Source organism: Pristiophorus japonicus, chromosome 20, assembly GCF_044704955.1.
Source record: "Pristiophorus japonicus isolate sPriJap1 chromosome 20, sPriJap1.hap1, whole genome shotgun sequence".
NCBI classification, from domain to species: Eukaryota; Metazoa; Chordata; class Chondrichthyes; family Pristiophoridae; genus Pristiophorus; species Pristiophorus japonicus.
The window spans coordinates 59,779,067-59,851,155 of NC_091996.1; the positions used below are offsets into that span (position 1 = coordinate 59,779,067).

At 46.9% G+C, this 72,089-nt stretch overlaps 1 protein-coding gene across 2 annotated transcripts; it reads left to right on the top strand.

Moving 5' to 3' along the window:
* The first annotated feature begins 15,068 nt into the window (after positions 1 to 15,068).
* On the top strand, positions 15,069 to 53,084 carry LOC139232938 (alpha-(1,3)-fucosyltransferase 7). Of its 2 annotated transcripts, none has more exons than XM_070863431.1 (2): positions 15,069 to 15,145; positions 50,257 to 53,084. In XM_070863431.1, the coding sequence occupies exon 2, from the start codon at positions 50,355 to 50,357 to the stop codon at positions 51,408 to 51,410; it is 1,056 nt and encodes a 351-aa protein (XP_070719532.1). In that variant the 5' UTR covers positions 15,069 to 15,145; positions 50,257 to 50,354; the 3' UTR covers positions 51,411 to 53,084. The 2 variants fall into 2 exon arrangements, 1 of the variants encoding a protein (XP_070719532.1); XR_011588116.1 differs by lacking the exon at positions 15,069 to 15,145 and adding an exon at positions 38,303 to 38,390 and having other exon boundaries at positions 50,257 to 50,275.
* Positions 53,085 to 72,089: the final 19,005 nt, after the last annotated feature.

Here is a 72,089-nt window from a genome sequence, read left to right on the forward strand (position 1 = left end):
CTCGTTCTAGGCCTCCACCTGCTGGTTTAGTGCAGCTACAGTTGCCTTTGTTTCAACGGTATGACTCATGTTGTGTAAAATAATTTAGAAGAAACACCTCTGCTGTGAATCCTGTGAAAATATTTTCAATCTTCCTGGTCACAAGCTACTGTTCTGTTTTGTTGTTTGTGTGGCTTTTTCACCCACACTTTTCCTCATTCCTACCCTCGCTGTGTTGAAAACAAGCCTCATCCTACTCTAAATCATTCATTCTCAGAAGCTCAAAACTGTGGAACTCCTTAATGTCCATCAATCTTTCCTTGTTAAAGTCCAAGCTTTGTGTCATCGAACCAAGACTTACCTGTATACAGAAAGGACAGAGCAGATCTAAAAGAGCAAATACCAGGGGCAAAAGAAAGAATGAGAATAGGTTAGTGGCTGACATAAAAGAGAATCTAAAAGTCCTTTATCAACATATAAATAGTAAAAGGGTAGTCAAAGGAAGATTGGGACCAATTACGAACAAGAAAGGAGATCTTCTCGTGGAGGTAGAGGGCTTGACTGATGTACTAAATGAATACTTCGCATTGGTCTTCACTCGAAGTGGGTGCTGCCAATATACAAGCAAAGGAGGAGGTAGTAGTGATGTTGGATGGGATAAAAATATATAAAGAGAAGGTACTTCAAAGGTTAGCAAACCTCAAAGTAGAAAAGTCACCTGGTCCAGATGGGATGCATCCCAGGTTGCTGAGGGAAGTAAGGGTGGAAATTGCAGAGACTCTGGCCACAACCTTCCAATCCTCCTTGGATATGTAGGTGGTGCCAGAGGATTGGAAGATTGCGAATGTTATACCCCTGTTCAAAAAAGGGCAGAGAGACGAACTCGGCAATTAGAGGCCAGTCAGCCTAATGTTGGTGGTGGGGGAACTTTTAGAGACAATAATCTGGGGCAAAATTAATTGGCATTTGGAAAAGATTTGTTAATGGAAAATCGTGTTTGACTATCTTGATTGAGTTCTTTGGTGAAGTAATGGAAAGGGTTGGTAAGGGTAGTGCAGTTGATGTTATTATGGACTTTCAAAAGCTATTTGACAAAATACCACACAATAGACTTGTTAGCAAAATTCAAGCCCATGGGATTAAAGAAATAATGACATTGTTGGCCAAGAGGCATAAAACAGAGTAGTGGTAAATAGTCGTTAGAGCAGAATAGGTTAAGTGGAGATTTGATAGACAAAGAAGAAAGCAAAGCTTGGATTTATATGGCGCCTTTCACGTCCACCGGATGTCTCAAAGCCCTTTACAGCTAATTAAGTACTTGTGGAGTGTAGTCACTGTTGCAATGTGTTCAAATGGTGTCCAAATCTTGAACGGTTTTGATAGGATAAATAAGGATAAACTGTTTCCATTGGTAGAAGGGTCTGTAACCAGAGGACACAGATCTAAGGTGATTGGAAAAGAACCAGAGGTGACATGCAAAAACAATTTTTCATGCAACAAATTATTATGATCTGCCATGTACTGTCTGAAAGGGTGGTGGATGCAGATTCAATACTTTTTGGTCACCTTACTTAAGGAAGGATATACTGGCTTTGGAGGGGTACAGAGACGATTCACTAGGCTGATTCCGGAGATGAGGGGATTACCTTATGATGATAGATTGAGTAGACTGGGACTTTACTCGTTGGAGTTCAGAAGGATGAGGGGTGATCTTATAGAAACATTTAAAATAATGAAAGGGATAGACAAGATAGAGGCAGAGAGGTTGTTTCCACTGATCGGGGAGACTATAACTAGGGGGCACAGCCTCAAAATACGGGGGAGCCAATTTAAAACCGAGTTGAGAAGGAATTTCTTCTCCCAGAGGGTTGTGAATCTGTGGAATTCTCTGCCCAAGGAAGCAGTTGAGGCTAGCTCATTGAATGTATTCAAGTCACAGATAGATAGATTTTTAACCAATAAGGGAATTAAGGGTTATGGGGAGCGGGCGGGTAAGTGGAGCTGAGTCCACGGCCAGATCAGCCATGATCTTGTTGAATGGCAGAGCAGGTTCGAGGGGCTAGATGGCCTACTCCTGTTCCTAATTCTTATGTTCTTATGTTATTTTCAAAAGGGATTGGACAAATACTTGAAGGGGAAAAAAATGCAAGGCTACAGGGAACGAGCCGGAAAGTTAGATTAATTGGACAGCTCTACCAAGGAGCCAGCACAGGCACAATGGGCCGAACGGCCTCCTTCTGTGCTGTAATATAATATGATGCTATAATACTTCACTTTCCCTTTTACTCTCAACTGTGGTAGTGTCTGCACTCTGGCTTCTGCCATTCCCCATATATATCAAATCAAGAAATCAGAGAGCTTGACTATCTAACAGATGCTTTATTATATATAACACAATACCTCATTTTAAATAAATCTGATTACGGTTACAGGAATAGATATAGATTCAGACAATCAAATACCCCTCAGGGCAGGAGAGGTTCTTTGCTGCGAGGGTGTGAGATGGGGAGAGGGCACAATATCGTCATGTGTTTAAGGGGAAACTAGATAAACACATGAGAGAGAAAGAAATAGAAGTTTACACTAATAGGGTTAGATGAAATCGAGTGGGAGGAGATAAAACTTACTGTGTAGATTATAAACACTGGTATGGACCAGTTGGGCCGATGGGTGTTTCTGTGCTGTAGATTCGATGTAATTCTATGTAAAGTGGAATTGGTCAGGGTTAACGAGTTGAGCCTTGAGGATGGATATCTATTGTGTAGTTTTGCTCTATTAACTTTTTGGGAATCAGGGAGAAAGAAAGACTTGCATTTATAACTACTGGACGTCCCAAACTGCTATACAGTCAATGAAATACTTTTTGAAGTATAGGCACTGTTGTAATGTAGGAAACACGGCAGTCATTTTGCGCACAGCTCCCACAAACAGTAATGTGATAATGACCAGATAATCTGTTTTAGTGATGTTGATTGAGGAATAAATGTTGGCTAAGACCCCGGGGAGAACTCACTTGCACTTCTTAAAAATGGTGCCTTAGGAACTTTTACATCCACCTGACAGAGCAGACAGGGCCTCATTTTAACGTCTCATCCGAAAGAGGAATACTGTTATTGAACTTTCCTTCAGGCAGTCCAATAGGTGGTTAGATCCATGATTGTGTAGAATCATAGGGCTAGACTTTCTACTTCACATCAACTATATAAGGCCCATATATCGCCCAAAACGGACCTCTATCGCCCATTTTCCCTTTTGAAAGATAACATTGAGTCTGCCTCCAGACAGCGCATTCCAGATCCTAACCACTCGCTGCGTAAAAAAGTTTGTCTTCATGTCGTCTTTGGTTCTTCTGCCAAACACCTTAAATCTGTGTCCTCTGGTTCTTGACCCTTCCGCCAATTGGAACAGTTTCTCTCTATCTACTCTGTCTAGACCCATCATGATCAAATCTTCTCTCAGTATTTTCTGCTCCAAGGAGAACCACCCCAGCTTCTCTAATCTATCCACGTAACTGAAGTGTGTACTGCACACTGCCTGCAGGAGGAAATGCTTCAGCGGCTGTTTTCTTGGTTGATCTAGACAAGTGTAGTACCTTGCTTCAAATAAGATTAAGAAGGACACACTGATGGGACAGTGTCCGTAAGCACTGGGGTGTGGTGGAATGCGAATTGACAGTCTGTATGGCACTGATTCATCATCATCATCACAGGCAGTCCCTCGGAATCGAGGAAGACTTGATTCCACTCTAAAAGTGAGTTCTCAGGTGACTGTACAGTCCAATACAGGAATTACAGTCTCTGTCACAGGTGGGACAGACAGTGGTTGAAGTAAAGGGTGGGTGGGGAGTCTGGTCTGTCGTACGGTCCTTCCGCTGCCTGCGCTTGTTTTCTGTAAGCTTCCGGCAACAAGACTCGAGGTGCTCAACGCCCTCCCGGATGCTCTAAGGGCGGTCGTTGGCCAGGAATTCCCAGGTGTTGGTGGGGATGTTGCATTTTATCAAGGGGACTTTGAGGGTGTCCTTGAAATGTTTCCTCTGCCCACCTGGGGCTCGCTTGCCGTGTAGGAGTTCTGAGTAGAGTGCTTGCTTTGGGAGTCTTGTGTCAGGCATGCGGACAATGTGGCCTGCCCAACAGAGCTGGCCGAGTGTGGTCAGTGCGTCGATGCTGGGGATGTTGGCCTGATCGAGAACACTGACGTTGGTGTGTCTATCCCCCCAGGAGATGAAAGCATGGGCCTTACACTAAACATCCGTAAGACAAAGGTTCTCCACCAACCTGACCCCGCCATACAGCACTGTCCCCCAGCACAGATTCAGACACAATGTTGACTGGCTGGTTGAAATCACCACTGCCTGGTACTTGGGTACAGATCACCTACTTACCTTCTTAAACGAGGGATGGTGGGAACTAAAGGTTAGGGAGGGCATGGGGGAAGGAGAAGGAAATGCATTAGGGAGTGGAGTATTTTGGGTACATCCGAACAGTGGCATTAAAGGGACAGGCCAGGTTAACAGGAAACGAGCAGGCAAAATAGTAACTATTTTAGTAGTCAGGTCAGTAACTCAGGGACTTTTGCGAGCTCCATTTGAATGAAAGCAAGCTATGCGATAAGTTCGCATGTTGGTCTTCATGTGTCAGCTGTGGCTCAGTGGTAGCACTCTCAGCTCTGCTGGACGGGACTGCACTCGCCTGGTTCCATTCTTATCTATCCAGTCGTAGCCACAGAATCACCTGCAATGGTTTCTCTTCCCGCTCCCGCACCGTTATCTCCGGTGTTCCCCGAGGATCTATCTTTGGCCCCTTCCTATTTCTCATCTGCATGCTGCCCCTTGACGACATCATCCGAAAACGCAGCGTCAGTTTCCACATGCATGCTGACGATACCCAGCTCTACCTCACCACCACTTCTCTCGACCCCTCCTCGGTCTCTAAATTGGCACATTGTTTGTCGGACATCCAACACTGGATGATTGGATATGACCTCCAAATAAATGTTGGGAAGACGAAGCCATTGTTTTTAGTCCCCGCCACAAATTCTGTTCTATAGCCACTGACTCCATCCCTCTCCCTAACATCTGTGTGAAGCTGAGCCAGACTGTTCTCAACCTTGGCGTCGTATTTGACCCCGAGATGAGCTTCCGCCCCCATATCCTCTCCATCACCAAGATCGCTTATTTCCACCTATGTAACATCACCCGTCTTTGCCCCTGCCTCAGCTCATCTGCTGCTGAAACCCTTATCCGTGCCTGTGTTACCTCTAGATTTGACTATTCTAACGTACCCCTGCCGGCCTCCAATCTTCTACTCTCCATAAACTTAGGCTCATCCAAAACTCTGTTGCCTGTGTCCTAATTCGCACAAAGTGCCATTCACTCACCACCAACGTTCCCTCTAAGCTGCCTGACCATGAGGTCACGCAGTTTCCTGCCAGTCCTGCGCAGCCCAGGACCGGCTTTGCCAATGTTAAGTTTTGTGCATGTGTGAAACTGTGAATGGGTCACGCAGCCCCTTAACGGGGGAACATTGCTCACCACCCCTGTGCTCGCTGAACTACATTGGCCCCGTTGAGCAACGCCTCAATTTTAAAATTCTCGTCCTTGTTTTCAAATCCCTCTATGGCTTCGCCGTTCCCTATCTCTGTAACCTCCTCCAGCCCTGAACCCTCCGAGGTATCTGCGCCCCTTCAATTCTCTTGCGCATCCCCGATTTTAATTGCTCCACCATTGGTGGCCGTGCCTTCAGCTGCCAAGGCCTCAAGCTCTGGAAGTCCTTCCCCAAATCTCTCCACCTCTCTTTCCTCCTTCAAAACGTTCCTTAAAATCTACCTCTTTGACCAAGCTTTTGGTCATCTGCCCTGATATCTCCTTATATGGCTCGTGTCAAATTTTGTTTTATAACACTCCTGTGAAGTGTCTTGTGATGCTTTATTACATTAAAGGCGCTATATAAATCCTGAGTCAGAAGGTTGTGGGTTCAAGTCCCATTCCAGAGACTTGAGCACAAAATCTAGGCTAACACTTCACTGCAGTACTGAGGGCGTGCTGCACTGTCAGAAGCGCCTTCTTTTGGATTGGATGTTAAACTGAGGCCCCATCTGCCCTCTCGGGTGCACATAAAAGATCCCACGGCACTATTCAAAGAAAAGCTCGGGGAGTTCTCCCCAGTGTCCTGGTCAGCATTTATCCCACGCATGACACCTAATAAAAAAAGATGGTCTGGTCATTTATTTTGTATCTGTTTGTGGGATTTTGCTGTGTGCAACTTGACTGCTGTGTCTCCCTACGTTACAACAGTGACTGCATTTCAAAGGTAATCTATTGGCTGTAAAGCGCTTTGGGAAGTCCTGAGATTGGTAAGGCGCTGTATCAATGCAAGTCTTGCTGTACCGTCCTGCCAGCTGAAATATTGCCAACGGTTTAATTTGTAAGAATGAGCGACCTCTTTTACATTAATCGGCTGAATGGAAATAGCTTCTCTTTGGCTTGGAGGGACATAATGTGTTTTTTTTTTGCATAAAAAGTCCCTGGAAATTTCCCTCCACCTGCCTCCCTTTATTGGCTGAGCATCTGTGTGTGTGCTCATTGGTTAGACAATCAGGGACGAAGGGTGAGGGAGGGTTGCTGGGAGCTAATAAAACTGCAGCTGTTCCACTGGGACCACTAGTCTGTGTTTGACAAGCTCAAGGATTTTGATGTGTTGCATTTGCTGCTTTTTTGGTGTAACTCCACCACCCCCTCCTGCCAATTTATTTTGGAAAAGGTATTCACTTGGAACCAACTTATTATAAGATCAGTTGAGAATCTAGCTTGGCTTTTAATTCAGCTCAGTGAATTTTTAAGTGCTTGCAATCTGTCTGACTGTTAAATGAGTCTAGACATTTCCTCGGGGTTATTTATATCTGTCTCACAGTGAACACCCAGTGTTGGCTTCGCTCGTGCTGTTTCTATTTGCTAAGCAGGATTACTCTCTGGTTCGCTTTGACTGAACGTGACCAACTTTGCTGCTAAGCTGATCTTTGATGAATATCCAGCTCGATCATTCTGATAACCACTGAACACGCCGTAAGAAGTAAGTCTCCTCAGACGGAATGCAGTTTCTTGCTTGTTTCCCCTTCATTGGGACCAAGTTTCAGGCCGTGCCTGGAACGGTGCAGCCCCGACCTGGACACCTGATTTTTGTGCCACAAAGTGCGCCTAAAAAAATACTTACCTATTCTCCGGCTCCCTACAGGTCCTCTGGAGCTGGGCTGGGCGTGGCGCAGCACGAGCTGTGGGGGGCGGAGCCAGGTCCCTGCGCTGAAAACAGTGCCGGGACCTCTGCACATGCGTGCTACAGTCCCGACTCCCAACCCTCTTTCCCCCCCTCCTCCTGGCTGGACTAGATCCCCCAGCCCTGGACTGGCCCCCTGCCCCCACCCGGACTGCCCCTCGCCCCCCCCCCCCCCCCCCCCCACCTATGCCTGATTTTCTAAGTGTAGACAAGGTTTTTCTGAGCGTACAAAAATCTACACTTCATTCCAAGTTAGTTTGGAGTATGTTTTCACTGCCTAAACTTTCAAAATGGGCGTAAGTGGCCGGATGCGCCCCCTGTTCCAAAGTGAAATTGTTCTAACTGACTAGAACTGGAGCAAACTAAATGCTTAGAATTGCAATTTTGAAGATACTCCATTCTAAACCAGTTGCTCCCAAAAAAACAGGAGCAACTCAGGCCGAAACTTGGCCCCATTGTCTGCGTAGTGTCAGCTGCGGCTCAGTTGGTAGCGCTCTCGTCTCTGAGTGAGAAGATTTTTGGTTCATAGTCCCATTCCGGCGACTTGAGCACAAAATCTAGGCTGACACGCCCAGTGCAATACTGAGGGAGTGCAGTGCTGTCGGAGGTACTGTCTTTTGGATGAGATGTTAAACCGAGGCTCCATCTGCCCTCTCGGGTGGATGTTAAAGATTTCATAGCATTACTTTCAAGAAGAGCAGGGGAGTTTTCCGATGTCCTGGCTGGAATTTAACACTTAACTCTCATTATTAAAACAGATGATGTGATCAATGCTGTTTGTAGGCTTTTGCTGTGTGCACATTATGTTTCCCTACATTACAACTACGAAAGTGGGAAGGTCTGAAGTTGTATAAATGTAAGTCTTTCTTTGAGTGTTTGTGGATGTTGTTTATTTTGACTTGGAGAAAGCATTTGATAAGGTTCCGCACAAGAGATTATCGCCAAAAATAAAAGCGCACAGTAACCTTATGACATGAGTTGGTAACTGGTTAGGGAAATAAAGGGAATGTTCTCTGATTTAGTGGGATGTGACAAGTAGTGTTCCTGAGGGATCTGTACTGGGACCTTAGCTTTTCATTAAATATATATCAATGACTTGGCTGAAGAAATAGTTATATCTCCAAATTTGCAGATGATACTAATTTAGGAGGCTGAGTAAGTTATGTAGATAGGAACAGGAAGTTTGTGGCCACCCTTGGCTTAGTTGCACTTAAATCTGTTTTGGGGGCTCAATTTTGTAAGGGGAGCTTGGGATGTGAGTTCGAATCCACACTCACCTGCGGTTCTGTTAGTGCAATTTGAGGATAGGTGAGTAATGAGGCACCAGAGACAGTAAGAGTACAAAATGGCTAATGTTTGTTTAGAATAGTAAACACCAAGATAGAGGGCATAGGAAGAGGTCATAAATAGCAGTAATGGCACAATTTCACTCAACAACATGAAAAATCTTGTAACAGGGAAGGGGAAAATAAGAGGTTAAAACATTCCACTCCCACAACCACACCTCCCTCTTCCACCCTTCTTACCAATTCCTATCCTAAATTGAGTGTGAGGGGGTTTGGGCTATATACTCAATCCTATCAATTCTGGGGGCACTTATTTCAGGTCGGGGTCCCTCTGGGGTGGGTTTTACGTTGTCTGTTTCGGTTTTCCTCCTCGATGTTGCGTCGGTTTCTTCTCTTTGCCTTTCGGTTGGCTCTTAAGCAAAAAGCTGCTGGAGTTAAGCACACCTTCCCCAGAGCGAGGGCCCTGTGGAAAAACTGACAACTCCCAAAAGCTGACTCCAACCTCCAACCTCTGGTTGGTTTCCTTGCTCAGCTCAGCTGTGGGAAGTCACTGCCAATGCCTGCTGGTTTTCAGTCTCGGTGGCTTTGTCTGCAGAACTACTGCTTCTTCCTCTGGAGGAGCATGAGCGGGAGCGAGAGCTCTCTCTAGATACAAGCTCCAAGCTCTCCAACCTCCAAAACCTCCCCCACCTTCCAAAACCTCCAACCTCCAACTTCCTTGTGTTTTTGCAGCCTTTCTTATAGTCTGTTCATGGGGTGTGAATGGCAGTTTGATGTGTACCCATCTGTCTGGAATGAAGATGATTGTTCACTATCTTGACAGAGGTGACATTCTGTCTGGGCTGACCAAACCGATTGCATCAGACCTGTGGGCCTTTGTTTAATTATTCAAACTTTGTGTTGCCTTGTATATTACTGGGGAGATTTTGCCTGCAAGGGTGGCCAGAGTCCCATCATCCTCTGCGGTTTGCAGGCTGTTGGCTGCAGTTGGTCATTTTAAACATGGCATCTTCCCATTCTCCTTGCCACATGTCTCTGGTTGGTTTTGCAGAACCTTACAATTTTGCACAAGCCTGTTTTCTAGTATATTGCCAGAGTTACACCTGTTTTTCTAGGTCAGAAATGCGGCAGTAATAATTTGCCAAACTTTCCCCGATGTATAATTCAAATTTGGAGCTGCGCAGTGTGTCCAGTCGCCTTGGGGGCGGCGCCTGCTGTCTGCGCCGAAAAAAACAATGCCACACCTTCTGTGCATGCAGGACAAAAAAAAGTGAGGTTTTTGATATTTCAATGGGCGTGCATGTGCAGTACAGCTCCAGGTTGGCAATCAGTCATTTTTAAAGAGCCAGTTGTGTGAGAAGGAGTGCTGTGAGAGCATTGAAAAAATCGGATCTGCAGCAATACAAGATGCAATGCGGTGCAAGGACCAAGAATTTCTTACAGGAAGAAGTGGAGGCATTAGTTACTGTGATTAAGAACAGGTGGCAGGAGCTGGACACCAGCAGAGGTCACATAAAAATTCCACCCAAAGAAATGAATAAGCGCTGGAACCAAGTTGCAGAAGATTACTGTGCAATGGTGACCACCACGAGATCTGGAGGCCATTGTAAGAAGTGGCAGGACCTTGGTCAAGTAGTTAGTGTGTGTAATATTTTCATTTATTCAATGGAATTACAATTGTAAATGTGACCAGCTGGATATGTCTCACCCAGCAGAAAGACACCATCTTTTTAAAAAAGTTGCATTTTCATCTTTGCAGAGGAAGGTGACACATAATAAAAGGGAAAGAACTCGAACAGGAGGAGGCCCGGCAAATCTGCAACCACTGACTCCCTTGGAAGAGAGGGTCGCTGCTTTGATGGATCCTGCCTAGTGAAAAGCCACCACCACTGCACAAGCTGGGCCCACACTCGAGGGAGAGAGTAAGTCCTGCAAATTCCACCGTCTGGCTTTGCTAATTGTTAAGCCATGCTTCGGTTCCGAGGGATGTCTCCATCAGCTACGCTTTGGTTGATGCCATGTGCTATCATTTATCGTGGTCCTTAAAATTAGCCTGCTGCCTGCGCTGTGTGAGCCTACTCATGCCACCTACACTGCCCCCTCCTCTGCTGCTAACCATTTGTCTGTGTTCTGTTATATTTTGCAGAACCTGAGGGCAACCCTGATGGGCCGGTGATTGGCCGGATTGGATTTGTCCTACTTTTTGCGACAGGACATACTTGGGCAGTTTTCCACATTGTCGGGTAGATGTCAGTGTAGTAGCTGTACTGAAACAGCTTGGCTAGAGGCGCGGCTAGTTCTGGAGCACAAGTCATCAGCACGACAGCCAGGATGTTGTCAGGGCCCATAGCCTTTGCTGTATCCAGTGCGCTCAACTGTTTCTTGATACCACGTGGAGTGAATCGAATTGGCTGAAGACTGGCTTCTGTGATGGCGGGGACCTCAGGAGGAGGCTGATATGGTTCATCCACTCGGCACTTCTGGCTGAAGATGGTTGCAAATGCTTCAGCCTTGCCTTTTGCACTCACGTGCTGGGCTCTGCCATCATTGAGGATGGAGATATTCATGGAGTCCCCTCCTCCTGTCCACCACCATTCATGACTGGATGTGGCAGGACTGCAGAGCTTTGATCTGATTGGTTGATTGTGGGATCGCTTAGCTCTGTCTACAGCGTGCTGCTTCCGCTGTTTCGAATGCATGTAGTCCTGTGTTGCAGTTTCCTCAGGTTGGCACCTCATTTTTAGGTATGCTAGGTGGTGCTCCTGGCATTAAACCAGGATTGGTCTCCTGGCTTGATGGTAATGGTAGAGTGAGGGATATGCCAGGCCATGAAGTTACAGATTGGTATGGAATACAATTCTGCTGCTGATGGCCCACAGTGCCTCATGGATGCCCAGTTTTGAGCTGCTAGATCTGTTCTGAATCTGTCACTTTTAGCATGGTGGTAGTGTCACACAACACAACAGGTGACCTCAGTGTGAAGACTGGACTTTGTCTCCACGGATTGTGCGGTGGTCACTGCTACCAATGCTGTCATGGACAGATGCATCTGCGACGGGTAAATTGGGGAGGATGAGGTCAAGTAGGTTTTTTTCCTCGTGTTGGTTCTCTTGCCACCTGCCACAGGCCCTGTCTGGCAGCTATGTCCTTCAGGACTCAGCCAGCTCGGTCAGTAGTGTTGCTACCAAGCCACTTTAGGTGATGGGCATTGAAGTCCCCCATCCAGAGTGCATTCTGTGCCCTTGCTACCCTCAGTGCTTCTCCAAGTGATGTTCAACATGAAGTACTGATTCGTCAACTGAGGGAGGGCGTTCGGTGGTAATCAGCAGGGGGTTTCCTTGCCCATGCTTGACCTGAAGCCATGAGACTTCATGGGGTCCGGAGTCAATGTTGAGGACTCCCGGGGCAACTCCCTCCTGACTGTATACCACTGTGCTGCCACCCCTGGTGGGTCAGTCCTGCTGGTGGGACAGGACATACACAGCTATAGTGATGGAGGGGTCTGGGACATTGTCTGAAAGGTATGACTTTGAGTATGATTATGTCAGGCTGTTGCTTGGCTAGTCTGCAGGACAGCTCTCCCAATTTTGGCATAAGACCCCAGATGTTAGTGAGGAGGACTTTGCAGGGTTGACTGGGCTGGGTGTGCTGTTGTTGTTTCTGGAGCTGGTGCCAAGCTTGATGCCGGGTGGTCCATCTGGTTTTATTTATATTATCGTTTTTCATCGTGGTCTGTTACAACTGAGTAGCTTGTTGTGTATTTGGACTTATAGAAGGTCTTTGATAAAGTACTACTCAATAGACTCGTTAGCAAAATTGAAGCCCATGGCATTAAAGGGACAGTGGCAGTGTGGATACAAAATTGGTTACGAGTCAGAAAGCAGAGAGTAGTGGTGAACGGTTGTTTTTCAGAATGGAGGGAAACAATCAGTGCTGTCGTCCAGGGTCAGTGCTGGGACCACTGCTCCTTTTGATCCATATAATGACCTGGACTTGGGTATACAGGGTATCATTTAAAAGTTTACAGATGACACGAAACTCTGAAATGCAGTAAACAATGAGGATAGTAGCAGATTTCAGAAGAACATGACTCGTGAAATGGGCAGACACGTGGCAGATGAAATTTAACGCAGAGACGTGATGCATTTTGGGTGGAATAATGAGTAGAACTAAATGGCAGCATTTTAAAGTAAATTGGGGGAAAAAACTATTTCCATTTGCAGGAGTCAATAACTAGAGGTCACAGATTTAAGATAATTGCCAATAGAAACAGGAGCAGAGGAGGAGGCTCCTTTTTGTACAGCAAGTTGTTCTGATCTGGAATGTACTGCCTGAAAGGGAAGCAGAATCAGTAGTAACTTTCAAAAGGGAATTGGATATATACTTAAAGGAAAATTTACAGGACTATGGGGAAAGAGCCGGGGTGAGTGGGACTAATTAGATAGCTTTCAAAGAGCCGGCACAGGCATGATGGGCCGAATGGCCTGTTTCTGTAAGAGCCTGTGATTTCAACGGTTTGCAGTTATTGGGTATATATCACTGTCTAGGTTCAACTTCTTTACTTTATCCACAGATGCTTAAAATTTATTATCGGAGGCAATGAAACAGTGCAACTTTGTGCTGGCATATTGTTCCACTGAGCAGGGGTGATTTTGTTTGGCTAAATGATTGCGCACAAAGTGTCAGGGTAATGGTCACCTCATGTACACTTCCCAATGGCTAATTTTCAAACAATATTCGCAGAGGCCTGGGAGCTGGTTCTTTTTCTCTGCAAAGGTGGAGAAATTAAACTATAAATTACCACTCACGTCAATGGTGCCCTGCCTTGCTGAGTTTCTGATTCAAAGAGACAAAGGTTCAGATGTTTCCTTCACAACCATACACTGACATGTTTATGCCCCACCGACGCCTGATGAGAGTGGGACTTGAGCTCATAACCTTCTGACTCAGAGGCAAGAGTGCTACCCACTGAACCACAGTTGAGCTCAGCTCAGGAGATGCCATGAGCGGCCAATTGCCAAAAGTGACGAACCAGTTTCTGTCTCTTATTAGGCTTGGACTGCTCCATATTTCATTTATATAGATGGCTTATGACAGCTTAAAGCAAGCATATATAATCCACCAACATGATGTAAAACATGTGGAAACCAACACACACAGTGGTAGAGATTTGTCTTGGGTCATAGTGCAAAGCAGGCATGGGCTGCCTGTTATGCACCACGCCCGATATAAAGTTTGGTTGACTGCGATGGAATTGAGTACTGGACGTGTCATATACCGGGTGGCCAATGTGGTTCCATCTGTTTTGCCTCCCCCCTCCCCCACAAATGCCCAATTTGACCCTCCGTGTCCATTCCAACTACAAAACTAAGAGAAATTAAGCAAGGCCATGCGTCCATAACTGTGATGGCAACAGCTTGTCCAGGTGCCTTTTGGGCAGGAATCACACACTATGTACTATAAAACTGTCACAGGACGGGAGTGGAGAGCACCAGTTCCAACTGTCACAGGAGAGAGAGTGGAGAGCACCAGTTCCAACTGTCACAGGAGCATCCAGTCGTGCCCCGGTAACTGCCCCCAAAGGAAGTGGAGTGTGGGAAATTGCACTCCGCTGCCATTGAGGGGCGGTAAGGCCAATTCTGCGGCGGGAGCAGGACTTCCACGCTGGGGGCTAAAATTCTCGGCCCCAGAAGGTTACCACCCCCAAGATGGGAGCCTGTGCGGGGAGGCAGAGGGAAGATGAGGGGAGACGGGGGCGGGGGATGGAGGGGAGAGTGGTGGGGGGGTGGAGAAACCCAGGGCGGGGGACAGGAGGGGCCACATTGCAGCAGAGGTCGGGGGGGGGGGGGGGCGAAGTGTGTTGGAGAGGTGGGCCTGGAGGCTCGGTGCGGGGAGTGTTCTGAGTGGGGTGGACGGGTTGACTGTGCAGATGGCGGTTGGTGGATGAGGTGTGGTTGTCATCGCGGGGGCGTGGCTCCAGGGTGGCCGGGGCTGGGGGCTCGACGTCCGGGGATGTTCGGCATTTGTGAAGGATTCGGACGGGGCAGGTTGGGTGCGGGGTGAGTGTTCCCGTGTTGGGTGGGGCCGGGGGGGGGGGGGGTGCTGTTTGGGGCTGGGATTGGGAGCGACTTCTTCACTCGGAGTTGTTGGCCTGTGGGGTTCCCTGCCACGGAGAGTTGTTGATGCCAGTTCATTGGATGTGTTCAGGAGGGAGTTGGATGTGGTCCTTGAGGCTGGGGTGGGTGATCAGCCATGATCTTGTTGAATGGCGGTGCAGGCACGAAGGGCCGAATGGCCTACTCCTGCACCTATTTTCTATGTTTGTTTCTAAATACTGCCCTGTTCGTTCGCTGAGCTTGCTGTTGTCCAAATCCCTTTTTTCTGTAATTCGCAATTCAGCATGATTTCGACACGTTGCCTTCCTCCTCGCTGAAAAATGTTGCAAGATATTGCTGCACGTCACAGCCAGCCAGAGACACACAATCAGCATTTCAGTCTCAGTTGGCAAGAAGCTGCAACATGTTGGCAATAGGATAAGGTAACGAGCGGTCTGGCTGCTGTCTGGCCTGCTTGCCAAGCCTGCGTGTCTCCCGCCGGTTAGCAGCAAATGTGGTAGGTCAACCCATTTTCTCGCTTTGTTCTGGTTTTTTTAAATTTTGCATTCTAATGTTGTTTTTCTCCACCAAATAAGGAATCAAGGGGGGGGGGGGGGGGGGGGGTAGGTAGAGAGGACAAAATATAACTGGAGATGTCCCCGGACAGCTGGGTTTGGTGAACTAACCATCCCCCAACAAGGGAGGTACACACTGTTGACTGAATTCTGGTAGAAATTGCCGCTATCGGCTTCACTGCCCCCGGGCTGAGAGGTACATGGGGCAGAAGGTGAAATGGGCAAATGTTTGTGCTTCTGATCCCTCTCACTGGAAGGGAAACATGGGCTGATATTGGCATCAAGCTCAGCTGTGGCACGCTTCCTATTGACTAGCAATCATTGGCTAAGTTGAAGGCTGAATAATAGTCACTTGGGCAAGGTACCAGGGGACTTCAGAGTGCTTGACCAGCCCTCTTTTTTTACTAATTGTGGAATCACGGAGCTGATCATAAACACACTGGGCTACCTTTTCCAGTATTGCTATCGCTCACAGTATCTGTCTTATGTCACTGTACTGCAAAATTAAATGTTTTCAAAACTTGTTTGAGATAAATAATTGAAAGAAAGGAAGACTTGCATTTCTATAGTGCCTTTCACAACCACCGGGCGTCTCAAAGCGCTTTACAGCCAATGAAGCACTTTTGGAGTGTATTCACTGTTGAAATGTGAGAAACGTGGCAGCCAATGTGCGCACAGCAAGCTCCCACAAACTCTAATGTGATTATGACCAAATAATTTGTTTTTGTTGTGTTGATTGAGGGATAAATATTGGCCAGGACCATGACATGAGAATGTATCTGAAGTGAAAACACTTTTTGTTGACACGTGCCATGAATGGCAGGAAGTGCTTTTCACGGTCGCCATTACACACACAGCAGCCGAGTCGGTTTGCTGGAGGCCGCGCGCAGGTGAGCACAGGAACATGCGGCACCAAGTCTCCACCAGAAGTGAAGTCGGGCGCCGGAATCGCGGGCGAACCCAAGTACTCGAATGAGGTCTTTGCGGCACTGTCACATCATCCTCCACCTGACGTTGGGGCGCCCTGCATAAGCAACAACAAAACTTCCATTTATACAGCACCTTTAACATAGTAAAATGTCCCAAGGTGCTTCATGGGAGCGTTATCAAACAATGTTTGACACTGAACCACATAGGCAGATATTAGGACAGCTGACCAATAGCTTGGTCAAAGCGGTCGGTTTTAAGGAGCATCTTAAAGGAGCAGAGAGAGGTGGAGGTTTAAGGAGGGAATCAAGTGCTTTCCATTGTCCGGGCGGTGGCAGCACATCCTGAGGCCTTCACTCAAATAGTTCTGTGGTTCGTATCCAAGTTTACGAACAAGAGTGAGTGGCAGACAGATTGCCCGGAGTTTGTAGTGGGCATGGAGCCTAAGTAGACCTCTCTTTGGAATTTTCTCTCACCCCTCCTCTCCGGACAACGCTGGGAGATCTGCTGCCAGAGGGCATTCCCCCTGGAAACCCCCCTTTACCTGGCAGCAATGGAGAACAAGCTGATGGAGCAACAAAGGGAGAGAAGGAGTTGCTAGCTGCAAAGGAGGCAAAGTTACTCACCTGTTGTACCCCGTGGCTCTTCGGCCTGACCCCAAAGAAGCATCGCACTAGTGCAGTGCATCAAAAGGCTTTGCTTCCTGCATGGGCCTTGCTTCCTGTCCACTGGTTTCATCTTCCTCCTACTACTCTTCTATAGGCTCCTGGGATTCTGGAGAATGTAAGGAAAGGGGGATTAAAATGGTGCGATCGAAAATGCTTTTGTAGTGACTTGCAGGAGATGTCTGCTGGTACGACTGCTTTAGGTTCTGACCAGAAAAGGGCTACTAACCTTGAGCTAGCGGAGGACCTTCCACGTCTTCTCCGATGCCCTCTGCTACTGGCATCTGCTGAATTTCCAGAACCTTGTGGGGGAAGTGAAGGAGGTCACAGACCTCTCTGCTTCCCTCCTCGCCTTCCTCTGTCATCTCCTGGGAAGGCAAGACGTGCGAAAGGCACGCGGCTTTCAGAGACAGCACATGTCCATGCTGAGCAGTAGATGGAGCAAAGAATGTTGACCGCAATCTGACATTGAAATCTGTCCTTTGAACCGAAAGCACGCTGACAGGGGAGTGAGCTAACGATATGAGTTGTAGGATGGTGTTCCAAAATGCCAGTGTTCTTTGGAAGGCATTGAAGGGACTCTAAGATGGTAGATGATAAGGATTACACACAAACGGGCACAAGATGCCTTGAGGCAGAGGTAAGTGGTTAATCTCATCTTGGCCAGCCTCGTCAGGTCATTGAACTTTTTGCAAAAGTTTGGGGGATGGTGGAGGTGGCATTAACAGCCAGTGCCATCACCTTCCACCATACTACCAGCACGCCTTGATGAGACTCCTTTCCCCCAAACAGATTTTCCCCTTCTTCCAACCTCCTGGAGCAGTACCTCCAGCTCTCCACTGCCAAAGTTGGCAGAACGCTGTGCTCCTTTCACTTTGTCAGCCATTCTATTTGGTTCACTCCTCCTCCAATGAAAACAGCCCATTCCAGGAATTTAAATGCTGCAACTGCCCCAGGATTCCTACTCCACAAACCAATGCTTGATGGATCTCTGCCCTTCCCCATGGAAGTTGGCTGACTAGGCCAGCAATGACCAACTCTTGGGCCATAGTGTCACAACTTGCAGCAGGTCATTTGTCCACAATGCATTGTCTGCACACAAATTAACTTCCCTTTATTTATGTGAAACATCTACAAGTGCGTGTTTGCCTCAGCCAGTTGCTTCTGAGTTGGAAGGTTGGTGTTTCAAACCCTCACTCCCAGTCCAAAATATCAGCCTAAGTTATGTGCTTAATTCCCAGAGTGATGAAGGCAGTATTGAGAAAATACTGCATTGTCTGTGTTAAACAGAAATATATTTATCAAATACTTAGAAAGCTATCTTGTGTTGCATATCAATTGCTCAGCGCAATCATCGCTTGGAAAAAGTTTCCGATAGTAACTATGTGCTAGCAACTTCAGAAACATAAGACTGTTAGCTTTCCTAAGCAAACTCATCCATGAAAGCGCACTTAAAATTTCACTAGACAGCAATCACAGGAAATCCTCACAACTGGGGCTGAATTTGGTCAAGGCCTCCACCCGCCCGATGGCCGCCGAGGTACTGGACGGTACTTTCGTCAGGGTTTTCATCGGCGAGGTCCTTCGAAGGGCGGCAAACCCACGACGTACGCCGCCAATCTGGGTGGCAGCGGGTGGGAGGTCTCATTCTCGGTGGCAGAGGCGCTCGCCACCCAAGTGCCGCTGAGGATGGAGTCGGGGCCCACGGAGGGTCGAAGACCTAAAAATAAAAATCATCAACAAAAAAAACGAATCATCTGACGACCTTCAGGGGACCCCATCCAGGTAAGTACCTATAAAGAAATTTAACGTTCCACTTAACCTTTTTACATGATCTTGGCACTCACCATTCAGGACAGAGCAGCCTCCTTGCAACAGTCCACCGCTGTCCTGCCATCAACTCCCGCCCGCACCAATCTGGCCTCTCGGTGGATGGGAGTCTACTTGCGCGCATCGGCCATCCGCTGACGTCAGTGGGCGCTTCCTGGCAGCTTTCCCTTCCTGCCCGCTTCAGGCCACATCGCAAGTGGCGCTGGGCGGTTCAAGCAGAGGAATGTGGGCGGTAAGTTCACCAAAATCGACCCCATGGTTTACAATGCCACTGAGAGCTAATGACTAAAGGAAATCTCCACCGTGAATAAATTCTGCCTTTTATTAAAAGGTTTGGGATTTTGTTAGTGAAGAATGTATTTATAGTTTTGCTGCTTTTCTCTTTACCACACATGTCTAAGTCAAACCCAAGATTCACGATTGCATTACGTGAAACCACAATTGTGACATTTTCTATTTCCCCACAATTACATCTCTGTATTGTGCAGAAGGACTTTGTATTTATTTTTCCTTTTTAAGGAGGGAGTACAATGTGTTTCGCGATTATCTGAGGATAAATTCATTGCCGGGTCTCTGCCTTGCCCCTTATCACTCCTTTCCTGAAGGCACAGACCTGTGATTGGATACAGTTCCATGGGTACAGATCAGTTTCTGTACCTAGACATAGCCATTCTTTGTGTGATCCTTGCCAGTGAGGCTGGCCAGATAATCTACCTGCAGAGGTCACCTTTTTAAAATTCATTCCTGGGCTGTGAGCATTACAGGCCAGCATTTATTGCCCATCCCTCATTGCCCTGGAGAAGGTGGTGGTGAGCTGCCTTCTTGAACCGCTGCAGTCCTTGTGGGAAAGGTGCTTCTACAGTGCTAAGGGAGTTCCAGGGTTTTGACCGATAATAAAGGAACAGCGATATATTTATAAATCAGGATGGTGCATGACTTAGACGGAAATATGGCGGTGGTGGTGGTCCCATGAACCTCCTGCCCTTGTCCTTCTAGTTGGCTGAGGTTTAGGAATTTCTGTTGAAGAGGTCTTGAGTTGCTGCAGTACATCCTGTACATCATCATCATCATAGGCAGTTCTTCGAAACGAGGATGACTTGCTTCCACGCCAAAAAGGGATGAGTTCACAGGTGTTTCAATGAAGGATCTAATATTCCGGATCCTGAAGGGTGGAAGCTACCTGCGCGTGGATTTTTTTTAACGTGTGGTGGCCGTTGCACACCAGCCATTATATAGGCTTGACAAGCTAGGCCTTGTTCCAGTGGCAAGGATTATCCAAGACGACTGGAGACCAGCTCTGCTGCACGGATCTACTGCGCACACATCGCAGTGTGGGCTGGCCCGTGCTGCCCCTGGGCCCTCTCCTCTTCTGGGCCCCGAACTCACTCCTCTCCTGGGCCCCGATTACATTGCTCCACGATCTCTCGCCGCTCCTGCAGTACCTGCCCACACTCCAATCACCAACCTGGGTTATGGTGATGTTCAATCCACTCTCCCTCTTTACAGCCGTCGCTCTCCTGCACCAGCACGCGCTGTACCTTGAAGTGGTATGCCTCTGCAGACCGCTCCTTTGAAGGCCCTGACCTGCTGATGGTCCTTGCAGATTGGCCACCAAGCCGAATGCTGGGTCGGGCCTCCGCACACTGCTTTTGTAGATAGTGCACATTGCATCCACGGTACAACGGTAGTATCGCGGGTGGATGTTTAAGGTAAATGTTGCAGTCTCATCCCAGCCCGATGACATCCTCAGCCAATGATCACACCTGACTTCTGAAACTCAGGGCCCTGAGGCCAGTTGTAGCATATTCACCAACAACTTTTTATGTAGCACCTTTAGTGCAGTAAACATCCCAAGGCGCTTCACAGAAGTGTTATAAGACAAAACAAATAAATTTGACAGAGCCAAACAAGAAATTACAGCAGGTGACCAAAAGCTTGGTCAAAGGGGTAGGTTTTAAGGAACATCTTCAAGGAGGAAAGAAAGATAGAGGCGAAGCAGTTTAGGGATGGAATTCCAGAGCATATGACCCAGGCAGCTGAAGGCACAGTAACCGATGGCTCAGCAGTTATAATCCGAGATGCTCAAGAGGCACCTCGGAGGGGGCTGGAGGAGATTACAGAGATAGGGAGGGGGGGGCGAGGCCATGGAGGGATTTGTAAACAAGGATGAGAATTTTGAAATCTGTTACTTAACTAGGAGCCAATGTAAGTCAGCGAGCACCGGGGTGATGGGTGAGCGGGACTTGGTTCGAGTTAGGACATGAGCTGCCGAGTTGTGGATGACAAGTTTACGTAGGGTTGAATGTGGGAATCTATCTTTGGGAGAATCTATGAAGTCAGCATTGCTACATTTGCTAGCAAGTTTCTTCACGAGCCTTACATTGAATTACATAAAATGTGCAGCATAGACAGGCCATTCGGTCCAACCAGTCTGTGCTGGTGGTTATATCCTCCTCCATCTACCTCATCTCAGCTTTTCAATTATATCTTTCTAATATATTTTCTCAAGTACTCATCTTGGTTCCATATGAAAGCATCTAAGATATTTGCCTCAACCATTTTCCGTGGTAGTGAGTAGCGCGTTCCACATTCTAACTTCTCCTCATTTCCCGGATGGATTTATTAGTGACTATCCTGCATTTATTCGTTTTGGATTCTCCCTCAAGTGCCTTGTAGCTCATGGATTCCTGATTTTGAAAGAACATCCTCTTTCATATTTAAATTGCATTAATTTGCCATCAGAGTTCCCCTGATTGCTTAGCAATATTTTTCGCTTAGTTCAGCCAATTAGACTGCTCAGGCTTCCAGTCACGTCTCTTTTGGTTAGATAGCCTGCCTGCACTTGCAATCAGCACTTGGTTTTTTAATATTCATTCTCAGAATGTGGATGTCTTTGGCAAGATCGGCATTTATTGCCCACCGTAGTTGCCTCGAGACGGTGGTGGTGAGCTTTCCTCTTGAACCGGTTTGATACAATTGGTCAACCACGCTCGTGTGGGATTGGAGTCACATATTCATCCCTCAACCAACGTCCCTAAAAACACATTACCTGATCATTTATCACCTTACTGTTTGTGGGAGCTTGCTGTGCAGCTAATTGGTTGCTGCATTTCCTACATTACCACAGTGACTACACTTCAAAAGTACTTAATTGGCGGTAAAACGCTTTTGAGGCATCCTGAGGTGGTAAAAGGCACTATATAACAGCAAGTCTCGTTCTTTTCCGATATCCCGACTGACCGTCCTCATCACTTCATGACCAGAAAGGGAATTTTCTCCCTAAGTGACTCCGGGCACCAGTTCCTTCCTGTGAATGCTGTCAGCTGCCATGATGCATTTAAACTCGGGCAATCCGACATTCCTGCGATCCTTCAAAAGAGGTGAAGTCTCCGGATTGCTTTGTTGAGCTCTCCTCCAATAGCACACAATTGTGCACTATAGAGAGATGAATGTCACAAAAGAAGAATTTGCAGTGAGCAAGCAACAGATGCTTGAAGTTGGGGTTTGGTGGTAGGGAGAGGGAAGACTAGCCTTCGGAATACTCACTGCATGCAATCATGAATTGTGGTGGCCCGTTGTGTCTTTGCTCAACTTTGCAACCTCAAGGCATTCAGCTTGACCTAGCAGGGAGGGGGGAGAGCAGGCGACCCAGATGGTGGCTCAACCGTGGCTATCAAGGGAAATCAGGGATAGCATTAAAGCCAAGGAAGTGGCATACAAATTGGCCAGAAATAGCAGCGAACCCGGGGACTGGGAGAAATTTAGAACTCAGCAGAGGAGGATAAAGGGTTTGATTAGGGCAGGGAAAATGGAGTACGAGAAGAAACTTGCAGGGAACATTAAGACGGATTGCAAAAGTTTCTATAGATATGTAAAGAGAAAAAGGTTAGTAAAGACAAACGTAGGTCCCCTGCAGTCAGAATCAGGGGAAGTCATAACGGGGAACAAAGAAATGGCGGACCAATTGAACAAGTACTTTGGTTCGGTATTCACTGAGGAGGACACAAACAACCTTCCGGATATAAAAGGGGTCGGAGGGTCTAGTAAGGAGGAGGAACTGAGGGAAATCCTTATTAGTCGGGAAATTGTGTTGGGGAAATTGATGGGATTGAAGGCCGATAAATCCCCAGGGCCTGATGGACTGCATCCCAGAGTACTTAAGGAGGTGGCCTTGGAAATAGTGGATGCATTGACAGTCATTTTCCAACATTCCATTGACTCTGGATCAGTTCCTATGGAGTGGAGGGTAGCCAATGTAACCCCACTTTTTAAAAAAGGAGGGAGAGAGAAAACAGGGAATTATAGACCGGTCAGCCTGACATCGGTAGTGGGTAAAATGATGGAATCAATTATTAAGGATGTCATAGCAGTGCATTTGGAAAGGGGTAATATGATGGGTCCAAGTCAGCATGGATTTATGAAAGGGAAATCATGCTTGACAAATCTTCTGGAATTTTTTGAGGATGTTTCCAGTAGAGTGGACAAGGGAGAACCAGTTGATGTGGTATATTTGGACTTTCAGAAGGCTTTCGACAAGGTCCCACACAAGAGATTAATGTGCAAAGTTAAAGCACATGGGATTGGGGGTAGTGTGCTGACATGGATTGAGAACTGGTTGTCAGACAGGAAGCAAAGAGTAGGAGTAAATGGGGACTTTTCAGAATGGCAGGCAGTGACTAGTGGGGTACCGCAAGGTTCTGTGCTGGGGCCCCAGCTGTTTACACTGTACATTAATGATTTAGATGAGGGGATTAAATGTAGTATCTCCAAATTTGCGGATGACACTAAGTTGGGTGGCAGTGTGAGCTGCAAGGAGGATTCTATGAGGCTGCAGAGCGACTTGGATAGGTTAGGTGAGTGGGCAAATGCATGGCAGATGAAGTATAATGTGGATAAATGTGAGGTTATCCACTTTGGTGGTAAAAACAGAGAGACAGACTATTATCTGAATGGTGACAGATTAGGAAAAGGGCAGGTGCAAAGAGACCTGGGTGTCATGGTACATCAGTCATTGAAGGTTGGCATGCAGGTACAGCAGGCGGTTAAGAAAGCAAATGGCATGTTGGCCTTCATAGCGAGGAGATTTGAGTACAAGGGCAGGGAGGTGTTGCTACAATTGTACAGGGCCTTGGTGAGGCCACACCTGGAGTATTGTGTACAGTTTTGGTCTCCTAACCTGAGGAAGGACATTCTTGCTATTGAGGGAGTGCAGCGAAGGTTCACCAGACTGATTCCCGGGATGGCGGGACTGACCTATCAAGAAAGACTGGATCAACTGGGCTTGTATTCACTGGAGTTCAGAAGAATGAGAGGGGACCTCATAGAAACGTTTAAAATTCTGACGGGGTTAGACAGGTTAGATGCAGGGAGAATGTTCCCAATGTTGGGGAAGTCCAGAACCAGGGGATACAGTCTAAGGATAAGGGGGAAGCCATTTAGGACCGAGATGAGGAGGAATTTCTTCACCCAGAGAGTGGTGAACCTGTGGAATTCTCTACCACAGAAAGTTGTTGAGGCCAATTCACTAAATATATTCAAAAAGGAGTTAGATGAAGTCCTTACTACTAGGGGAATCAAGGGGTATGGTGAGAAAGCAGGAATGGGGTACTGAAGTTGCATGTTCAGCCATGAACTCATTGAATGGCGGTGCAGGCTAGAACGGCCTAATGGCCTACTCCTGCACCTATTTTCTATGTTTCTATGTTTCTATATGCAATAAAGGTACAAACTGAGTATTGTTTAACTGAACAAGGTACAAACTTGGCTCTGCTTTGTTACGGCCCAAAGTGCCTGACTCTCGAAATGGCTGGCTTTTTATACCAGAGCAGCACCAGGTGTGTGCTGCTCAGTGGCCTCCAACAATGACATTATCAGGTGGCTACAAGCAGCATGTACATACATGACAATACCCTCCTCTGAGATCTTATCACAGTCTTTCACAGGTTGAGATGGTCCAGTGCTTTACACTCCCGGGTTGACCGTCTCTGTTCGATTCCAGCCTTGGGTGAATGTGCGGAATCTGTTTGTGGCTGAATGGCTGACTTGTTGGGGGTGGCAGTGGCCATGTCAGGAATTGCAAGTCCATTTTTATTGAACAAGTCCATGATGGAAATTCCGGGTTCACTGATGACCCTTGAGTCTACTGAAGGCTGCTGGTGGGTTGGCTGGTTGTCGACGGTTTCTTGGTCCAACTGCTCTGGCTCGTCTCTGTGCCTCAGCTTTGTTTGATCCATGTGTTTGCTGCAAATTTGGCCATTCTTGAGCTTAATAACAAATACTCTGTTGCCCTCCTTGGCCATGACCATACCAGTGATCCATTTGGGACCCTGACCATAATTCAACACATACAGGATCATTAACAGAAATCTCACGTGACACAGTTGCACGATCGTAGTACCCTTGTTGACTCTCTTCTGTATTCAACATGATTACTTAAATCTGGGTGTACAAGAGATAACATGGTCTTCAGACCTCCTTTTCTTCATAAGTTCAGCAGGCGAGACCCCTGAGTGTGTGGGGCCTTGTCCTGTAACTCAGCAGTATGCAAGACAAACGGGTCTGCGGTGACCCTTGGGTTATTCTCCTCATGCTTTGCTTCATAATTTATACTGCACGTTCTGCTTGCCCATTGGACGCAGGCTTGAATGGTGCTGACCTTACATGTTTTATGCCGTTAAGTTTTACAAAACTCCTGACTGGTGGAGCACGACCCATTATCGCTCACCACGTGTCGCGAACATGACATTGAAATTCTCTATGGTTGCCGTGAACGTACCGGATGACATGATTATGCATTCTATCCACTTTGAATAAGCATCCACCACCACTAAACATCTTGCCCAGGAAGGGACCTGCAAAATCTACATGGATCCTGGACCAAGGTTTGGATGGCCATGACCACAGACTCAGCGGCGATTCCGCTGGTGCTTTGCTGAGCTGCATGCAGGTGTTGCACTGATGCACGCATGCTTCCAGCTCAGAATAAATTCCTGGCCACCATACGTGGGACCGGACAATGGCCTTCATTATCACTATACCAGCATGTGTGCTGTGTAACTCACGCACAAACTTCTCTCTCCCTTTCTTGGGCATTACAACTCGATTGCCCTATGTGATATGTTCACAGAGCACCGCACACAGCTTTCTAACATGGCAGGCAGCTCACTTGGAAGCCTCTGGAACATACCTGGTTCTGTTTATTATTAACTCTATAGTTGCAGTACACAATACGTCCACATCTACAGTGTGGAGCTACAAACACTACAAGCTTACAGACATTACACTTCTCCCTCCTTAATGAAGTTATTATAACAAACATCATACATAACTTGCATGTTTATACATAACACGGGATAAAGACTTATTTTTTCCTATATTTACAAATTTAACTTGACCACTTGTTTTCTGTTTCGAAGAGGATACCTTCGCTCTCGAACAGAACCTTCCAAACATGGTGTCGAATTTAAACTCATTCGAGGCTCATCCTGAGGAACGATTTCTTCCACGGAATTTCCTTGATTTTCATTTGAACTCGCACTAACTTCAGGCTGTTTGATTTCCTGACTCGGACTCAGACTTGCATTCTGATTTTCTCTTGGATTTGTTTCCAGTACACTAGGATGTGCTACTGGTATATCAAAACTATCTGAGTCAAATAATTGAATCATTCCCACCTTCAACTCCTTCCATGTCTGGAGGTCAAATATGATCAATGTGAACAAACCTAACCTGTCCATTATCAAACATCTTGACCAAATATGTGCGAGAACCACATATCTTCACTACTCTTCCTAGTAACCACTTTAACTATTTATGGTGATGGTTCTTCACTCTCGCCTTCTGGTTTAATTTTCACACTTCTCTCTTTTACTCTTACTCTATCTCTATCTCTATCATGATTCTCTTTCTGTCTTAATTGTGTCTCTTCTACGGACTGTGCCAATTTTGGTTTTAACAACGAGAATCTGGTTCATGGCTGTCGTTTGAGAAACAACTCTGCTGGTGTTCTACCAGTAGTTGTATGAGGAGTATTACGATATGTAATCAAAAAATTAGCCAATTTGTGATCCAATGACAGCTGTCGTCTCTTTGGATTTGGATCGAACATTTGTTTTGAGGGCACGTTTTACAATTTGTACAGTGCACTCTGCTACAGTGGAACCTTGGTATGTTTCACACCATTTTTGCTCGTGAATTGTGCAAATTCTTCTGAACGAAATTGTGGTCTATTATCCGAAATAATTTCTTCAGGGAGGCCAAATGAAGAAAATAATCTTCGTAAAATGTCCAATGCTTTACTTGTTGTTGTTTTCCACATTGGGAACACCTCAACCCACTTCGAATGGCTATCAATCACAATGAACAATTGTCCTTCTAACTCAGCAAAATCAATATGTAGCCTTTGCCACACCCTGGGAGGACATTTCCATGGCTGTAATGGTAATGATGGTTGCTTGCTTACCGATTGACATGTCGTACACTGACTCACGGTGTACTCTCTAGCTTTATCAAGAACTGGCCACCATAAATAACTGCGTGCAAAACTCTTGGTCAAGCACATTCCCAGGTTCTGGTCATGAAGGTCTCCTAATAATTTGGACCTGAATTTATTTGGTATAACCACTCTTGCACCCGACATGATACAATCTTTATCGACTGATAATTCATTCCTTTGAATGAAGAATGGATGAATATCTTTGACTGATACCTGGTTTGGCCATCCATTTGCAGTATAATCATACACCTTTGACATCACTGGGTCATGTTTGGTTGCTCTTCCAATCGCTTCAGCTGTGACTGGCAGTTACCAATGTTTGAAAAATAGAACACTTCTTCCCTATCGGGTGTAACTTGTGATGGGGAAGGCAGTCTAGACATAGCACCAGCATTACAGCTGATCGGCTGATCGTCTGTATTCATTATCATTGTATATGCTGACAAAATCAAAGCCCATCTCTGCATTCGGGCTGCAGCTAATGTTGGAACTGGGGACTTTGGATGGAGGATTGCTGTTTGGGGCTGATGGTCTGTAACGATGGTAAACTTATGACCATACAAGTATTTGTGGAACTTCTTGACCCCAAAAATTAATGCCAAAGCTTCCCTTTCAATTTGGGCATTATTACACTCACTGGCACTGATTGCATGAAGCAAAAGCAATTGATCTTTTCCCCCCACTACGTAATACATGAGATTACTGCCCCAACTCCATACGCAGAGGCATCACATGCTAGCTTAATCTCCTTAGATATGTCATAGTGAACTAACTTGGTGCTCTCTACCAATTTGCTTTTACACTCCTTGAATGCTGTATCGCATTCTTTTGACAACTTCCAATGGACCTGTTTTTTCAATAGTTCATTCAGTGGATGTAATACTGTAGCCAAATTTGGTAGCAACTTCCCATAATAGTTCAAAAGACCCAAGAATGAACGAAGTTCAGTGACATTCCTGGGAGTGGGTGCATTGCTGATTGCATCTAGTTTTCCCATGGTTGGATGTAAACCATCTTTGTCTACTCTGTATCCTAAGTACTCCACTGAGTTTTGAAATAACTCACTTACGAGCAGACACTGTGCTTCTCTAGCCATTTGAGGACTTCATTCAATATGTTATGAATTTGCCTATTTGGTGCTGAAATTAGTATGTCATCCAAATAACATACTACCCCTTCAATACCTTGCAAAATCTCGTTCATCACCCCTTGGAATATGGCAGGGGCGCAATACACTCAACAGTAGCCTATTAAATTGATATAGGTCTAGATGAGTATTTATAGTCAAACATGACTTGGACACCTCATCTAGTTCAACCTGTAAGTAGGCATTCATAAGATCCAGCTTTGAGAAGATCTGACCACCTGTCAGTGTTGTGAACAAATCTTCTATATTCGGCAATGTATTGGACATTACCCTCTAGAACCTGGTTTAGTTACTTTATAATCACCACACAATCTTACCTTACCATCGGACTTGGGTACAACAACAATGGGTGTAGCCCAATTACATTGATCTATCTTACAAATAATGTTCTCAGTCTCTAGTCTTTTGAGTTCTTGCTCAACTTTCTCCTTGAGTGCATATGGTACGGAACGTGGCTTGTAGTAAACCGATCTAGCGTCCTTCTGTACCCTGACACTCACCTTGAAGCCTTGGATCAGACTGCCTGTTTCGCAGTACACCTTCGGATACTTCTTGATAACATCATCCGTTGATGCAAATCTCGCTTCTACATGGAAAATCTCACTCCAATCCAGCTTCAGTGATCTCAACCAATTTCTTCCTGGTAAGGCAGGCTTGTCTCCTTTCACTACTATTCGAGGCAAGTTCTGAAATTGATCCTTGTATTTCACCAGTACAGTGATACGACCTACCACAGGAATTTTCTCTCCCGAGTAGCCTCACAGCTCTATCTTGGATTTCTCCCAATTGGAAATCACGCAATTTGTCACGATATAGTGACTCCGGTACTACACTTACGGATGCACCCATGTCGTGTTCTATTGGTATCGAATCCTGCAACATCTATGTGGATTTTGATACTTTTCGAATCGCTGTCCGTTAACCTCGTGCTTCTGATGACGTGTAACTCTAACATCTCCATATCCTGTTGTTGTTCTTCCATGCTATGTAGTCTCTGGGGATTTCTACTCATCGCTTTGAACACTGGACTCATAGCTTTGAAAGCTGAATTACCCTTCAGTCGGCATGCCTTCGCAAGACGCCCAGTCTTTCTGCAGAAGAAACACTCTGCTCAAAGTTGTCCATATGTGAAGGCAATCTGTTGTCCCAGACATCTATAGTACGACTTCGACGCTCTGTTAGAATTTCCAGTTTCTGAGACTGTGGGCCCCCACCGCCTTTTACTTTGAATCTTCAGGCGATTTACCTCAGTTGACAGATGACCATAATTATTATGAAATTCTCAGGACTATTGATTGGCCATGCCCATCGACCTCGCTGTCAGACAAGCAAGCTGAAAAGTCAAGTCATCCATCGTCAATAACTTCCTTCTGATCGCATCATTTTTCACCCCACAAACAAAACTATCCCGCAATGTTCGGTTTAGAAAGTTTCCGAAATTACAATGAATAGATAGCTTTTTTAATGCTACAATATAATCACTGAAATTTCATCAGACTTTTGATTCCGTATCCCGAAATGATAGCTTTCAGCAATTTCTAACAGTTTGGAGTTATAGTGCTACTCCAGCTTTGTTAAAATCTCTAAGCGTTGTGTCCTTTGGCTCGTCAGGCACAAGCAGATTTATCGGGTTTCAAAAAAATTCAGGGTACCAGCTGCAGATAAGAAGATAGCTTGCTTCCGTTCCAATATTGCCTGATTCTGGACTGCATTCTCTGGAACTTCGATTATGTTATTTGCAGTGAAATACATTTCTAGCCGATCCACATACGCTTTAAAATGTTCCCGGTCATGTCTATATTCACCCAAATGTCCCACTACACCTGTGGCTGCTGCCATTTTGATCACTAGCTGTTCACACAGTGTGCTGTATTTTATCTCGGATTTTGTAGCTTTTTCCAAAGACAGAAGCTTGCAACGTCTCTGTCGGCTGGCTGAATCCTTCACCAACAAAATTTCAGCTTTAAATCATCCGAAAAATCCCATCCCGCTGCCAAATGTGATATATTCTGAGCACAGCACACACCGCTTTCTAACATGGCAGGCAGCTCACTCGGAAGCCTCCGGAACATGCCTGGTTCTGTTTATTATTAACTCTGTGGTTGCAGTACACAATAAGTCCACATTCACAGTGTGGAGCTACAAACATTACAAGCTTGCAGACATTACACCCCACAATATGCAATCTGCTTGAATAGACAGTCCGTCCTTGCGACGAATGTACGGTTTGGCCTCCTCGCACATTTGCTTGGGTATGGCAGACCAATCCCCTTTGAGGATGCAACCCTTTACCACCGATAATATCATGTCCTGACTGGTCCAGGTCTTAACTTGTTGAACCGTGACAGGGCTACCTTCACTCTCAAAAGCATCAATGATTAATATTAAATTTGCCGGTTGTGGCGTTTCCACCTCCGGTGTGGGCAACAGCAATCGGCTAAAAGCATCAGCACAATTCTCTGTGCCAGGTCTGTGACAAATGACATCATCATAGGCAGATAATGTCAGCACCCACCTTTGGATGCGGGATGAAGCATTGGTATTGATACCTTTGCTCTTGGAAAACAACAAAATGAGCGGCTTGTGATCGGTCTCTAATTCAAACCTCAGACCAAACAGTTATTGATGCATCTCTAATACTGTACACACACCATAAAGCAGCTTTTTCTATCATACTGCAGACTCTTTCTGCTTTAGACAAATTTTTGGATACATACGCGACAGGTTGAAGTTTCACCGACTCATTGGCTTGCTGTAACAGGCAACCATTTCCATATGATGCGTCACAGGCCAAAACTAAACGTTTACATGGATCATAATGTATCCACATATTGTTCGAGCAAAGCAGATTGGTGGCTTTCTCGAAAGCTCTGTCTTGCAATGCGACCCACACCCAGTTGTTGCTTGTTCTCCATAGCATATGCAATGATTCAAGTAAGGTGCTCAATTTAGGTAGGAAGTTACCAAAGTAGTTGAGTAAACCCAGAAACTAATGCAGCTCCATCAAGTTCTGCGGCTTGGGTGCATTCTTGATGGCTTTGGTTTTCATGTCAGTAGGTCTGATGCCATCAGCGGCGATTTTCCTCCTGAGGAATTCGACCTCCGGTGCCATGAAAACGCACCAAGCGTTTGTGCCTTAGTCCCTATTAGCGCGAATGTTTTCCTAGAAGAATCACTCGACACTCTGGGTTGGTTCCAACGCCAAAACGGCCTTTATTACACCGGCGGGGAGAGAGCCTCTGGTCCAGGCACTCCACTCCACCAAACAAAGAAATTCATCGATATTTATATGTTTTACAATAGTTCATTAGTTACTCAGCCCACTTCGACTGGACATAATCCAATCATAATGATTATAGATTACATATAGGTTTAAATGGGCCAATAGAATTAACCCTGGTACATCAGGGTGCTGCATGATCAGTTTGTGATTTGGGGCTGATTCCTATCCATGTGATGCTCTCCAGTCCCCCCTTATCTTCGTTACTCATGGGTTCTGCCGGTGCCTAGCTCCTTATCTCTATGGTTGCTAGGCACCCTATCTGGGGATCACTGACTTGAGGACATTCCGTACTAGGTACTGCAGTGTTCTATATACTATCTTGTCTCAAGCTGTTGATTCAAGACATTCCTGAGACCAGGCTCTGCAGGGTCAGTGCTCAGTCAGCAGCTTTAGCTAAGTTGGCTAACCGAGCCCCCATCATGCTTTGCTAAGCCCCCTGGCAGCCATTTTATATTTGGCTAACATTTTAAGCATACATACATACATATCCAGCAGGTGCCTTTGCCTTCCTACAACAGTCCCACTCTGTCCAAACGCAGTAGAACCTCTTCCAGGTTGTTCAGATGTTCCTTGGAGTCACAACCAGTGATCAGGATGTCATCTTGGAACACGACAGTTCTGGGAACGGACTTCAGTAGACTTTCCATTTTCCTCTTGGAATATTGCTGCAGCCAAGTGAATTCCAAATGGGCACCTGTGATAAATAAACAATCCTTTTTTGCGTGTTAATGCACGTAAGTCTCTTACGTCACGACCAACTCCTATAGGCCAACGTCAAGTCCAGTTTTGTGAATGACATCCCGCCGGCTAGCGTCGCAAACAAGTCATCAGCCTTTAGTAACGGGTACTGATCTTGCTTCAGAATATTATCTGAATGGTGGCAGACTAGCAAAACGAGACCTGGGTGTCATGGTTCATCAGTCACAAAGTGGGCATGCAGGTACAGCAGGCGGTAAAGAAGGAAAATGGTATGTTGGCCTTCATAGCTAGGGGATTTGAATATTGAAGCGGGGAGGTCTTACTGCAGTTGTACAGGGCCTTAGTGAGGCCTCACCTGGATTGTGTTCAGTTTTGGTCTCCTAGTCTGAGGAAGGGCATTGTTGTTATTGAGGGAATGCAGCGAAGGTTCACCAGACTGATTCCAGGGATGGCTGGACTGTCATATCAGGAGAGACTGGATCAACTGGGCCTTTATTCACTGGAGTTTAGAAGGATGAGAGGGGATCTCATAGAAACATATAAGATTCTGACGGGACTGGACAGGTTAGATGCGGGATGAATGTCCCCAATGTTGGGGAAGTCCAGAACCAGGGGACATAGTCTTAGGAAAAGGGGTAGGCCATTTTGGACTGAGATGAGGAGAAACTTCTTCACTCAGAGTTGTTAACCTGTGGAATTCCCTGCCACAGAGAGTTGTTGATGCTAGTTCACTGGATATATTCAAGAAGGAGTTAGATATGGCTCTTACGGTTAGGGGGATCAAGGGGTATGGAGAGAAAACAGGAAAAGGGTACTGAAGGAATGATCAGCCATGATCTTATTGAATGGCGGTGCAGGCTCGAAGGGCCGAATGGTCTACTCCTGCACCTATTTTCTATGTTTCAAAACCTTGTTGATCGTAGCCTTGTAGTTTCCACAGATTCTGTCTATGCCATCACTTTTCAGTACAGGAACAATGGGGCTGGCCCATTCATTAAATTCGACCGGTGATATGATCCCTTCAAGCTGGAGTCTGTCCAGTTCAATTTCAACCTTCTCCGTCATCTCATACGACACTGCCCGAGCTTTATGATAGACGGGTCTTGCATCTGAGTCCACATGGATCTGCACCTTGGCTCCTGTGAAGTTGCCGATACCCGGTTCGAACAGCGAGGGGAACTTACTCAATACTTGGGCACATGTGTCTTCCTCCTGTATGTCGTTCCAGTTGCATCTGATTTTCTCCAACCCGCTCTTGCCGAGCAGTATTGGGCCATTGCCTGGAACAATCCACAGTGGCAACTTGTGAACCGCACTGTTATATGATACATTAATTTGTGCACTGCCACTCGCCTTTATCAGTTCTTTGGTGTACATGTGCAGCTTGGCATTAACAGGGCTCAGCCTAGGCCTCACAGTCTTCGTATCCCACAGCTTATTAAATGCCCTCTCGTTCATGATCGATTGACTCGCCCCTGTACAGTTCCATCGATACTGGTATCCTATTAAACTTCACATTAATCAAAATTGGTTTACTCTTGGTTTTGAAAGAGTACAGTCCATACACTTCCTCCTCTGGCATCTCGGATGGCGTATGCGGATCCACGCTAGTCTGACTCTCATTCTCCGCATGATGTGTCACAGCTCGCTTGCTCATCTGCGGACATTTGCGCTGGAGGTGCCCCACTCTCAGACATCCATTGCAACTATATTGCTTAAATCGGCACTGCTGGTGCCGATGATTTCCCCCACAACGTCAACACTGAGAAGTCGGATACATTCCCGCTGGCGGACTTTGGGCAGCCATAGGTTTCGCGAATGCAGCCGGATAGGCACTGCCATGTGCCGCTCGGCCGAACACCGAATCAATCGCATTTACAGTACTTGCCGAGGTTCAGTTCTTCACCGATATTTGCTTTAGACTCCTGTCCGTCGTCATACATGAGTGAGTGATCTGGATGGCCCCTTTTTAAATCCAACTCCTCCACCGCCAGAAGTTTGCGCAGGATCTCCTCGTGGTTGATACCGATAACAAAGAAATCCCGCAGCATGTCTGCCAACACCGTCCTGAACTTACACAGTCCCGCTAGATGTCTCAGGTCGGCAACAAATTCCACCGCGTTCTGGCCCTCCGATCGAATGTATGTATAAAACCTGTATCTCGATGATGATGCCGTCATCTGGCTTGAGGTGCTCCCGTACCAATGTACACATCTCCTCGTACATTTTCTCTGTTGGATCACTAGGCATGAGTAGATTCATTATCAGACCGTAGATCTTTGAACCGCACACTGTGAGGAACACGGCCCAGCGCCGATCTGCATCGTCGACCCCCTTCATTTTGTTGGCCACGAAGTACTGGTTCAAAGGGCTCTCAAAGTCTGCCCAATCTTCTCCCTCCACGAATCACTCTAAAAATCCAATCGTGCTCATATTGCAAATAAAGGTTCTTGTATTGTCATTGCCAAATGTTACATATGCAATAAAGATTCAAACTGAGTACTGTTTAACTAAGCAAGGTGCAACCTTGGTTCTGCTTTATTTAGGCCCAAAGTGCTTGACTCTCAAAATGGCTGGCCTTTTATACCTGAGCAGCACCATAGACGTGCAGCTCAGTGGCCTCCAACAATGACGTCATCTGGTGGCTACAAACACAATGTACATACATGACACTTTCCAGCCACCAGTGTTTCCGCTTTGGACACAGTGATATGGGCGCAAATTGCCCTCAAAATTGCGCTAGTTTTAAGAAGTGTTTTTTTCATTAAGTTTCTGCTCAAACTCATTTGCATATCACCGAACGTAAAATCTGGCATGAACTAGAACGATCGGGCATGTTTTAGAACGTCTTTTTTTTTTTAAATTTCCATTAAGCATATTACTTGATGGATTTAGGAGTGGTAACCTGGTGCGGTTTTATTAATACAGCTGAAAATGGGTTTATCACCAAAAATAAGCATTTTTAATGTCTAATTCTCCACCAAATGTCCCCCTAAGGTGTGCGGTTGTCTGGCTGCTCACCAATTGGGAGGTCCCGCCCGACCGCTCGCCAATCGGGAGGTCCCGTGCAGGCAGCTCACCAGCTGCTGCCGCTGGAAAAGATACCGCGCATGCCCAGCCGTGCAGCAAATTTAAAGGGACCGCGTACCAAAATAAAATTGGAGGGAACATTGCCTCCACCCGTGAGTAACCCGATTTTAAATAACTGAAAATTACTTTTTTTTTAAAAACTATACAGAACCATTTACTAATTACGTTGGTGTACAGAAGTCAGTTTCCATGTAAATTAGCAAAAAAAAAATCATATTTGTGCTCACATCTCCGGAGTCGGACTTGAACCCACATCCTTCTGACTCAGGAAAGATTGCTAATTACTGACCCACAGCTAACACATTATGATTTATGATATGTTGCAGGTTTTGAGAATAAAGGCAATATTGTTGAAAACTCAAAGAATGAATGTAAAGTAGATTAAATGTTCAGGAAGATCTACATAGAAATTGGAAATGATTGTCACTGAAAAATGAGATGAATTTGTATCTTGAAAGATTTCATCTAAATGCACGAGGTTATCTTGCCATCATCGTGGGTTTGTGCGTGGAGCAGAAGGTTGTTTGTGAAGGTAGATTTGGCCGGTGTGTCAAAGTGGGTGTGTCATCAGGCAGGAAGTTGGGGCTTAACTGGAAGACTTGTTGTTTTCAAAGAGGCTGAGTTCATTCTGGTCTTTGTTATGTGACTGTGATGTTAGATATGTGATGGCAGAGGGTGTAGTTTGGGGAGCTATAAAACTCTAGGGGATGAAATAATTTGGCTGTGGGAGAAGTTGGTGATGGTGAGTCACGGAGTTATCCCTGGAGTCCTGGCCAATATTTATCCATCCTGGAGGAAGGCTCTGAATAGAAGTTCTGGACGTAAATGTTTATTTTGACAACACTGATATTGTTGCAGAGATATTTGATAAAAACGGAGAGGTGCAAATTAGTTTTAATCTTTTCTTGAGTTTATATACTTGTTGGCCTTTTGTTATCAAAATCCAGGCCGCAAATGGACAGAGTAAGAAAAGATTCACTCATGCCATTGTTTACCTGAGTGTGACATGTGAGGCAACACACAGATTTTTCTAAATCTACCTGTGGTGAGCAAAGAAAACTTATTTATTTTCCGAGAACCAATCAATAAACGTGTCATTGCCTATGGAGAAATCTCTTACACATCTTTCTAAATTCATTCAAAAGAGATATATTATCTCTCTCTCCCCCACCACCCACTGTGCCCCCACCCTTCCAAACAACAGCAATCCCCACCCTTTGCAACAACCAAGCTTCTTACTCCCCATGAGCAACGCTGGAGATCAGTTGGTATATATTTATGGGTGGAGTGTAAGATTCATTTCTACTTGTGTTTTTCCCTAGAAGGCTGATAACAGATCTAATCAGATACCGCTATCACAGCTTCAGACAAAACAGGAACATAACATCCTCAAGTTCTGATCTGCCCTTCTGTACGTGACTATCTGAGATGCACACAGGCATATTCTGAACGCTTCAATGCCCTCTGCATAATAGCAAACTCTGCAGTTTCCTTCTTTTATTTGGTTTTGTTTCGTTACCGATTTTCTTTCCTCCACTTATAAAAGTCGCTGAATTCTTACTGAATTGCTGTTGCACTTTTGATTCATTGATGCCGGCCTGCACTCTGGGCCTTGGTCCTGCCTTTTGGTTTCTCAATCATAGAATCTTACAGCACACAAGGGAGCCAACAGCAATGTCTTTTTATTATAATACAAGCAGAAATTGCCTTGACCGTGTTCGTTCTATCTCCTGCACTTCTTCTCTCACCCCTTCCCCACCCTCTCAAAACAACAATAGGGTCCCCCTTGTCCTCACCTTCCACCCCCCCAGCCTCCACGTACAACAGGATCATCCTCTGCCACCTCCAGTGTGATCCCATCACCAAACACATCTGCCTCTCCCCCACCCCCACTCCCACCCCCCTCAGCATTTCGAAGGCACCGCTCCCTCTGCAACACCCTGGTCCACTCTTCCAGCACCCCCTCCCCTTCCCACGGCACCTTCCCCTGCAAGCGCGGGAGATGCAACACCTGCCCTTTTATCTCCTCTCTTCCCACCATCCAGGGCACCAAACACTCCTTCCAGATGAATCAACGATTTACTTGTACTACTTTCAATTCGGTAAACTATATTCACTGCTCACGACGTGGTCTCCTCTATATTGGGGAGACCAAACGCAGATTGGACGCCTCCATGTAGTCCACAAGCGTGACCTCGAGCTTCCAGTCGCCTGTCACTTTAATTCCCCGCTCCACTCCCACTCTGACCTCTCTGTCCTCGGCCTATTGCACTGTTCTAATGAAGCTCAACGCAAGCTCGAGGAACAGCACCTCATCTTTCGATTAGGCACTTTACAGCCTTCTGGACTCGACATAGAGTTCAACAATATCAGATCTTAATCACTGCTCCCATTTTTTCAGACAAGTGCTGGTGATGATTCTACTATTTCCATTTACACCTTCTCTAAACACATCTTTTATTTCTGAACTCGTCCCATTACCACTCTGTTTTGCCTTGTACCATCATCCCTTTTGTTATTTAATCACTCCTGCCTTCCACCTGACCACAGACCTTCCATTTTGTTCCTTCTTCCCCTTCTCCCTACCCTTCCCTGCCTCTGTATTTGCTTAAAAACTGATACATCTATAACCTTTTCCAGTTCTGATAAATGGCCACCGGCCTGAAATGTTAATTCTGTTTCTCTCTCCACAGATGCTGCCTGACCTGTTGAGTATTTCCAGCATTTTCTGTTTATATTTCAAATTTCCAGTATCTGCAGTATTTTGCCTTTGTGGGAATGGTTTTTATAATTGTTCTTTTTTCAAACTTACCTTTTGGTGATTGTCGCTAAGCATCCTAAACAGAGCAGACCTGTTTTGCTCACTGCAAGATCATTTGGTGGAGGGGACCTAAAGCAAACCATAGGCCCCTCATTTACAAATGTAATTCTATGAAAAAGGATCAGAGCAGGATAGAGAACAGATTCCTGTGAACTCCTGAGATCATGGAAAAAGAGTCAAAGGATGAAACAACTACATCCTAGTTCAGCAAGTGTTAATGGAATAAAGCAGGTAACTATAGACCAGTCAGCCTACATTGGTGGTGGGTAAATGTATAGAGGCTATGATGCACGATAAAACCTGTACTCTAATGACCGTAAGCATTTTTATATTCGTTCCTGGGATGTGGGCATCACTGGCAAGGCCAGCATTTATTGCCCATCCCTAATTGCCCTTGAGAAGGTGGTGGTCAGCCATCTTCTTGAACCGTTGCAGTCCTTGTGGTGAAGTTACTCCCTCAATGCTGTTAGGGAGGGAGTTCCAGGATTGTGACCCAGTGTCGATGAAGGAATGGCAATATAGTTCCAAGTCAGGATGGTGTGTAACTTGGAGGGGAACTTGCAGATGATGGTGTTCCCATGCGCCTGCTGCCCTTGTCTTTCTAGGTGGTAGAGGTCACGGATGCTGCCAAAGAAGCCTTGGCGACTTGCTGCAGTGCCTCTTGTTGATGGTACACACTGCAGCCACGGTGCGCCGGTGGTGGAGAGAGTGAATGTTTAAGGTGGTGGATGATGTGCCAATCAAGCGGACTGCTTTGTCCTCGATGGTGTCAAAGCTTCTTATGTTGTTGGAGCTGCACTCATCCAGGCAAGTGGAGTATTCCATCACACTCCTGGCTTGTGCCTTGTAGATGGTGGAAAGGCTTTGGGGAGTTGGGAGATGAGACACTCGCCACAGAATACCCAGCCACAGTATTTATGTGGCTGGTCCAGTTAAGTTTCTGGCCTGGTGACCCCCAGGATGTTGATGGTGGGGGATCCGGCAATGGTAATGCCGTTGATTGTCAAGGGGCGGTGGTTAGATTCTCGCTTGTTGGAGATAGTCATTGCCTGACACTTGTGTGGCAAGAATGTTACTTTCCACTTATCAGCCCAAGCCTGCATGTCCAGATCTTGCTGCATTCGGGCAATGACTGCTTCATTATCTGAGGAGTTGCAAATGGCACTGAACACTATGCAATTATCAGCAAACATCCCCATTTCTGACCTTATGACGGTGGTAAGGTCATTGATGAAGCAGCTGAAGATGTTTGGGCCTGACGAACTCCTGCAGCGAGGTCCTGGGGCTGAGATGATTGCTTTATTCATTCACGGGATGTGGGCATCGCTGGCAAGGCCAGCATTTAGTGCCCATCCCTAATTGGCTTGAGAAGGTGGTGGTGAGCCACCTTCTTGAACTGTAGAGGGAAGTTGAGAGTCAACCACATTGCTGTGGGTCTGGAGTAAGAACAGCAAATGTCCTTCCGTAAAGGACATTAGTGAAACAGATGGGTTTTTATGACAGTTTCATGATCACTATTACTGATAGCTTTTTAATTCCAGATTTATTCAATTAACAACATTTAAATTTCCCCAGCTGCCATGGTGGGATTTGAACTCGTGTCTCGTGATCATTTGTTCAGGCCTCTAGGATTACTAGTCCAATAACATAACCCCTATGTCACCGTACCCGATTGTCCTCCAACAAATACAACCATCTTCCTTTGTGCTAGGTATGACTCCAGCATACATCTAAAAAAAGTCATTTGTGTCTGATATGCTTCTTTGAAGAAATAACAGGGTGTTTTGATAAAGGAAACACTGGATGTTGTATGGATTTTCATAAAGTGCCGTAGAGGAAGCTTGTTGATAAAATGAAGGCACACAGTATTAAAGGGAATGTGGCAGATCGGGTAGGAAGTTGATTTAAAGGACAGAAATCAGGGGCTAAAGGTTAATGGGTATTTTTCTGAATGGAAGGATGTAAACAGTGGCATTATAATCCCAGCCCCTCCCCCGGCTGCCCCCCACCCCAGTCAGTATTGGGATCATTGCTCTTTTCAATATAATCTGGACTTGGGCGTAGGGGGCACAATATCAACATTTACAGATGGCACAAAAGTAGGGACTATGCTTAACTATGAAGAGGACTGTAAGTGCCTACAGAAGGACATGGCCATGTGAGTAGCCTGGTTTCATATTTCACAATTTTTGATGTTTTCTTTCCACTGATAGACATTCATTGATTAAGAGCACATTGCAGGCACACTGGGCCCAGTTTTCTGATAGCACAAACCTGGAGGCTGCAACACCCTTGGTGGAGGGAGGGGGACAATTTTCACCCCTTATTTCTATTAAACTACAGGGAACTGCAGCAGACCTGGTTGGGGATTTTAAAGTTAAGTGCAAGCGCAGCCCTTAAATGCTGGAATCATCGTAAAAGAGGAAAACTGTGGTGGGGACAGAAAAGTTGCTTATTTGCTGACACTGGCCCAATGAAGGCACTGCTCCCATTCGTAACACAGAAATAGAGGCCATTCAGCCCCTTGAGCCTACTTTGCCATGTAAGTGGATTCCCTTAGCTGTTTTCGATGCACCCCCATGTTATAATAGTTCCAGACCTAGGAGTGATTACTGCACTGAACAGATGAATGAGTCATGGACAAATACCTCGGTCTCAACCGTCACTGCTTTATTAAAGCTACCTCAACACAACAAAACTACAAGTAAACATAGTGATGTAGTGCAATCCAATACCCTGGCATGTCTAAATCGCCCCTATCGCGAAGTACCCAACGTCTAAACCCTCTGCTCAGATCCACAGTGTACCCCTGAATTTGTACCGACCGGCTGGGCATACCCCTATCGTCTTTGGAGCAAAACCTCCCCACTAAAACCCTTCTAAGGCTTTGTTGGGAGAACACACGACACCTCCTTACACAGTGGCTGTGATCTTAAAGATGCGTGGGCAGGGATGATGCTCATTGATTTGTTGGCGTACTCGCTGCTTCTCCTGGTTCCGTACTGTCTATGGTTTCTTTCCCCATCCCAGACAGAGTGCTCGGTCCTTGTAGAGGTGAAGCAAGTGAGAGCAAAAGAGACAACTATGGCCATGCGGCCACCTTTTATATCCAAAGTCTGTTTGCCTTTTCTGGCCAAATAAAGTTTTTCCTTGTTTCAAGATCCTGTTTGTTTGCTTCTTCTGGCCCAATAAAGTTTCCCTTGTTTTGAGGCTTCTGTCTGAGTGGCCCATGTGTATGCCAGTGATGGCTGGTGATAGGGTTTCGCTTCCAACCGGTCTGGGGCTTAATGGTTTTCTATTGCTCTGGTTTCCTGCCTCTCGGGGTTATCTCATTCCAGGTCATGGCTTGATCACTGAGCAGTTCATATTGCTTAACAATGGAACCTCCATCTTTGCCCATTACCTGTGATGAGTTGCCTTCTCCTGGCCATTGTAACTTCCCAGACCAACCCTGCCCATTAGATGTGGATTTCAGTACAACATGGGAAAGTACCTGGGGCCCCTCCCACAACAGGCTACTGCCGTTTCTTTTCTGCATTGAGAAATATTAAAACACAATGTCCAGATATCCAATAACCCTTACAGCCATTCAATGAGATCATGGCTAATCTGCACCTTAACTCCACTTACCCACCTATAATGTATGAACCTAAGAGTATGCTCGCAGGTTGGTAGAGCTGTTGAGTTGTGAGTGGTTTAGCCAGTCACGTGATGTTCACAAGACTCTAAGACCCCAGCCAATTGCGTTCAGGGGATCCATGATGAGGCAGATGGTTGTGAGCCTGGTGAATGAACTGTAATGTGTAGTGTGATTGTTAAACCTTTGCTAATAAACCAACTCGTTCTTAACAGCAAAGAACCCATGAAGCAAATACATAACACCACCTTTGTTCCGTATTCTTGACACCCAACAAAAATCTATCTATCTTACATAGAATCTACAGGACAGAAACAGGCCATTTGGCCTAGCTAGTCTATGCCGGTGTTTATGCTGCACATGAGCCACTTCCCACCCTTAGTCGGTCGGTTGCTCCCAATCCATTCATCTTTGATGCTGGTGATCTGGGGATCCTGGTGCAAAAGGTGCCCTAAAGGAGTACAGTCCTATTTAAGGCTATGGGCTACCCTCCAGTAAAGGTGCCAAGCCAGTAGCATAGAATGAGGTCTGCACAGAGACAATGCAGTCAGCCAGCTCCTCTGTACCTCTCAGCCAATGAGAAAGGTACATAAGAACATAAGAAATAGGAACAGAAGATGATCACACGGCCCCTCAAGTCTGCTCCGCCATTCAATAAGATCATGGCTGATCTGATCATGGACTCAGCTCCACTTCTCTGCCTGCTCCCCATAAACCCCTTATCATTTAAGAAACTGTCTATTTCTGTCTTAAATTTATTCAATGACCCAGGTTCCAGAGCTCTCTGAGGCAGCGAATTCCACAGATGTACAACCCTCCGAGTGAAGAAATTTCTCATTTCAGTTTTAAATTGGCGACCCCTTATTCTAAGATCATGCCCTCTAGTTCTAGTCTCCCCCATCAGTAGAAACATTCTCTCTTCATCCACCTTGTCAAAACCCCTCATAAATCTTACACGTTTCGATAAGATCACCTCTCATTCTTCTGAATTCCAATGAGTAGAGGCCCAACCTACTCAACCTTTCCTCATAAGTCAACCCCCTCATCCCCGGAATCAACCTAGTGAACCTTCCCTGATCTAGCTCCAAAGCAAGTATATCCTTTCGTAAATACAGAAACCATAACTGCACGCAGTATTCCAGGTGTGGCCTCACCAATACCCTGTATAACTGTAGCAAGACTTCTCTGCTTTTATACTCCATCCCCTTTGCAATAAAGGCCAAGATTCCATTGGCCTTCCTGATCACTTGCTGTACCTGCATATTATCCTTTTGTGTTTCATGCACAAGTACCCCCAGGTCCCACTGAACTGCTGCACTTTGCAATCTTTCTCCATTTCAATAATAACTTGCTCTTTGATTTTTCTTCTGCCAAAGTGCATGACCTCACACCTTCCAACATTATACTCCATCTGCCAAATTTTTGCCCACTCACTTAGCCTGTCTATGTCCTTTTGCAGATTTTTTGTGTCCTCCTCACACATTGTTTTTCCTCCCATCTTTGTATCGGCAGCAAACTTGGCTATGTTACAGTCAGTCCCTTCTTCCAAGTTGTTAATGTAGATTGTAAATAGTTGGGGTCCCAGCACTGATCCCTGCGGCACCCCACTAGTTACTGGTTGCCAACCAGAGAATGTCCCATTTATCCTGGCTCTCGGTTTTCTGTTAGTTAGCCAATCCTCTATCCATGTTAATATATTACCCCCAACCCCGTGAACTTTTATCTTGTGCAGAAACCTTTTATGTAGCACCTTATCAAATGCCTTCTGGAAGTCCAAATACACAACATCCAATGATTCCCCTTTATCCACCCTGTTTGTTACATCCTCAAAGAACTCCAGCAAGTTTGTCAAACATGACTTCCCCTTCATAAATCCATGCTGACTCTGCCTGACCGAATATTGCTTTTCCAAATGTCCTGTTACTGCTTCATTAATAATGGACTCCAACATTTTCCCAACCACAGATGTTAGGCTAACTAGTCTATAGTTTCCTGCTTTTTGTCTGCCTCCTTTTTTAAATAGGGACGTTACATTTGCAGTTTTCCAATTTGCTGGGACCTCCCCAGAATCCAGGGAATGTTGGTAAATTACAACCAATGCATCCACAATTCCTGCCACTACTTCTCTTAAGACCCTAGGATGCAAGCCATCAGGTCCAGGGGATTTATCTGCCAAGCCAAGGTGAGCATGCTCCTCCCTTTGGCATGCGTCTCTTCAAGGGGCCATCACGCAGAGCACAAACTTAAGTTGGAAATTCACTGAGTCGGTGGCATCTACCATTTCAAGCATTGTGCACAGCCATTGCCCTTTTCACGTGTACTCTTTCATTGTGCCTGAGCTGCACTGCTTGCTTACCTTGCGGTGGAGGAGGCAGATGTGGAACTGCAAACAGATGCTCAGGCTCCCAGCCTGAGGCCCACTTCTGGCACTTGGGGGTTTCCTCAGTGTGGTCCTCAGGCATGAGTGCAGAGGGTAGCCTGGTTCTCTCAATAGCCATCGGCCAAGTGTTTCTCCGTGGCATTGATGGCAAGATCGTGTTCCTGCTGGTGAGATCTCAAACATTTTTTTTTGCTTGGAGACCATGGGAGCTGACATAAGAGTCTTCATACCCACATGGGTCACATCTGTAATGCTTTGCACTCCAGGAAACCAGCCACTCTGTCCTTTGTCCAGTTGATGTCTCCTTATCCACAGGAGAGGTGATGAGGAGGTTGCCCCAGGCCAACATAGTAGCTTTCTTTTCCTTGATAAATGTGCACACTGCAGCATGCCTGATGTGACATACATGTCCTGGGGTAGCTTGAAAGGAAAGCCCTGTGCTGCAGTGACCTTCCCTCTATAGGAAGAACCATCTTTGATTCAGATGCATGTGTACTGACTGTTGTACAGCACATGGAATAACCCTGTGAGAACCTGTCTTGTGAGCTAAAGGTGTTTTAGACAGCAGTCCTCTGATCCATTCAGGTACAAGAATGACAACTTCAATGTAGAAAACTGTCCCAAAATGCATCACAGTGATCTATTTTTTTTTAATGGATGCCAAGCCGACGAAAGGGATATTAGGAGGGGTGACCAAACGTTTGGTAAAAAAGCTGGGCTTTAAGAATAGTCTTAAAGCAGGAAGAGAGACAAAGGGGTTTGGGGAGAGAATTACAGAACATGGGGCTACTCAGCTGAAGACACGGGCACCAATGGTGGAGTGAAGGGATGGGTGGATGTGCTAGAGGCCAAAGCCAGAGGCATGGAGAGTTTGAGGGAGTGGGCTGTAGGGCTGGAGGAAGTGCAGGTCCCGGACTAGTGACAAGTCTGACTGAGGCATCTCCGGAGTCTTTGCACCTGCATAGTTAGGCCCCTCTCTTCCTCATTGCAATTATTCAGCACAGTTGGAGCTCCCAAAGATAAATCCAGCCTTGCCCCTTTGTAAGATGCCACGCCAAAGCAAATAGAAACTACATATAATGAGGCAAAATATTGGAGAGGGGAAAAAATTGTAAAAATACCATCCTTCCCAGCAAAAAACTTGACTGCATGGAGCAAAATACAACTGAGGAGACATTAAAAAAACCAAAGTGAACAAGGAAACTTAAATCCCTTTAAACAGCTTCGCTGGTTCCACTGTCTCTGCAGCTAGTTTTTAAGGGCGAGTCTCAGAATGTCACATCTGATGTCAGAAAATCCAGTGTGGGCTCATTAATCCTTTATTTAAATGAATATTTCGGGAGGCCAGTAGCGCGGACCTCCATAAAGGCTCCGGATTTGAATCTAGAGAATGGTGCGCAAAGCGTCTCGAGTGGTTGGGTTCTGGAATGCATTGCCTGAAAGGGTGGTGAAAACAGACTCAATCACTGCTTTCAAAAGGGAGTGGGATTAGTATCTGAAGGAAAAAAAAATTGCTGGGCTACGGGGAAAGAGCGGGGGAGTGGGACTAGTTGAGAGTCGGCACTGGCCCGATGGGCCGACTGGCCGCCTTCTGCGCTGTAACCATTCTGTGATTCTATGATGCACAAAGTCCCAATTTATCTCTGGTTAACAGTGGCACAAGGCTTTGGGAAATTGGGGCTTCAAATACCAGATCAGTACTTATGAAAGCAATGTGGGCAGACTCAGTTTTTGTGCTATGCTTGTCCCAGAATTGAGAACGGCAAATCAGCACAGGGTTTTTATTGAGCTGTGCAATACTACACATTCCTCTGCCACCCATTTTAAGAGGTATTGATACATTTGCAATAAGTGAGTTGACGCTTTCAATACTGATATCGCATAGAACAATCTCAACCCCCACAGGAGGAATTGAGGGAGACTGTGTGGAGCAGTGCATTTGTGCCTTATCTGATTGCACCAGTCGCTGTCTCATGTGGCATGTTTGCACCTAATTAGCGTTCTCTGTAAACTGCCCATCAAGGCTTCCTGTCTGAAACCGAAATGCCATGGCCTGTTAAACCATCGTTGCAAATCTCATTGCTCATTGTTTCTGGGCAGCCCAATGACACAGTGAGCTGCAACATAAAGAGACAGGGCTAGAATTTCCCAACAACCCGCCAGCGCCCGATTGCCACCCAAAAGACCGCTAAGATTCCCAAGATTATCGCCGGCGAAAACATTCCCCAAAAAAGAAAAAAATCCACCCAGTGAAAAAAAATGGCCATTGTATCCCGATTCTCGGCGAAAAAGTGGAATTTATAGTCGATTGGGCGGTTCTTAAAGAAAATGAGCGTTAATTTAAAATTCACTAAAAATTTACCCGAGGCTGCCGGTTGGGCCTAGGAGGAGAAAAACACTCAAAATATTTTTCAAAAAAACAGAACATAAAAAATCATAACATTCTCAGGACCCTTTTAACTTAAATCACCACAAAAGAATTTTAAAATAATGAGTTAATAAACAATTACTAACCTTTTTCTTGCAGAGCTACTCACCTAACGCCCAGCTCCACTGATTCTCTTGGCCTTTTTTTTTATACTTGCCTACGGGTCACCGCTGAGCCAAATATCGCGCCAGGGCGATCTGTGGACAGTGCACGCCGGCGGTCCGCTCCCCAGCGGTACCTCGAAACTGCCAGTGTAACTCTGCTGGTCAATTTCTCGCCGACCCGGTTATCGCCCAAAATGGCCAATTCCGCTGAGAAACCGGGCGGTGAGCCACTGCAAATTCTAGCCCATAGATCTTACGCCCAATGAGCGACAATTTCCTCATAAACTAGGTCAGTGAAGCAGAGCGAGGACAGCAGTTGCCCCAAAGGAAGAGGAGTAGACTCAACCCCGAGCTCCTTTTGAATTGCAGCCAACTAGTCTGGGCTTTTTTGTTTTGCTTTATAAGGTGAGGTGAAGACAGACCAGTGTGTGGGGACTATGAAATAGCATAGAAAGACAAGTAACATGGCTAGGCACTAGATACTACCACAGTCATATCTAATACAGTTCAATAATTGGTAGTGAAGTTAGCAAATGCCACCATGAGCACTGCACTGAGGCACACAGACAAGGAAGATCGGAGGTTGGTAGTTTGTTAAATTTCATATTTTTTTGAGTGTGTTTTCTCCTCTTGTTTTAGGCCTCACCATGAGGCACTCACTGAACAACAGCGCAGTCCAGACCATCTGTTCCAACATCCCTGTTACAAAAACGTTTTTCTTTTGTCTCGTATTGGTTTGGTGACTGTCCCTTTAAATCTGGTCACAGTACATCAGTGGGTAGATGATATATATATATAAAAGTTATCCTAACAGATTAGCCCCGCATTAGATTTAACTTTTTTTTTTGTTTTGTTCCCTTGAGGAGACCATAAATAATTCAATATATCACTTGTTCATCATTTAATAAATTTGCTTAATATTTTAAACAAGGTCTGATGTGAAGGCTGATAAAGCTGGAGAAAACCAAGAACTTGCATTCATATAGCACCTTTCATGACCACAGGACATCCCAAAGCACTTTACAGGCAATGGACTGCTTTCATAGTGTAGTCACTATTATAATGTGGGAAACACAGCAGCCAATTTTTGCACAGCGAAGACCCACAAACAGCAATGTGATAATGACCAGCTAATCCATTTTTGGTGATAAATACTGGCCAAAACCCAGGGAGAACTCCCCTGTTCTTCTTCAAAATAATGCCATGAGATCTTTGACGCCTACCCAAGAGGGCAGACGGGGCCTCAGTTTAAAGCCTCATTCGTAAGGCGACACCTCCGACCATTTAGCACACCCTCAGCACTGTACTGGAGTGTCAGCCTGGATTATGTGCTCAAGTCCTTGCCCCCACAACCTTCTGACTCCGAGGCGAGAGTGATACCACCATAGCTACGGCTGACACCTAGTGAGAGAGCCTCTGGAGCCACAGGGTAAATTACAGCTACAATTAAATTAGATTACCAGACAGGATTTGCAGTTTGTTATCCTGCACACGTCACTGAAATATTACCTAGATCTCAACAACAACAACAACAACATCTATTTATACAGTTTCCTTTAACGTAGTGAAACGTCCCAAGGCGTTTAACAGGAGTATTATGAGATAAAACAATTTGACACTGAGGCCGCACAAGTAGAAATTAGCGCAGGTGACAAACGGCTTGGTCAAAGAAGTAGGTTTTAAGGAGTGTCTTGAAGGAGGAAAGAGAGATGGAGAGGTTTAGGCAGGGAGTTCCAGAGCTTGGGGCCTAAGCAACAGAAGGCACGGCCACCAACGGGCAGAATTAGAGGAGTGCAGACATCTCGGGGTTGTGGGGCAGGAGGAGATTACAGAGATAGGGAGGAGCAAGGTCCTGAAGGGATTTAAAAATAAGGATGAGAATTTTGAAATTGAGGTATTGCTTAACCAGAAGCCAATGTAGATCAGTGAGCACAGGGGTGATAGGTAAGTGGGACTTGGTGCAAGTTAGGACCCGGGCAGTTTTGGATCACCTCTAGTTGATGTAGGGTAGAATGTGGGAGGCCAGCCAGGAGTGCATTGAAATAGTCAAATCTAGAGGTAACAAAGGCATGGATGAGGGTTTCAGCAGCGGATGAGCTGAGGCAAGGGCAGAGACGGGCGATGTTACAGAGATGGAAATAGGCAGTCTTAGTTATGCTGTGGATATGTGGTCGATAGCTCATTTCAGGGGTCAGATATGACACCAAGGTTGCGAACAGTGTGATTCAGCCTCAGACAGAAGTTGGGGAGTGGGCTGGAGTCAGTGGCTAGTGAACGGAGTTTGTGGCGGGGGACTGAAAACAATGGCTTCGGTCTTCCCAATATTCAATTGGAGAAAATTTCTGCTCATCCAGTACTGGATGTCGGACAAGCAGTCTGACAATTTAGAGACCGTGGAGGGGTCAAGGGAAGTGGTGGTGAGGTAGAGCTGGGTGTCCTCAGCGTACATGTGGAAACTGATGCTGTGTTTCCAGATAATGTTGCCAAGGGGCAACATGTAGATGCGAAATAGGAGAGGGCCAAGGATAGATCCTTGAGTTCAAGGACAGGATAGCCACTCAAAGGTATGGTAGGGGTTGAATGTGTTTACGTCAGTAGGCCGAAACAGGCTCATAGCAAATCAGCAACCTTGCCTTGATTTTCTTTTCCATTGGCCTGGACTAATTTCAGGCTCGAGGAGTTGGAACTCGCCAGTGAGAGTGGTCTGAGATACAAAAGCTAACATAATCCAGAGTAAGAGTGGTAGAAAAGGTCCATGACATAACAATCACTGCCAATGAATTGTACTCTTGAGTTGACCTGAGGATGTTGTGTGGGAGCAATGCTGTTTCGATGGCTCAATTATTGACAGCACTGCCCAGAATGGGAGGTTCCACATTCAATCACCAGCACCTCACAAGTAATTTGATGTCATCCAGCGCAAAAGATGTTATATTCAGATCAGTAACTTGAGCCTTTGATGAAGTAGAGTTGGAGGGAGAGGAGGGAGGTGGGGGGGGGGGGGGGGGGCGGTGGAGAAAATAAAAGTCAGGGATTCCACTCGGCATCACTTCCCAGTGCTCCTGCTTTAGTATAGTCTCAGGATGGACTCCACCATGACGCCTCTGTGATGGAATATCAGGGATGCATGAAACTGTACCCCAGTTTCAGGCAGATAGGGGGTGGTTAAGGGAATTAATTGGGTGGGTGCTGGGAGGATCTGCCTTGGTATGCTTCCTTTATGTTTGTATTTCAGCACAAAATTATATATTCATTCTCAATTGGTTTAGAAACTAGACATCTTTTTTCTCTATAATTCATTTATTTGTTGCCCCTAAATTGCAAACCTGTTCTTGCTTGGCATCATGAAGGGTGTAGCTTCCAACAGGCCAGCTAAAAAAAAATTAAAAATGTGCGTAAAGTGATTTGGTAATTTTCATGCCAGTCTGAACTGTGGATGAACTATGCAAAATACAGGCGCTTCCTTTTCATAGTCGATCACCTGGCACCTTCAAAGGTCGTGTAGGGCACAGCATATTAACCACTATCACCCTGATGTGTTGTTACAGAGACAGCTCACAAGCAGCTCACGTTCCGCAGATGTTTGGACGAAGGTTTCAACAAGCTTTAGGCTGCTGTTTCTTCTCAATCGCCGGCAAAGCGACACATGGCAGTCTTGCATGTATACTTACTATCAACATTGAAGACTGGCAAAATCTTGGCACTGCTATTGGTAGCTGGATACTTCATGCAGCTCGTGACTAATTGTTATATCAGCCAGATGATCTGGCCGCTGAAAAGCTACGCAAAGGCTCAAGATCCTCGCGTCGTGTTGGTATGGCATTGGCCATTTTTCCCAAACTCCACTATGGGAGCAGATGTTTGCATGGATTTATATGCGATTGACAACTGCATTCTGACGCGCAACCGGTCCATGTTTGATCGTGCAGATGTCGTGGTGTTCCATCACCGGGAACTGCAGACCAACAGCGCCAATCTGCCGCAGGAGACGAGACCTCCCAACCAGAAGTGGCTCTGGGTGTCTCTGGAATCACCGACTAACACAAAAAGGATTCATCAGCTCAATGGCCACTTCAACTGGACCATGACCTACAAGACCGACTCTGACATCTTCCTCCCTTACGGGACACTCATGCCAAGTGGCCAGCCGTCCAATTTCTCCATCCCTCGGAAGTCTGGCCTGTCGACGTGGGTAGTTAGCAATTACCACAAAACTAGTCGGAGGGCAAAAATGCATGCCAATCTATCCAAGCACATGATAGTAGACGTATATGGAAAGGCGGCCAGAAAATTCCTGCCCAGAGAAAAACTGCTGCCAACCATCTCTAGATATGCCTTTTACCTAGCCTTTGAAAACTCCATACACAGAGACTACATCACAGAGAAGCTCTGGAGAAACGCCTTCGTGGCTGGGTCTGTTCCCGTGGTGTTGGGGCCCCCGCGAGCTAACTACGAAGAGTTTGTCCCGCCAGATTCCTTCATTCACGTGAACGACTTTGCCTCTGAAAAAGAACTGGGCAATTTCCTTACGCGGCTGTGGAAGAACAGAACTCAGTACGAGCAGTATTTCAACTGGCGGAAAAAGTACACGGTCAAGATGTGCACAGACTGGACAGAGAGGTTTTGTAACATTTGCTCTAAATTTAATAGCCTTCCTCAGTCAAAAGTATATCATAATTTACACGAATGGTTTCACCAGTAAAGATTTGTTGCTAATCTACCTCATAAATTAGAATTTTATTTCTTTAAATCAGTAGGTTTGATTACAGATATATAAGAAATAAAATTACTGTTGCCATTCTGAAATGTCACTTTATTTCGATATTTTAGATCATTACTTCCTATTGCTTAACCAGGGATCTCCCGAGATTGTTCCCTTAGAGAGGGTGAATAGGAAATTTACCAGAATGGTATCAGGGATGCGGGACTTCAGTTATATGCATAGACTAGAGAAATTGGGATTGTTCTCCTTCGAGCAGGGAAGGTTAAGGGGAGATTTAATAGAGGTGTTCAGGATTATATGGGGTTTTGATAGAGTAGATAGGGATAAATCAGAGGGGAGATGAGGAGAACGTTTATTTACACAGATAGTTGTTATGATCTGGAATGCACTGCAGGAAAGGGTGGTGGAAGCAGATTCAATAATAACTTTCAAAAGGGGATTGGAAATATACTTGAAAAGGGAACATTTGCAGGACTATGGAGAAAGGGCAGGGAAGTGGGACTAATTGGATAGCCCTTTCACAGACACAGTGGGCCAAATGGCCTCCTTCTGTGCTGTAAAATTCTGTGATTCTAGCCAGAACTTAACTCTTGGCAGTTAAACCAACAAATTTATGCAGTGATTCGGTCTGTATTTGAAGGGACAGATTAACATATTGAGTGGAGGCTCTCCCAGAGAATCCTTCACCCTTCTCAGAAACTGCTGTGGATTAGATACCAGATTGAGCAGGTAGTATGTCAGCGTCATTGCCTCGTAAATCACCCAGAGTTCCCTCTCTTGACCACTGTCCAGTGATCATTGCTGAAAAGTGCATGTGGTTGACGTTGAATGAGGATGAGATCAGACTCAGTTATGATACTATATCCTATCACACACCTGACCACATAAAAGCAAATAACCTGCTGACACCATAACAGCTCATGCACGATGAATGTGTGCAGTGCCGGATGTTAACACCCCAGGTAACCAGACCCCAGCATGTGTCAGCACTTCCAGGAGGGAGAAACATTAGAGGGTGGGGACAGAAATGGATGCGTTTATTTGTACTAACTGAATTGAAGCTGTTTCTCTGATTGGCTCTCCATTATCAAATAACCTATTACTGATTGGTCCCCTTGGAGGATATGCCGTACCCTGAAGTTTCTCTGAAATGTGTGAATGGAACCGCCCAGTCTAACTTTGCACATTGTAACATGATCCATTTGGATTTCAGAAGTCAGAGAGGACACATCTCTCCCCCAGCCAAAGTCCCTTACCTAAGTGCAAGTGCATCCTCTTACCCCAGTGCAAGTCCATCCTTCCCCCAGCCGAAGTCCCTCACACAAGCGAAAGTGCATGACCTTAACCCGCTCTGCTCCGCCATAGATGGGGCATTGTGTACGGATTGTTAACAGGTTTATTGGGTATGAAGTGAATAGTGACAGAGTCGGGACTTCTGGATTTCATCCATTCCAATGATGTCGGCTGTGGGTGTAAAGGGGGTTGGAAGAACGTGATTTTTCTTCCATGAGTTCCCTCTCTCCACCGCCCCACCCCCACCCTGACTCTCTCTCTTTCCCCCCCCCCACCCCCCCATCACCAATAGGCTCTTTCTCCCCCCCACTCCCAACCAGGCTCTCTCTTCCTCCCACCCCCCCCCCAAACCAGGCTCTCTCTCACCCCTCCCCAAACAGGCTCCCCCCCCTCCCCCCCAACAACTAGGTTCTCTTCCCCCCCCTCATACAGGCTCCCCCCCCCCCCCAAACAACCAGGTTCTCTTCCGCCACCACCCCCCCCAACCAGCCTCTCTCCCCTCCCTCCCAACAACCAGATTCTCTCTCTCACCGCCCCCCCCTCCCCCCCGCCGCAAACAGGCTCTTTCCCCTCTCCCCCAAACAGGCTCTTCCTTCCCCAACCCCCCCAAACAGGCTCTCTCCCAGCGGGGAGCTCGGGGCTCGGCAGGCAACTTGGTGTTCGGGGCCAATTCCGATGCATGCGCAGAAAAGGGTTAGTGTAAATTGTGCTGGGGGGGTGGCGGAGTCGGGAGAGTATTTGTCCGAACTCGCTTCTGTGCATGTGTCGGGGATGCATGCACAGAAGTGCAAGTTAGGACAAAAAACAGGCAGGAATGGATGATTCTATTTGGAGTAGGGGGGTGAACGAGGGGAGACTGAAATCAAGAAGATGTGAAAAGATAATGGGATTTTCTCACTACACTTCAACAACAAAAACAACTTGAATTTATATAGAGCCTTTAACAGAGCCATTAGAGGCTTTAACATAGTAAAACATCCCAAGGCGCTTCACAGGAGCGTTATAAAACAATATTTGACACCAAGCCACATAAGAAGAAGATAACCAAATGATTGGTCAAAGTGGTAGGTTTTAAAGAGGAAAGAGAAGTAGAGAGGCCGAGAAGTTGAGGGAAGGAATTCCAGAGCTTAGGGCCTTTGCAACTGAAGGCACGGCCACCAATGGTGGAGCGATTAAATCAGGGATGCCCAAGAGGCCAGAATTAGAAGAGTGCTGACATCTCGGAGGGTTGTGGGGTGGAAGTGGAGGTTTCTGTGCTTTAATACACAGGACATTATCATATTATTAACATATCAAAGTATCAATATATCAAAAGCAATAACATATATCAACATTTACAATATTTAAAATCTCACTTTAGCTAATATAACTGAAGAAATGTAACAACTTCTAATAACATTTTCTTGGATGTGCTTAATTTATGCGTGTTATTGCAATAATTGATTAATATATACCACATTAAACAGAACTGACTATGTGACTCACTCTCGCTATGAAGACAGTAATTGTGTTGTCAAACTTGAATCCATATTTTAAGCATTTTCTGCAACTTCTTCTTTACAGATAGTAGATGTTTATGAAAATGTACTTTTTGTGCATATAAGAATTTCTTACATAAACTAACATTTTGTGAGGAAATGGTCAAATAAATTCTGCCTCTTACCTCTGGGACTTGGAATTGAATTGAAACCAAAATGGTGGCATCAACGACCGCTCTGGGCTGATACTTATGGAGGGTAGATTTTACCACCTAGCGCCCCCAGCGCAGAGCTTTGCACGACCCATGCCCTCGTCTGTCCATTAACAGGCGAACAACCGTATAGGGACACACTGGTCTCTGCGAGAACTCCCGTTGAGCACTCCCATGTGAAGGTCTACACTGGGAGAGCCCGTTTATCTCATCTACCCCGGGGGGGGGGGGGGTGAATGACGACAACTTCAATGCTGATCACGTCACACGGTTTCACTCGAGAGAGATGACGATAATGGCCAATATGGGGAATATTCTGATACTTGGACTCAAAGCACATTATTGAGGCAAGGAGCTTTACTCTGCTTTTGGGTGATGATATACCTAACCTATGAGCTCTTAACATTAATCAAAATGGGAAAGTGATTCATTCCTCTATTGGCATCCACCCTCTACCCTCCCCTGCCCCCCACCCCCTCCCCCGCCGCACAACCAGACAGTGTCAGCTGTGGCTCAGTGGGTAGCACACTCGTCTCTGGGCCAGAAGGCTGTGGGTTCATAATCCCACTCCAGGAACTTGAGCACATAAAATCTAGGCTGACACTCCGGGGTCAAAAGTGTCCTTCCCGGGGAGCGGTGGTCGGCACACGGGGTCTTGGATGCCCTGCGGGGGAGGGGGAGGCGATGATGGATCCTATCGGGCGTTTCCCCGGGCAGACTGTCGAGCTTGTTTGGTGGAGTGTCCCATCGGCAGAACTTTCACACAAGCACCAAGACGTAGCTTGGTTGGCGGTGAGAAGGGTCCTACCCGTCAGATCCTTCATGCACAGCCGGGGTTTCAGAGACACGGCACTCTGCCCCCGAGTTGGCTGTGGTGCGGTCGAAACTGTCATCCATCTCCTTTGGGACTGCCCCTTTGCAAGGCAGGTCTGGAAGGAGATGCAGTGGTTGCTGTCGAGGTTCATCCTAAGCAGCTCCGTAACACAGGACTCTGTGCTCTACGGATTGTTCCCAGGGACACACACCGAGACAGACATCATCTGCTGCTGGAGGGCCATCAACTCGGTGAAAGACGCACTTTGGTCTTGCTGAAATTTGCTGGTCTTCCAGAGCAAGGAGATATCCACGTCTGCGTGTTGCAGACTGGCGCAATCCAAGATCCAAGAGTACGTGCTGAGGGACGCACTAAAAATTGGTGCAGTCGCCGCAAAGACACGGTGGGGAAAAGCCACAGTTTAAGGCCCTTCAGCCACGATAAACCTATAGGCTGGAATCAGTATAAAACTCCCCTCGGGCTGTACTTGTAAACCTTTGTATACATAGAGCACCATGATCTGAAAACACCTATGCAGTGCCATGTATAATGCAAGTTCAGCAACTGTTTAGTAATGTATGTTGTAAAGAAATGTAACTGTACCCTCACCCGTTCTGTGTACTGTATAGTGCCACATGTAATGTAATTTGATGACTGTATTATAATGTATCCTGGATTGTACTGAATTGTACCCTGAAATGTAAAGCAAGCAAATGTATTGAACGGAACTGCCGTCAGCATCCAAATGTATTGTATGGAATTTGTATATGAATAAAGTATATATTTTGAAATTTAAAAAAAATCTAGGCTGACACTCCAGTGCAGTGCTGAGGGAGTGCTGCAATGTCAGAGGTGCCGTCTTTCGGATGAGACGTTAAACCAAAGCCCCATATGCTCTCTCAACTGGATATAAAAGGTCCCATGACACTAATTTGAAGAAGAGCAGGGGAGTTATCCCTGGTGTCCTGGCCAATATTTATCCCTCAATCAACATAACAAAAGAACAGATTATCTGGTCATTATCACATTGCTGTTTGTGGGAGCTTGCTTCTGCGCAAATTGGCTGCTGTGTTTCCTACATTACAACAGTGACTACACTCCAAAACTATTGCATTTGCTGTAAAGCACTTTGAGATGTCGTGAAAGGCGCTATATAAAACCAAGTCTTTCTTTTTAATGAGCAAAAAAGATTTAGTTTTAAAACAATGCAAAACTTCACGATATTCTAGGGTTGATTCCGCATGGGGTTTCCCAGTGAGGAGTGTTCTTTGCAGACAGTGCGGGTCAGAATATCACTGACCCCCAGCCTTTGATCTTCCATGGATTCATTTAAGTGTGGCTGCTGTCATGAATGTCCCCTGAGTGATGAGTACACTAGTGCATGCGGTGTTGATCCACATGAAAGAGGAGGGCCCCAATATGTGCTCATCTTAGCCAGGGTGGCAATACTACAACTAGCCAGAGGCCTCCTAGGATAGGGCAATAGGGAGGGGGAAAAAAGCAGCCAACTTTACTGCCTCTCATCGCTATGCAGTGACCCTCCCCACCCCCTTGCAAAAACATACATAAGTAGTCTACATGTAGAATTATTCTAAAGGTAAATTTATGCAAATATTCCCCAAGTTAAAAGTTGAATAATAATCTTCGATTGAGTATATATCTGAACTTTTTGTGTTCGAGGCGTTACTACTGCAGTTCCCCACAATAACGTTCCCCCAGTAACTCTGCCGAAAAGTTTGGTGTTATAACCAATAGCTTAGAAATTCCCGATCTTAACGCCATGTGTTTGCGGCATATTTCTTCAAAAAATGGCATCTGCCTCGCTTCTGCCCGCTTCTGGCACGGGTTACGGTGAGAGCCATAGCGCTGACATTGCCAGCACTGGCCTCTCAAATTCAAACGAGCAGCTTCATGACGTCAATCGGCATGCAAAGCCTGAGTTGACGCCACGACTGCTATTTTCGATATCGCCAGTATGGAGACAAAAATATCGTCGAGCAAGCCATAATGCCTTCTCTAAAACATGCACAGAGGAGCGAGTATGTAGCTGCACTGTCGGTGCTTCTTAAAAGGACACACACATCTTTCTGGTAAATTTAGATTTCAGTTTTTGGACTTTTATTGAAGTAGTGGCTTGGTGCAATACATTTAAAAGTTGTTAAAATGCGCAGGGAGTGCTGATGGATCCTTGCAAGGCTTTTGGATGGTAAAGAAAAGCCTCTGGAAATACTTAGCAGGTCAAACAGCATCTCTGGAGAGAGAAAGAGAGTTAGGTCTCAGGTCGAGATCCTGCCTGATCTGTTGAGTATTTCCAGCATTTTATGCTTTTATTTCAGATTTCCAGCATCCGCAGTATTTTGGCTCTCAGAAAATCACTTGCTCACAGTCCTGGGGTACACATGGAGATGAAGCAGAGGCAGCAAAGGGGACAAGCTACTTGCAGAGGGAAGAGGAAGAAGCAGACGAGGAGGAACCGGAAGGAAGGATGGAACCCAGACAGCCCCATTCTGGCCTGGATATCCGGGATGGAATCATCCACCTGCGGTACCAGTGACTACAGCCCCAATTCCCCATTAAACATGTGTCCCACACCTTACCTTCCCTCTGTTGCTGACCATCACAGTGTCCTCTTGGCCACAATGCAGAAATACAAGCCACCATAAAGCAAACTTTCCAATCCAACTCAATGAAGTAATCACTCTTGTGCATTCCCTTAGTAACTGTCCTGTGTGTGCCTTTGCCTATCCTAGTGATGTCACGCAGCATGGTGGTGAAAGGCTGCTGACTTTCAGTGGGGGAGCTGCAGATGGCCTTGCAGGACGACCTCGAGGAGCTGGTGGCTGGCGGTGTTAAATCAGGTAACGGTGTTTCTTCTTCTTTTTCACTCTCCTATCCCTCTTCTTGGTCAACCACTGGCTGGGCAGGCTGATTTCTTGGATGTCTGAAATGAGGAAGGCACTAGGCTAGGGTTGTAGTGCGGCGAGGGGGGGTAAAGCAAGAACTGCATGCTTACACCATGCGTACGTTGTACATCAGAAGATATTGTGGGATGATGGGGAAGTGGGATGTGAGAAGGAGGCTAACGTATGGGGATACCAACATCTTGTATTCTTTCAGCCCCGTCACCAGCACCCGCCACGAATGGCCATACTGTCTCCTCAAAGGGGGTGAGGTGAAGTTAGGAGTGTGCGGTGTGCCTCGTGTTTGGCAGAGATTGTTGGTAGGTGAGTGATGGGGGGGGGGGGGGGGGGGGAGGTTGTGATTTGAGCAGTGTGTGAGGCCAGTGGTGCAGTTGGTTGTAGACGGCTTTTGAAGATGCATTCACTGACCTTGACCACTTGTCTGAGGTCATGAAACTTCTTTGGGAACTGGAGCCACGTCTTGAGGGCAACACTGCTGGCCTCAGCAATCTGATCCCATATCCTTTTTTCTGGAGGACTTCCAGGCCCCCTGTGGATAGAGGATCTCTTTTGCAGAGTTGACCCTCTGCATAAAACTGGAGTGCTGCGTGCGAGACTCTTGGTGCCCCTTTCCCTGGCCTGTTGAACCATTTGTGTTAGTGCTGAAGCACTCTTACCATACGTGCAGGAGGCAGTTCAGCTTTAAGAGCTGAAGACTGCCATTTTGGAATTATTTTTGATATTTTTCTTTCTTCCAGAAGCCAGTTGAACTTTAAGCGCTCAAGACTGCCTATTGTTAAATGACCTTTTATTTTTAATTTTAGAAGGCATTCCCCTTTAAGGGCTCGAGATTGCTTTCTAAAATGACAGCCTTGCTTTAAGAAAAGCTACATTAGGCCTCCTGCTGAGCGCAGAGCCTGAATCAGCACGTTCCTCACGACGCTGTGTGCTGCAATCATTCAAATCAGCAGGCAGCGTCAAAGCAACGGTGTTGCCTGCGATCTTTTTACGGACAGGAGAAAATCTCGCCCCACGGTGGCATCGCCTGCTTGTGGGCTTTATCGGATTTCTAGGCCAAAAAAACTCTGTGAAAAGCATGCAGATTATATAGCAGCAGTAACTTTATATGAACTTTTAGGATTTGGATCCTGATAGAGAGGTGGATACGGACTTCAAAAAGGAATTGGATAAATACCTGAAGGGGAAAGAATTGCAGGGATATGGGGAAGGAGCAGGGGAGTGGGACTTACCGGATTGTTCTTCAAAAGAGCTGGCGCAAATTCGATGGGCCGAATGGCCTCCTTCTCTGGTGTACTATTCTATGATTCTGTTCTATGTGGGCAATAAGAACGTAAGAAATAGGAGCAGGGGTAGGCCATACGGCTCCTCAAGCCTGCTCCGCTATTCAATGAGATCATGGCTGATCTGATCATGGATTCAACTCCACTTCCCCACCTGTTCCCCATAACCCCTATCCCCTTATCATTTAAGAAACTGTTTATTTCTGTCTTAAATTTATTCAATGTCCCAGCTTGCACAGCTCTCTGAGGCAGCGAATTCCACAGATTACAAACCTCTGAGAGAAGAAATTTCTCCTCACCTCTGTCTTAAATGGGCAGCTCCTTATTCTAAGATCATGCCCTCTAGTTCTAGTCTCCCCCATCAGTGGAAACATCCTCTTTGCATCCACGTTGTCAAGCCCCCTCATAATCTTATATGTTTCGATAAGATCACCTCTCATTCTTCTGAATTGCAATGAGTAGAGGCCCAACCTACTCACCCTTTCCTCATAAGTCAACCCCCTCATCCCCGAGATCAACCTAGTGAACCTTCTCTGAACTGCCTCCAAAGCAAGTATATCTTTTCGTAAATATGGAAACCAAAACTGCACGCAGTATTCCAGGTGTGGCCTCACCAATACCTTATATAGCTGTAGCAAGACTTCCCTGCTTTTATACTCCATCCCCTTTGCAATAAAGGCCAAGATACTATTGGCCTTTGTAATCACTTGCTGTACTTGCATACTATCCCTTTGCGTTTCATGCACAAGTATCCCCAGGTCCCGCTGTACTGCGGCACTTTGGGGGAAGCCAGGATAGGACTTGAGTGTGAAGCCGCCACACCACTCTCCCCAACCATTAGTCACATTGTTTGGCTCACTCATAGGAACATAGGAACAGGAGTAGGCCAATCAGGCCCTCGAGCCTGTTTTGCATCTTAATTCCATTCACCGGCCTTGGTTCCGTAACCCTTAATACCTTGCCTAACAAAAATCTATCAATTTCAGTTTTGCAATTTTTAATTGACCCCCCCCAGCCTCAACTAGCTTTTTGGGGGAGTCAGTTCCAGATTTCAACTACCCTTTGCATGAAGAAGTGCTTCCTGAACAGCCTTAGCTCTAATTTTAATGTTATGCCCCCTTGTTCTGGACTCGCCCCACCAAAGGAAATAGTTTCTCTCTATCTAGTCTATTAACTCCTTTAATCATCTTGAACAACTTAATTAGATCAGCCCGTAATCTTTTATACTTGAGGGAATACAAGCATAGGGGTCGAAATTGGTGGACTTGCAGTCCGCTGCCGCCGAGTTTTCTCGGCAGTCTCCCTGGTTTCTGGGCGCTCTCCCCTCTGAGCGAGTTTGGTGGAGTCCTCCTGCCGGCGGGGAGAGAAGACCACTGGGTACCATCCACTGGCCTGCGCTGGCGTGCAACGCCCAGAAGAGTCCTCCTGCTTGAAAGTGTTTTAATTGATCAGGTCCCTCCTCCCTGGGCCTGACTCAATCCTTGGCGGTACTTTGCCGAGGATTGCATTTGCCGCCGAGACTGGGAGCTACCGCCCGCTGCTGCCCAGATTCGGTATGTAAGTCCCATTTTTGCTGTCGGGCGATCTTTCCCAGATTTTTCCATGAAACGCCCAAAGTACCGCCAGGATCTCAGCGGTCCTTTTGATGATACTTGGGCAGAACTTAGCTTCCACCAAACTCGGGCCCCAAGTCTATGCAACCTCATAATTTAACACGTTTAGCTCCAGTATCATCCATGAAGAATTCCAACTTGGTTAGGATACCAACAGACACCCAGCACCCATTGCCCAGGAAATATGGCCCAGCACCCATCCCAAGCACCCATGGCACAACATCCATGGCTCAGCACCCATCCCCAGCACCCATGGCCCAGCACCCATGGCCCAGCACCCATCCCCAGCACCCATGATCCAGCACCCATGATCCAGCACCCATGGTCCAGCACCCATCCCTAGCTCCCATGATCCAGCACCCATGATCCAACACCCATCCCCAGCAGCCATCCCTAGTACCCAAGGTCCAGCTCCCATGGCCCAGCACCATTTCTTAGCAAGAAAACTAGGGGAGCAAAGAACACAATCCTATACTAATGTTGATCGTTTTTCAGAGTGTGCTCATGGGGGGAAGTTTCTGAGTTTGCGTTGACAGCGATGAATCTGACCCGTCGCCTGTATTGGAGAATCAGCGGCTGCGTGCCCACCATGTCCCGATACATGCGGGCGGGATCCCTCACCACCGACACACTCGCAATGTTTAGCCCTACGTTTGCAGTGCAATTATTTTACTCAGCACAAAATATACATTATCTTGTTTAATATCAATGTTGCATTCAATAAAATAAATATATATATAACTAAATATACAAATGATATGAAGAGTTTTATTGTTGTGTGGTTTTCTGCTGTTGACTAAGTGAACATTCAACTGGATGCTTCTATTTCTCCTTTATTGACATTAACTCTTTCTCACCCTCATTCCCCTCCTCTCCTGAAGCAATCGTTGTTGGGGGGGGGGGGGGGGGGGATATCATTCCACAGGCGCTGGACACCCTCATGCACCCCACACAAGTGGCCATTTTTTATGTGTGAGCATTGACCATGAATGTGAGTTATTAAACCAGAGCGGGCCGGCAGACGTGGACCTTCTCCTGCCCAGCTCTGGAGTGTCTTTTTTTAAATTATATTTCAAAATATATAGTTTATTCATATAAAAATTTGCACGATACATTGGAAGGCAGTTCAGTACATTTGGATGCGGTCACCAATTCCATACAATACATTTGGATGCTGACGGCAGTTCTGTTCAATACATTTGCTTGCTTTACATTTCCGGGTACAATTCAGTACAATCCAGGATACATTGTAATACAGTCACCAAATTATGTTACATGTGGCACTATACAGTACACGGAACGGGTGAGGATACAGTTACATTTCTTTACAACATACATTACTAAACAGTTGCTGAACTTGCATTATACATGGCACTACATAGGTGTTTTCAGATCATGGTGCTCTATGTATACAAAAGTTTACAAGTACAGCCCGAGGGGAGTTTTATACTGATTCCAGCCCCTGGGTTTACCGTGGCGGAAGGGCCTTAAACTGTGGCTCTTCCCCACCGTGCCTTTGCGGCGACTGCACCAATTTTTAGTGCGTCCCTCAGCACGTAATCCTGGATCTTGGATTGCACCAGCCTGCAACACGGAGACGTGGATATCTCCTTTCTCTGGAAGACCAGCAAATTTCAGCAAGACCAAAGTGCGTCTTTCACCGAGTTGATGGCCCTCCAGCAGCAGATGATGTCTGTCTCGGTGTGCGTCCCTGGGAACAGTCCGTAGAGCACAGAGTCCTGTGTTACGGAGCTGCTTGGGATGAACCTCGACAGCAACCACTGCATCTCCTTCCAGACCTGCCTTGCAAAGGGGCAGTCCCAAAGGAGATGGATGACAGTCTCGTCCACACCACAGGCAGCTCGGGGGCAGAGTGCTGTGTCTCTGAAACCCCAGCTGTGCATGAAGGATCTGACGGGTAGGGCCCTTCTCCCCGCCAACCAAGCTACATCTTGGTGCTTGTGTGAAAGTTCTGGCAATGAGACATTCTGCCAAACGAGTTCGACAGTTTGCTCGGGGAACCATCCGACAGGATCCATCATTTTCTTTTGTAGGGCGTCCAGGACCTTGCGTGCCGACCACTGCTTTATGGCCTTGTGGTCAAAAGTGTTTTTCTTGAAAAACGTTTCCACGAAGGACAGATGCTGAGGCATGGTCCAACTGCTCGGAGCATTCTGCGGCAGCCTGGCCAGATCCATCCTTCGCAACACCGGGGACAAATATAATCTGTGCATACGAAGGGTCTATGCACAGCTTGATTTAGCCGCACACAAAGGTGGCCGTCAGGATGAGGGCCACGTTCGGAACATCCTTTCCCCCCTTGTCCAGAGATTTGTACATCGTGTCTCTCTGGACACGGTCCATTTTCGATCTCCAGACGAAGTGGAAGACGACTCGGGTGACTACCATGGCACAGGAGCGGGGTATGGGCCAGATCTGCGCCATGTACAACAACAGAGAGCACCTCACTCCTGATGACCAGGTTCTTTCCTGCAATGGAGAGTGAGCGCAGCTTCCACCATCTCAGTTTATGTTTTGCTTTAGCGATACGCTCCTTCCAGTTTTTGATGCACGCCCCGTCCGCTCCGAACCATATTCCCAAAACCTTCAGGTAATCTGACTTCACGGTGAAGGGAATAAAGGATCGGTCGGACCAGCTTCCAAAGAACATGGCCTCGCTTTTGCTGCGATTTACCTTCGCTCCCGAGGCCAGTTCAAACTGGTCACAGATTGTGAGCAAGCCGCAGACAGACTGCGGATCCGAGCAAAAGACGGTGACGCCGTCCATGTACAGGGAGGTCGTGACCTGAGCGCCTCCGCTGCCTGGGATTGTCACCCCCTCTAATGCCCGCATCCTTCCTGATGGACTCGGCAAAGGGCTCAATACAGCACACAAACAAGACAGAGGAGAGGGGACAGCCTTGCCTGATTCCAGACCTGATCAGAAAGCTTTCAGTTTCCCACCCGTTGATTAGAACTGTGCTACTGATGTCTGTGTAGAGCAGTTGGATCCAATTGCGGATACCCTCCCCAAACCCCATCTTGGAGAGCACGTCCATCAGGTACGTGTGCGATATCCTGTCAAAGGCCTTCTCCTGGTCCAAGCTGATTAAACAGGTGTCCACCCTCCTGTCCCGCACGTAGGCAATCGTATCCCTGAGTAGCACGAGGCTATCAGAGATCTTCTTGCCGGGGACAGCGCAGGTCTGGTCCAGGTGGATCACCAGCTCCAGAGCAGACTTGACCCTATTTGCGATGACCTTCGACAGGATCTTGTAGTCCACATTGAGCAGCGAAATGGGCTGCCAGTTTTTGATTTCCACCCTCTCCCCGTTCTGCTTGTAGATGAGGGTGATAATGCCTTTCCTCATTGATTCTGACATACTGCCGGCCAGAAGCATACCCTCGTACACTTCCAGCAGGTCCGGGCCCATCCAGTCCCACAGAGCCGAATATAACTCGACCGATAAGACGTCGCTTCCGGGAATTTTACTCGTCGCGAGGGACCGGACAGCCTTTGTCATCTCATCCAGAGTTAGCAGGTGATCCAGACTCTCCCGCTCGCTGTCGTTTAAGATCTCTGAGATAGACGACAGGAAAGACCGGGAGGCCGCGCGGTCTGTGGGCTTGACGCCGTACAGCCCGGCATAGAAGGATTTGCTGATCCGCAGCATGTCGGGCTGCGAAGACGTCACAGAACCATCTTCTTCCTTTAGGCTGCTGATCACAGAGCTCCCCCTGTGTACCTTTTGGAAGAAGAAACGCGAACACGTCTCATCCTGCTCGACAGATCGGACTCTGGAGCGGAAGATGATTTTGGAGGACTCTGAGGCAAAGAGAGAGGCTTGCTGGCCCTTCACCTCTTGGAGTTCCTCCACGACATCGACCCCCATCGACTGCAGCAGGAGCAGGTTTTGCATACTCTTCTGGAGTTGGGACAATTCCCTCTGTCTCCCTCTCGCCTCCTGAACACTTTTGAGGATCAAGAACCTCTTGATGTTTGTCTTGATTGTTTCCCACCAGTGCATCGGGGAGTCACAGAGGGGTTTTACGGTTCTCCAACCTTTGTAATCCCTCGAGTTCCTCAACATTTTCCGGGGTCAACAGTTTCACATTGAGCTTCCATATCCCCCTGCCAACTTTCTGGTCTTCCTGTGGGAGGCAGTCGGCCAGTAGGAGGCAGTGGTCAGAGAAGAACACCGGCGTGACGTCGGTGGATCTGACCTTGAACGTGTGGGACACAAACAGGAAGTCTATTCTGGAACGGACGGACCAGTCTGGTCTCGACCAGGTGTATCTGCGCGGTGCTCCGTCTGCAGGGTTGCTGAAGACGTCGCACAGCTTGGCATCTTTTACCATGTCCATCGGGAGTTTGGACGTGGTGTCCAGTTTGCTGTCGGCTCTGCTGGATCGTCCAGCTGCATCGATGATGCAGTTGAAATCACCGCCCAGAACGACCAGTCTGGACGTTGCCAGCAGCAGTGGGAGCAGTGAGAGGCGAGGCATACACGTTAATTAGCCTTCGAGGAACATTTTTATGCAATACATCTGCTACGAGGAGGCGGCCGCCCACCACCTCCTTAACTTCGGTGATGGTGAAGTGGCCCCCCCGCAGCAGAATGCCCAGGCCGGAGGAACGGCAATCGCTGCCTCCTGACCAGACGGATGGTCTGTGGGACCACCATTGCATCCACTGCCGGCAAGCTGCACTCCTGCAAGAACAGCAGGTCTGCCTTGACCTTGGCGAGATACCCCAAGGTGGAAACACATCGCGTAGTTGACTTAACGTTATGCACGTTAATGGATGCAATCTTTAAACCCATTTTTAAATTGGTGATTACAATCCAAAAATTACATTTCGAACACGTAGTCTTTTGGCCCTGTGGCCTGTTCCCGTATACATAGGTTAACGTTAAACTTTTCTACTGCACCTTGGCTGAGATATGGGTTGTCCTCTGCCTTGGGGATGGTTCGACCAGGGGACGCCAGCAGTGCGGACGGGTGGTCCTCCATGTCAACTGGGCTGCCCTCGCTTGGTGTTGGTTGTTCCTTGTGTGCATCCCCTGTGGTGTCGTCGCTCACAGCGTTCTGGAGCTGGGGTGCATCTGTCGCTTCATCGCTCCCAGAGATCCGGAGCGGGGGTGCATTGGTGGCTTCGTCGCTCCCGGACATCTGGAGCGGGGGTACATCGGTTGCTTCTTCGCTCCCGGAAATCCAGAGCTGGGTTTCATCTGTTGCTTCATTGCTCCCGGAAATCCGGAGCAGGGGTGCATCGGTGACATCACTGCTCCCGGGGTCCCTGAGCTGGACTGCGCTGGTTGCATTGCCGTTTTGCCTCTTCTTCTGCTGGTGATAGTGGGGGCTTTTGCCTCGCCCTTCATCATCAGATGAGCTGCAGCCACTGCTGTCCGTCGTGGACAGTAGCCGTCCTTTGCCTCTCGTTTCTGCAGGAGGCCCCTTTTCCTTTGATTTGCGGGCCTTCTTCTTCTTCTTGACGAGCTGCCATTCCTGTTTTCCTTCTACTTCAGCTCCCTCCTCTTCCATGGACTCGGTGTCTCGGGGGAGAGTTTCTCTGCTGGGTGTTAGTGTCTGGCGGCTTGCCGTAGCAGACTTTCCTTCCTCCTCTCGGTCAGTGTCGACTAGGGCAGTGGTTTGTTCGCACGGTGTCTTGGAGGGGAGGGAGGTCTCCTCTTGGGCGTTGCATTCCTCAGCTTTCTCCTCACGTGTCACCATGTTCTTTGCCGCCTGCGCATAGCTGAAATTCCGCTTGGGGCAGGCCTTGTACAGATGTCCAGCCTGACCACAAAGGTTGCAGCACTTGCTCTCGTTACAATCCTTTGTCTGGTGTCCTTCCTTCTTGCAGTTGCGGCAAATGATTGCTTTGCAGCTTGCCGCCACGTGGCCTGCTTTCCCGCAGGTTCGGCACACATTGGGTTGTCTGGCGTACACCATGTAGCCCCGACTTCCTCCGATGGCGAAGCTGGAGGTGGGCTGCAGGATGGTTCCGCTGGGGTCCACTTTCAAGGTGACCTGGATCTGGCATTTGCTGATCCAAATCCTGTGGAAGTCTTTCAGGTCGATGCTGTTTCCTGCCCCATCGACATACCTGGCGAGGAATGTCAGTACATCAATGACCGGGATGTGGGGATTGTACATGTGCACTGATAGTGTGCTTCCTCTGCGACGGGAGGGTGAACAGTGGTTCCCAAGTCAGCATTGACCGCAGTGGTTCACTCGTCTCCTTCAACCCCTTCAGGAATTTCAGGCATTGGGTGACATTTCTGAAGATTACATCAAACTAACCTCTCTTGGGGATGTCCTGCAAGGCGAAGGCATCCGCGACTTCAATGCGACAGGTTTCGAGCAGGATTTTCTTCATGAAGAGTTCCTGGTTGATCATCGTCTGTCCTTCCACTTTCTTTAGTCACTCGGATGGTGTTTCGGACGCCCTGGTTCGCCGCTCGGTTGGCCGCCATCCAGGTTGCAGATTCCTCCTTTCGGCTTGTGTTTTGCCCGAAGCCTTCAATCTTTCGTGGTGCCAGTCCGGCACCTTGGCGGACCTCCTGGTCCACCCATTGGTCGGTCGACATGCAGATTTCTTCTTCTCTCCAATTGGTGCTTGTCCCGAGCCAAAAGGCCAGACGCAGCCAAACTGGAAAGACGAGTATCTGCAAGCAGTCAATTCGCAGAGAGTGCCATTGAGCAGCAACACTCCAAAGCACTCAGCACTGGAGTTTTTTTTTAATTTCAAAATATACTTTGTAAAGTCCTTACTCTACAGTATGAAACCACACGAGGCACATTCTGGGGACAAGGTCACTCTGAGACCTGAACGCTTTATTCACAGGACTCCAAAGACAATGACCCTGCGTGGGACCTCCCTTTTTATACCTGAGTGATCAGGTAAGGACCGTCTCCCACAAGTTCACCCCTTGTGGTCAAGATGTGCATCGAGGTTGAGTGTATACAGTAATACAGTGGTGTTACATTGTGGTTACATACATCACCTCCCCCCACAAATCTTATTGGAATCATAGGTTTAGTCTTTCAGGTGGTCTATGCTCCCTCGTGGAGCGCTGCAGTTGGGGCTCTGGTTGTTGGACACTGACATGAGTGTCTGTCACCTGTGGTGATTCCGGCCTGTCCGGGCTGACCGCAGGGACTGTGCATTCTTCTGATTGCTCTTGTTGCTCGTTCACTGGCGGTGTGGTGAGCTCCATCTCATGGTCTTCTTCAGGTTCCTCCGTGTCGATGCTGAATCTTTTTTTACTTGGTCCAGATGCTTGCAGCATATCTGACCATTGTTGAGTTTTACCACGATGACCCTATTCCCCTCTTTGTCAATTACAGTGCCCTCAAGCCATTTGGGCCCCTTGGCGTGATTGGTTAGTGGTGTGCCACTGGGATTGGTGCTGGGACCACAACTGTTTACAATATACATAGATGACCTGGAAGAGGGGACGGAGTGTATTGTAACAAAATTTGCAGATGACACAAAGATTAGTGGGAAAGCAGGTTGTGTAGAGGACACAGAGGTTTAGATAGGTTAAGCGAATGGGCTAAGGTTTGGCAGATGGAATACATTGTCGGAAAATGTGAGGTCATCCACCTTGGAAAAAAAAACAGTAAAAGGGAATATTATTTGAATGGGGAGAAATTACAACATGCTGCGGTGCAGAGGGACCTGGGGGTTCCTTGTGCATGAATCCCAAAAAGTTAGTTTACAGGTGCAGCAGGTAATCAGGAAGGCGAATGGAATGTTGGCCTTCATTGCGAGAGGGATGGAGTACAAAAGCAGGGAGGTCCTGCTGCAACTGTACAGGGTATTGGTGAGGCCGCACCTGGAGTACTGCATGCACTTTTGGTCACCTTACTTAAGGAAGGATATACTAGCTTTGAAGGGGGTACAGAGACGATTCACTAGGCTGATTCCAGAGATGAGGGGGTTACCTTATGATGATAGATTGAGTAGACTGGGTCTTTACTCGTTGGAGTTCAGAAGGATGAGGGGTGATCTTATAGAAACATTTAAAATAATGAAAGGGATAGACAAGATAGAAGCAGAGTGGTTGTTTCTATTGGTCGGGTAGACTAGAACTAGGGGGCACAGCCTCAAAATACGGGGGAACCAATTTAAAACCGAGCTGAGAAGGAATTTCTTCTCCCAGAGGGTTGTGAAACTGTGAAATTCTCTGCCCAGGGAAGCAGTTGAGGCTAGCTCATTGAATGTATTCAAATCACAGATAGATAGATTTTTAACCAATAAGGGAATTAAGGGTTATGGGGAGCGGGCAGGTAAGTGGAGCTGAGTCCACGGCCAGATCAGCCATGATCTTGTTGAATGGTGGAGCAGGCTCGAGTGGCTAGATGGCCTACTCCTGTTCCTAATTCTTATGTTCTTATGTTCTTATGATTGAGGACGAATACAGAATCATTTATTTCTATACATCTCCCCCTCGCATTACGGTCATGGTACTCGTTTTGTGACTTCCGCTTGCCCTCAACTATGTCGGTCAGGACTGGGTGAATGAGGAACAACCGAGTTTTGAGTGTTCGTTTCATTAGTAGCTCTGCGGACAGGACCCCCGTGAGCGAGTGCGGTCGGGATCTATAGGCCAGCAGGAGACGCGATAGGCGGCATTGTAGGGAGGGCCCTTGAATCCTGAGCATCCCTTACTTAATGATTTGGACCGCACGTTCCGCCTGGCCATTGGAGGCCGGCTTAAACGGCGCAGTCCTGGTATGGTTGATGCCATTGCCCGATATAAACTCTCGGAATTCATAGCTTGTGAAACATGGGCCATTATCACTAACCAGGATGTCCGGAAAGCCAAGGGTTGCAAAGATCGCACATAGGCTTTCCACGGTGGTGGATGACGTGCACGATTCAGAATGATGCACTCGATCCATTTCGAGTATGCATCTACCACAATAAAGAACATCTTACCCATGAACGGGCCTGCGTAGTCAACATAAATGCGTGACCATGGCCTGGTTGGCCAGGTCCACGGGATGAGCGGGGCCTCCCTGAGGGCATTACCCAGCTGGGCACACATCGTGCACCTGCGAACACAGTGTTCCAGGTCTGAATCAATTCCAAGCCACCAAACGTGTGACCTACTCCTGTTCCTAATTCTTTTGTTCTTATGTTCATTGCCCTGCTGCAACACGCACCCAACCCCATAGGACGATGCATCACATGTCAGAACCAATTTTTTTCCAGGGTCGTACAGGGTCAACAACTTGTTTGAACAAAGTAGGTTGTGCGCCCGATGAAAGGCCCATTCCTGACAGTCCCCCCAAAACCAATCGCAACCCTTATGCAGGAGCACGTGTAGCGGCTGCAACAACGTGCTCAATTTTGGCAGAAAGTTCCTGAAATAGTTCAACTGTCCCAGGAATGAACGCAATTCCGATGTGTTGCAGGGCCTGGGTGCTCATCGAATCGCCTCTGTTTTGGATTCGGTGGGCCGAATCCCATCTGCAGCAACCCTCCTGCCCAGAAACTCAACCTCAGGAGCTAAGAACAAATATTTAGACTTTTTGAGTCGCAGGCCTACCCGGTCCAGTCAGCGTAGCACCTCCTTCAGGTTGTGGAGGTGTTCCTCGGTGTTTCGACCCGTGATGAGGATGTCGTCCTGGAATACAATTGTTCCAGGAATGGATTTAAGCAGGTTTTCCATGTTTCATTGAAAAATCGCGGACGCTGATCGAATGCCAAATGGGCACCAGTTATAAACGAACAGTCCCTGTGCGTGGTAACGGTGGTCAGTAGTTTAGATTCGTCAGCCAGTTCTTGGGTCATATAGGCTGAAGTGAGATCCAACTTGGTGAACAGCTTGCCGCTTGCCAGCCTGGCGAATAGGTCCTCCGCTCTCGGGAGCGGATATTGATCTTGTAGGGACACCCGATTGATGGTGGCCTTGTAGTCGCCACAGTTCCTGACAGAGCCATCCGCTTTTAGTACGGGAACGGTGGGGCTAACCCAGTCGCTGAATTCAAAGGCGAGATGATGGCCTCTCTCAACAGCCGGTCCAATTCGCTCTCGATCTTTTCCCGCATCACATACAGCACCGCTCTGGCTTTGTGGTGCACTGGCCTGGCGTCCGGGGTGATGTGTATCACTACTTTAGTGCCTTTGAAAGTCCCGACGCCAGGTTGGAATAGTGAATCGAATTGTTGTAGGACTTGTGAGCACGAACTTCGCTCCACAGATGACATTGAGTGAACATCCCCCCATTTCCAGTTCATCTCAGCTAACCAGCTCCTCCCCAACAGTGCGGGACCATTGCCCGGGACAATCCAAAGCGATAGCCGATTCACTAACCCATTGTGTGTGACAGCCAACATTGCACTGCCTAGCACCGGCATGATTTCTTTAGTGTAAGTCCGTAATTGTGTGTCAACACGTGCTAATTTGGGTCTACTGGCTTTAAGTGGCCATAGCTTCTCAAATTGCTGAACGCCCATGAGTGACTGGCTGGCCCCAGTGTCCAGCTTCATGCATACAGGGATACTGTTTAATAAAACCCTCATCATCATTGGTGGTGTTTTGGTGTATGAACTGTGAATATTCGCCACATGGACCCGCTGTACCTCAGCATCCATCGATTTGCCCCATAGGTCATCCTGCCTCAAAGAACCCTCTTCTGGTCCATCCGCCTCATATATTAGTCTGGTTGCAGACTTCCTGCACATTCGAGCTAAATGGCCACTGAGATTGCAGTTCCTGTAAGACAAACTGTTGAAGTCTGCAAGATCTAGCTGAGTGTTTTCCCCCACACCTCCAGCATGAGTTAAAGTTTCCATTGTTGGGAACAAAGGGGCTATGGCCAGGCATTCCGTGCTGACTGTACCTTTGACTGCTCTTAAGTAGCCTGTTAATGGGTGTCAATGGCCCCATCCCTGTCCACTGTGATGTCGTGAATGTCCGTTCAGCCTGCCATTGTCTCTGTTGAAGTCCTGCTCTGGGGTGTATTGCTTCGGTCTGCCCCTGCCTGCCTACGGGGCTCTGAGTCGCATTGATGATGTTGACTCCATTGCCGCG

Coding starts and splice junctions, on each gene's coding strand:
- LOC139232938 (XM_070863431.1), top strand. CDS start 50,355: ATGGCAGTCTTGCATGTATACTTACTATCAACATTGAAGACTGGCAAA.